We start from the raw sequence: 60305 nt of genomic DNA, 5'->3' as shown, positions 1-60305 counted from the left end.
AGAACCAACAACTGAATTTTCACGTTCATCGCATTCTCAAACCTCTAACCAGATTCAAAACCTCAACACTGTTACAAATCAAACATCATAGAGGCGTGCAACCACAACAACATCCAAACCGCCGTGATATCAAAACCACAGCCGCTGTTACACTGGCCAAACCGTCGTAACCCATCAGACCATCACAACCAGTATCGAAAATCCATTGCAACCAAACAGCACCCAATACACTACACATCTCAAAAATTGATCCAAAAATCCAAAAAAGGTTCAAGGTCCCTCTCTTCTCTTCTTTTCTCTCTTCTCTTCTCTTCTCTTCTCTTCATAAACACAGATCTGTGCAGAAGGAACTGGCAGCTGACAGTGATGGATCTGTCGTGGTTCAAGGTCGCGCGCGGTGGCAACAGTGGGTTTAACAGCGGCAATAGGTTGAACGGCGGCGACATGAACGGCGACGATGGGTTTTTTTAGCTGCGTTGACACTTTTCCCCTTCCTGCTTCATGAATGACATGCTTTTCATGTGGTTTTTGGATTACGTTTTTTTAGTTTGAGAACAGATGGAGATGATGATGAGAATGGATGGATTTTGGTTTGATTTGAGAAGAGATGAATCTGAATTTGTTTGGATTTCTTGTTGTTTGTTGTTGAACCTGTGTTGATTGTTGTTGTTGAACCTGAGAAGAGAGGAAGCAGAGATGATGAAGAGGGAAAATAAGAAGAGATGATGAACATGATGAAACTTTTTTTTTTCTTCATGTTTTTAATAATTTAAAATTATTTTTCAATAATAGAAAAGTACAAGTGGGACCAAAGTTAACGTTTTTTTTTTAAAAACTGACGGAAGGGACCATTTTGGTAAACAGAGAGTTACTTATGGGACTAAATTGAGACAGTTTAAAGTTAAGGGACCAAAATGAAACGCAAAAATAAGTTAAGGGACCAAAGTCTGTATTTACCCTAAAAAGAAAAAAGGAGGGATCATTTTCCTAATCATCATATTTCGCAGAATAAATAATCATATCGAATCGGGTCAGACTCATGAGTTTTCAACTCGATTTCAGACCTAATCGGTGAAGAAGGTGACCCGAAAAAAACTAAATATTATTTTGATCATTTTGCCATAATTTACGGAATTTTTTAACACAAAAATATTTTATATTGATTTATTTGAGAATAAATTGTAATTTGAAATATCATTTTATCAATATTTTATGTCTAATAATTTTGGGAATATTCCTTGCCCTTTTGTGGCACTTTAGAAAATTTCACTCTCTCGTTTATGTGTCATATTAAGAAATTTGCTTAATCAATTAATTTGATTTTCGATCATTTGAGGATAAACTTGTAATTTCATTATACCCAAAATATTCTTAAGAAGATTTTATTTATTTTTTTTTTTGAAGAAGAAGATTTTATTTATTTTATACCCTCAATTTCTGACCCTAATTTATGGGATTGAAATTACTCTATGAAATCTCTAAATATTTTATGTAAAATAATATGAGAATCATATATTCTTTTAAATAATATAATATGAGAATCATATATTCTTTGAAATAATATTTTCTCCAGATTTGAGTCTAAAATATCTTATGTAATTTTTTTTTTATAATAACAACACTAATGTGAATTATTCTCTTAAAGTATTATGAAATTGAAATTTTTTGGACTCCATCTTACATATTATTGTATCAAGTAGTATTCTGTATAAATTAATATTATTATGAGATTTTTTTGTTGTTAGAGACCCTTGAAAATACCTATTTAATTAAGTCAAGCGAAGTAGAAAATTTAATTAAATTCTTGATTTGAGTGTTTTGAAATTTTTTGTCAAATCTTGAAAAGTTTATATCGACTAAATTGAAAATAAATTATATTTCTAAAACTCATATTGTCAATATTTGTGCCTAAACAATTTTTTTTAATTCTTTCTTATATTAGCACTCTAATTGTCTAATTGTTTAATTATTTAAAGTGTTCAATTTTGATAATTCGAATGCCAAACATAATTGAATCAAATTTTGTGATTATTTTAAATAATTTCGGTTATATTAGCACTCTAATTGTCTAATTGTTTAATTATTTAAAGTGTTCAATTTTGATAATTCGAATGCCAAACATAATTGAATCAAATTTTGTGATTATTTTAAATAATTTCGGCATTATAAAAACCCTTATATACATTGGATTTAACCTATTAGTTAATATCCCCTATAAGTTGTTCTAGATTCCAATTCTTTTAAAACTTGGAGTGATCATATTTCTAAAGCACGGCAGATTCCAATCAATGGTTCTCCTATGTTAATTCTACAGAAGAAAATCTAAGGTTATCCTATGTTAATTCTTAAACCCCTATTGAACTCTTGGAACAAAGAAATATATGGAAACATCAATAACAGTGTTAGCAAAGTTAAGCTGAAATTTGAAGAGGTCCAAATGCTCATGGCCATAACCCTCAAAGAGAAGTAGAGGATGTTCGTGCAATTTTAGATTATATAGTGAGGGTGATAGGAACATGTAACACCCATACTAGCCGTATCTAGAAAGTCTAGCACGTGCGTTGAATTTAGTACTGGATACATTAAAATATACAACATAAAAACTTCGAATGAATTTATATACAACAAAACGCTTTCGTACAAAATCAATACATCATAACTTGACTAATTTAACATAAAGACATCCTTGAAATCCATATTCTTCATGCTTCGGGTACGAACGAGCTCTTGCTGAAAAATCCATCCGGCTACTACCTTGACGTCCAACTTGATATCTGAAACAAATAAGGATTGGGATGAGACATAATGTCTCAGTGAGTTCCCCTAAATCCTAGGCTATAGATAACCTCAGGGGAAACCTACGGTCACCATGTGTCTACAATACAACCTGACGGTTGATTATACGTGTGTGGTCATGCTTTCCTAGACGGTAGTGCATGCTAAACCCGTCATAGGCTTATCTCACTTGTTATAGGCTTCACTTCCTATACGTGTCATGGCGGTCGAGGGGGAATCTAAAACCGCATTGCCAAGAATACGCTCTACGTAACAAGGCCTAAGCATATCATGATCATGGCACGATTCTAAACCGGACAATTAGGGAAACCTAAGGTCGTCACCGGTATAGCATACTTTACTTGCTATATTCCATGTCTTGTACTTGTCTTATAGCATCTAATGCTCTTGTTCTTAACTTAGACATGCTTGAAATCATTCTTGCAATAACATAAACATAAGCTACATGATCGTACGTAAGTTCATTCATTATTATGTTAGCATTGAACAAACAATCATTATCTTGGTTCATTTTACGGAGAGCCCCGGGTGGAGTAACCCCGAGAACAATCCCATCATGACCGATGTACGTACATCGGACTCTGTCGGTGTCGTGCGGGTCCCTTACAGCTTGAACCGTTCCCCTTGAGTCGAGAACCTATTGTATCCCCCTGACGTGGATAACAAGAGACACGAGCACCGACATGCGGTTATAATCTTAGTCTTGTCGTTCATGTAGGATTAAACTATTCATGCTTACATATTTACCTCGGAACCTTGATCGATCCGATTAGCGGTAAATACATACTTGTTCATGCTTGTACATTCTTAATCATGGTGGAGAGATTAACTAATCAAACCACGACTTAACATGCTTGCTATATCATTCTAGTTCATGTGCGAAGAGGATATACTTTGCGTCTTAACATTCTAGGATTTCTTAATAACATGCTAGTTCTCGACAACTATGTCGAGGCTCTAGTTTTCCCTTGCTTAATGAGTAACTTGCTACCCGATTCATGACATGATTCTCTCGTATGCTATGCCTTACTATCATGCTTAATACTTGCTTCATTATCATATGAGTATTGCTTCCATTGATTATCATTTAGGACCTTGGTTTGAGGGGTTTACTTTTATAAAAGACTGCACGAGAAAATCCGGCACCAAAACATCAAATCTGCCTGAAATGAATAAACAGGGCAGATTGCACTGTTTACTTGCCATGACGAGTAAACTTACTCGCGAGGCGAGTAAAACATTGGTTATGTCCTGTTTGCTTGCCATGGCTGTTTTATCTTGGTTTTTCGGGTGTCAAACATTGATTAAGTTTGAACCTTTTTAACCTTTGATATCTCATTTTTTCTTGGGAAGGGAAAAATAAGAAAAACCCTTGAGAAACGAGGTTCGGGAGTTGTTTTCGTTATAGGAAGGTGTTAGGCACCTATAACGACTATAGTATTCTATAGGAACCGTCTTTACTTTCTACACACGCGCTTTATTTTTAAATGCTACTTGAAAATGTTATTTACACCTAAGGGTTTGCTAGGTTAAGAATTGGAGGGAGAAGAATGTGTTTGGATTTTTGTTTTATTGGACTTGGAGAAGTTTTGACTTCTTGCCTACATACCCTTTTAAGGGATCAAACTCCATGTAGTTCTCTTCCAAAAAGATGTTTTTGTTTTTGTTGGTTGATTTTAAGTTTGAAATTGGAATTTTGAAGAATTGAGATGAGAGGCCTCAAGGGCATGAGATTTAGAAAAACGTGAGGTTGAATTAGTGATTTTGAAAAAAATGTCCAAGTATAGTTAAGATTCATTGAGGTTTTTCTTAAGAAAGTAAAAAGAAAATAGGGGAGTTTTGACTCCCATTTATTATGAAAAAGTTTTCAAGTGAAGTTATTCACGTTTATTTGGAAAATGGATTTTCTAAGTTTCAAGATTCCTAAACATACATCTAAAGCATACAAACCCTAAACATACATCTAAAGCATGCATACCCTAAACATACATCTAAAGTGTCCATGTGAGGTGTGTGCTTGTGTCGGTGAGTGTCGGTGTACATGTTTAGAGTCCATTGTCCGTTACATCGGGTCCTAGTTTACATTCTACATCTTGCAAGAAAATAAATTGCATGAAATAAAATACAAAAAACCTAGGTTATACATGCTAAGTCTTTTGCAAGAAAATAAAGCTATAGAAATGAGGTGAGATGAGGAATGCTTATGAATGAATGAAACATGAAATGAAAGGGTTAGTAGCAAAAGGCATAATAGAAATAAAAGCAAGTAAAATTATCATAACAAAAGTAAGAAAGTTACCACAAAAACACACAGCAAAATAATGCAAAATATAGCTAAAATCACACCACAAAATGCAAAAGTCACATGACTTATGATTCTCACAATTCAACACATTTTCAAGACATGAATTCAAATTTTATGATGAGAACCAAAGTAACATGATAGACTTTGCATTTTAAAGTGAAGTTAGACATATTTACACAATTTATTCACAAACAAAAACTTGAAAAGCAAGCGACTAAGCATCATACACACACATATAGTAAAAACATATTCAAACAGTGGCAAATCTTCACAAAATCATATATCATGAACCACAAACATTTATCATGAATTGGAATTGAAATCAAGCAATTTTCACAAGTTTTTTTTAACATGAAATTCAAGAAATAAAACAAGAAAACATCACAATATTTTTTAACAATTTTCAGATAAAAACTAACACAAAAAAGATCATTAAAAAAAAGGAATATACACAAATTTTTATAGAATTTTCCAAAGCATTTTTGAACATAACAGAGGTGTGAAAATCAAAAGTCAGTGTGCAGGTAGCAATAAACAAGTAAAACACAAGATCTGCAGAAAAGGAGGCCCAAGCCCAAGGTCTTGATGGATCCGGATCATCCAAACGCCTCAGAGGCGTTGGATTGATCTGATCTCATCAAAACCCTAGATCCAAGGGTTGGAAATATGTAGCGCATGGTAAGCAGGTTCAGGTGCACAAAAACTTCACATCATAAGCATACACGTGGCGAACCACCGATCTAACGGTTGAGATCTTGAGAAGTGAAACGAATCGGACCGGCATGGTTTAAGCAAACCGAGCGGTTCAAAACTGTTTATAAAAAGAAGAAAGGACCGGTTCACCTCACTTGTCACTCTCCTTTATCTCTCTAGGTATGTTCTGCAAAACTCTCCTCTCCTCCGGTCTTCTTCTCCGGTGAACTCAACGTCGCCGATACGGTGGTTCGCCAAAGGCGCCGCCGTACCGGAGTGATTTTCAAAGCTTTTCTTACATCATTGAGTTCGCCTTTTCTTCCTCTTTATGATTTTGAAATTATTTTCTTGAAAAGAGGCTTAGATCGGAGTAGATCTACAACTAAACCTTTCGGTTTTAACGGTTTTCGAAGCTTTTTGTCAAAATCTTTGGATTGAAACCTCCTACTCTCAGATTTACACCGATCTAAGCTTAATCATGCGAAGAAGATGAAATTTAAAGCAGAGGAAGGAACGATGAGGATTTACCTCGGTGTGAATCGGAGAATCGAGCGAAAACGGAGGGAAAACTTCGAGTTGTCTTCTGGTGAGTTATTTGATTCACAAACCAAAAATAAATCGGTGAATCTTCGTTTCCTTCTTCATTTTCTGCTTCTTCTCTGCGATTGTACCGAACCGGTTCTTCTCACTTCGATCTCTCTTCTTCTCGTCTTCTCTGTGATCGTTAAAATTCGTCACTTCAGTGATGAATCTGAGCTTGAATTGCAGGGAGGAAGGTTCGGTGATGATGATTCTCCGTAGAATCTCTGAGAACCTTTGTGAATTCGTTGCAATTGGTTCTGAATTGAAATTCTGGAAAATTAGGGTTCATAGATGAAGATGAATCTTCATCATGTTCTTGGGAGAATTCGATTTTGGATTGTAACTGAATGGAGAGAGAAAATAGTTTCTGTTTCTGTGGTTGTGATGTGTTGGCAGAGAATGAATGGAATTGTTACTGTGTAATCAGTGATTTGGCCTTTATATAGCTGACATGTGTACCATTGGACCAATCAGGAGATGCCACCTGTGCTTGGACCTTAACAAACTCGGCCTTGGACTGATTTGGACTTAGGGACCTTTCTGCAAAATAGAAAAATTGAAGGACTAAACTGCAATTAAGAAAAAGGACTAAACTGCAATTTTAAAACCAAAAGGACTTAAATGCAATTTTTAAAACTAAAGGACTGAAATGAAAAAAGGACTAAAAGAAAAATAAAAGTAAAATTGGTTAAAATTGGTAACTTGAAATTAAAGTAAAGTGAAACAAAAATTAAAATCAACCAAAAGGACTAAAATGAACAAACTACTCTATGAGGTACTTTAAAATACATCTCTGCCAAAATTTTGTCAGGAAATTACCAAAATGCCCCTAGGGACTAAATTGATTCAAATGCAATTTTTGAAAATGGGTTTTTAACGAATGATTAAAGAAAGAAATTGTACAGACAAGTTGAAAAGACTCAGAGGAAATTCCAAAGGTCCAAAATGAGTTTAAATGCAGGAAAAGACCAAATTACCCTTTGGTATGATTTTTGCAAATAAACTTGAAATAAAATGCAGGAAAATATGCAATTGATCAGAGACAATATCAAATGACTTGTAATGCAAGAAAAGGATATTTTTTATTGTTTAAATGCAAGAGAAGGTTAACAAAAACACAATTGAAAGTTTTTCAAAACAAAGAAAGTAAAAATCAAGGTAAATACCAAATTGACAGTTATCAGAGACAATGTACCAGAGATAGAAAAAGTTTTGAGATAGTATTTTTAGGTCCAAAATCAGGGTATGACAGCTGCCCCTATTTAAGTTTCTTTGTCCGGAGGTTCACAAGACGAAGTCTTTGTTTTGACGGGACGAAGATACTTAAATATCAGACATAACGTTATTTTTGGACATAAAAATATGCTCTCGCATTTTCAAAGCCATGAATGCCATGCAACATTTTAATTATGAATGCAAGACAAACAAACCGGAATCTACAGGTTGTGCCACACCACCAAGGGATTTACAGACATCAAGGTAGAAAGAACGGGCAACAAACAGGAAGGTACAAGCTGTTCTTTGGATCGAACTTGCTACTTGACCGGGGATACAAACACATAGGCAAATAGATACAGGCTGTTGTTTGGATCGAACTTGCTACTTGATCAAAAACAAAAACAGATAGACAGGTAAAAGTTGTTCTTTGGATCGAACTAACCACTTGACCAGAAACATAGGTAAAAAGGCAGATACAAGCTGTTCTTTGGATCGAACTTGCTGCTTGATCAATATCACAACACGTAGGTAGGTACAAACTGTTCTTTGGATCGAACTTGCCATTTGATCGATAACAAAACATAAGCCGGGTACAAACTGTTCTTTGGATCGAACTTGCCGTTTGACCGGAAACACAGGCATATAAGCAGGCACAAGCTGTTCTTTGGATCGAACTAGCCACTTGACCAATAACAAAACATATAGCAAGATACATTGGAGGTTTGATTCAACAAGATACAAACTGAGGGTAAATCGACATTGACTTGATTTGAAATAGACATGACCATTATCGTTGGCCCAAAAGCAAATTGAGAGTGGATTAACATTGACGGAGACGTTGAATTGAATTGAAAGTTGACATTGATTGGAAATGCAACATGTATGTATGGTATAACAATTTTACAAATGCATGAGCACATAGAATGCATGATTATGCATGTATGGATGCTTGAAATGCATGATTGGTTTACAATTTGGCCGGGTAATTTCACAGAGACAGACAAAACATTGGAAGATTGAGCACGCAGTGGCTCGTGCTATAACATATACACATAGAAATCCTCTTTGGAGAGACCGTCGTTGAGAGACGTATCGAAACCATGGCTGAGGGCAATATATCACATCACATATTCAAAACTTGTAGAAGAGGGATCCTTGGAGGATTCTTTGATACAGGTCGCCATTGCTAGGCGCGTCAATGCTGGGTAAACGCTGGATGTTCGCACCTATGGTCAATGCTTTTCATATCATTTTTCTGTTTTTCATTCTTCATTTTTCATTTTTCAATCCCATTTTTGCCTGAACCGCCCTTTCGGGTTTTCGATCCACCGGGAACACATTCTTTTCATTGCCCCATTTTTGCCTGAATTGCCTTCACAGGTTGTCAATCCAGCGGGGTGCTCATTTTTGCCTAAGCCGCCCTTTCGGGTTTTCGACTTAGCGAGCCCTTCATTTTCATTTTTCCATTTTTCATTCTCATTCTGTTTTTTCATTCTTGCCATTGACCACAGATCATCCTGGGGAATATCCTGCTCGTAACATGTATTGAAATAGACATTGATATACATTTATTCATGCATGATTCACTTGAATGTACCCTGTTGTTCAGGTTTACTTTCAAAATAGACAGAAAAAGGTTTTTCAATTTTCAAAGATGTTTGTTTCAGACATTGGCATTATCAAATAGAAAGAAAGTGTTTTGTAGATAGCGTTGAAAATAGAAAGAAAATCGAATTTCAAACAAAAGCACAGGCTCAAATTGATGTAGAGGAGTGAAAGTCAGCCAAAGGTATAATTCCACGGATTTACAAAGCTTGGAAAATGGTAATTTTATTGGTTGGTGATACATTGAGCACGATGACCACTACATTTCATAGAAATTTTGAATTTACTGGTACAGAAGCTTCTGATGAAGACAGTCGTTGACAGTTGCGGATGCCCCAAGGGGTGATGGTGATTTGCCAGATATAGTTACTTGTATTTCATATCAATCTCATTTTTGCATGAACCGCCCTTTCGGGTTTTCGGCTCATCGAGACGCTCATTTTTGCTTGAGTTGCGTACAATCTCAGCGAGCTCTTTCATTTCCATTGTTTTTTGTCCCTTACTTTTGCCTGGATCGCCCTTGCGGGTTTTCGATCCACCGGGAAGCGCATTTTTGCCTAGGCCGCCCTTTCGGGTTTTCGACCTACCACGCTGTTCTTTTCACATTTTTAGACGAAGTATTTCTTGACTATATCGGCATTTACAGGGTTCGGAAGCTCAACACCATCCATATGTGTAAGAATCAAAGCACCACCAAAGAAAGTTTTCTTGACAACATAAGGACCTTCATAGTTAGGTGTCCACTTGCCCCTTGGGTCGGGTTGCTGACTTATCTTTCTTTTCAATACAAGTTCGCCTTCCTTGAACTCGCGAGGTCGGACCTTCTTGTCAAAAGCATTCTTCATTCGGACTTGATACAACTATCCATGAGCCATAGCATCCATGCGTTTTTCTTCAATCAAATTTAGCTGATCATACCGACTTTGACACCATTCAGCCTCAGTTAATCTTGCTTCCATGATCACACGAAGAGATGGAATCTCCACTTCCAGAGGGAGAACTGCTTCCATACCATACACCAGAGAGAAAGGGGTTGCCCCGGTTGAGCTGCGCACCGTGGTACGGTAACCATGCAGGGCAAACGGTAGCATCTCATGCCAGTCTTTGTAGGTAGTGACCATTTTTTGAACAATCTTCTTGATGTTCTTGTTAGCGGCCTCAACTGCACCATTCATCTGAGGTCTATAAGGAGAAAAGTTGTGATGTTCAATCTTGAATTCTTCACATAAAGCTTGCATCATGTTATTGTTCAGATTGGAGCCATTGTCAGTGATGATCTTGCTGGGAACACCGTATCGGCAGATGATGTTATTCTTGATGAACTTCACTACCACTTGCTTGGTCACATTCGCAAAGGAAGCAGCTTCAACCCAGTTGGTAAAGTAGTCAATTGCTACTAGAATGAAACGATGTCCATTAGAAGCTTTTGGCTCGATTCTTCCGATCATGTCAATGCCCCACATAGAGAAAGGCCATGGGGAAGAGATAACATTAAGAGCATATGGAGGCACATGAATCTTGTCGGCATAGATTTGACATTTGTGGCATCTCTTGGCATATTTGTAGCAGTCGTGCTCCATAGTCATCCAGTAATAGCCGGCTCTTAACAGTTTTCTTGACATGGTGTGACATGTAGCATGGGTCCCGAAGTTACCGTCATGTACGTCATGCATTAATTTCTCAGCTTCTTGTTCATTAACGCATCTCAACAGGACCATGTCATAATTCCTCTTGTATAGGATTTCTCCGTCCAGAAGGAATTTACTAGCCAGTCTTCTCAACATTTTCTTGTCTTTGTTAGAAGCACCAGGTGGATATTCACGATTCTGCAAGAATTGCTTGATGTCATAATACCAAGGCTTTCTATCATTCACATCTTCATCGGCCTGACTAGGTACTTTTTCAATAGCAAACACGTGAGCGGGTCTATCAAGATGATGTACCTTGATTATGGGTACATCATTCCAGTGATTCACACGAAACATGGAAGACAAAGTAGCAAGGGCATCAGCCATCTGATTTTCATCTCGAGGGATATGGTGTAGCTCAACCTTCGTAAAATATGTCAACAACCGTCTTGCATAGTCACTGTAAGGAATCGGCTTCTCATGATGAGTTTCCCATTCGCCTTTTATCTGATTAATGACAAGCGCGGAATCTCCGTAGATGTCAAGACACTTGATCCTCAGGTCAATTGCTTTTTCAATTCCCAACACGCTTCATATTCAGCCATGTTGTTCATGCATTCAAAAGTTATTCGAGCAGTAAAAGAAATGTGGTGCCCCTGCGGAGTTACAACAACGGCCCCAATCCCTTTACCATAAGCATTGACAACACCATCAAACACCAACCCCCATTTGCTATTGGGATCTGGCCCTTCACCAATCAGTGGTTCCTCACAGTCCTTTGCCTTCAGATACATAATATCTTCATCAGGGATTTCGAACTCGATTGGCTGGTACCCATCCAGAGGTTGACAAGCAAGGTGTTCAGCGAGAATGCTTCCTTTGATCGCCTTTTGAGCTTTATACACAATATCATATTCAGACAACGGCATCTGCCAACGTGCAATTTTTCCAGTAACAGCAGGCTTTTCAAAGATGTACTTAATTGGATCCATTCGGGATATCAACCAAGTTGTATGATTCACCATATAATGACGCAGGCGTTTGACAGCCCAAACTAGAGCGCATCATGTCTTTTCTAGCATTGTATATCGAATCTCACAGTCGGTGAATTTCTTGCTCAGATAGTAGATATCATGTTCTTTCTTTCCAGTCTCGTCTTGTTGACCGAGAACACATCCCATGGATTCATCTAATACTGACAAGTACATAATCAAAGGCCTTCCTTCCACTGGCGGGACAAGGATAGGAGGTTCTAACAGGTATTCTTTAATGTTATCAAAAGCTTCCTGGCATTCATCATTCCATACAACAGGTTGATTCTTTCTGAGCAATTTGAAAATTGGTCCACAGGTAGCAGTCATGTGAGATATGAATCTAGATATGTAATTCAGGCGTCCGAGGAAGCCTCTGACCTGCTTTTCAGTTTGAGGAGCTGGCATCTCTCTGATGGCCCGGACTTTGTCGGGATCAACTTCGATGCCTCTTTGGCTGACAATGAAGCCTAGAAGCTTTCCAGATCTTACACCGAATGTACATTTGTTGGGATTCAACCGCAGTTTGTACTTTCTCAATCTTTCAAACATCTTTTTCAAGTATACAACATGCTGCTCTTCGTCACTTGATTTCACGATCATATCATCTACATATACCTCAATCTCTTTGTGAATCATATCATGAAACAAAGTAGTCATACCCCTTTGGTAGGTAGCACCAGCATTTATCAAGCCGAAAGGCTTTACTTTATAACAGAATGTTTCCCATGGTGTGATGAAGGACGTCTTTTCTCTATCTTCAGGCGACATCCGTATCTGGTTATAGCCAGAGAAACCATCCATAAAGGAGAACACTTTGGATTATTCAAATCTCTGTAGTCAACACACATCTAAATTTTCCCATCTTTCTTTGGCACCGGTACGATGTTGGCGATCCACTCACGATATTCAGCTGTCATGAGGAAACCCGCATCAATTTGCTTTTGCACCTCGACCTTGATCTTAAGAGCCATGTCTGGATGAGACCTTCTCAATTTCTGCTTGACATGAGGGCATTCAGGTCTCGTTGGTATCCGATGCTCCACAATCTTAGGATCTAGACCCGACATATCTTCATAGGACCATGCAAAGACATCTGGATAATCACGGAGAAGCTGAATAATCTTCTTTTTCACTTCTGGCTCAAGTGCAACACCAATTTTGATCTCCCGCCTGTTTTCTTCAGTGCCTAGGTTGACGAGCTCAATTTCTTCCTGGTGAGGCTGAATGGTTTTTCTTTCTTGCTCAAGCAGTCGAGTGATCTCATATGGTATCTCTTCATTACCTTCCTCATCTTCAGCTTCATATACAGGGAATTCAAAATTTGGAGGAAACGTAGGGTCATTGTGCTCAAAGGGTTTATTATGGTTCAATCTGCATAATATGATTGGGATGATTTTTTAAAAAAAGTTTTTTTCATGCAGACTTTTGAAATTAATAAGAAAATAAAGACGTTTTGGTTTTTTCTGGCATTACCATTATTTCCAAGAAAAAGGCACTAAAAAGTAAAAAATCAAAGAGTCGCGGAAAAAACGACAATTTTTTATTGATAACGGCAATGCCGAAAACAAACATGCCCTTACAAAGACATCACTTTCCCCTCGGGCAGAGCGAAAGGATTGTTATTTTGAAAACAAAGAAAAAACATGAGCAACAAGACACATTACATGGAAGCATGCATGACTAAAGGAATATCAACAGCCTTCCAATTTCTCACAGTGCCTCCTGGTACAACAAGCACAGGCATATAACTACTTTCAGCAGCATCTTCGGCAATAGCGTTGATGAACCCAGCACTATAAAAAGTTCCTGTTGAAACGCCTGAGGTCGGGGAGAACCCAAGGCCCTCTTTGCGCTTATTCTCCAGGATCTGTATCACTTTGCCCCAGCCAGCATCTTGCCCCTCTTGAACAGCTTTCTGGGCGTCTTTCAATGAGGCCATAGTAGCACTAGCTCTCCGAGGCTCCGCACCTTCAATAGTCAGGCCCTGAAATGACGTCCCTTCAGCGGACCCTTCTTCAACATAAGAGAAAGATGACACTTGGCTAACCAGATACGCTTCTTCACCATGTACAGTGACAAGCTTACCATTCCTCACAAAGTTGAGTTTTTGATGCAGAGTGGAAGTCACTGCCCCAGCATCGTGAATCCACGGTCTTCCGAGGAGGCAACTGTAAGATGCATTGATGTCCATGATTTGGAAAGTGACCTGGAACGTCTCCGGACCAATGGTAATTGGCAGATCTACCTCTCCAAGAACATCCTTACGAGATCCGTCAAAAGCCTTAACCAAATAACTGCTTCCCCTTAGAGAAATTTCGTGATGATTCAACTGTCTCAGTGTAGATTTGGGCATTACATTTAAGGATGATCCAGTGTCCACCAACACATTGGATAGCATGTCAGACTTACAGTGCACTGAGATATGCAAAGCCAAGTTGTGGTATTTCCCTGCTTCGGGGAGTTCATCGTCACCAAACCACAAATTATTACAAGCAGTAATGTTACCCACTATTCCATCGAATTGATCCATGGAAACTTCATGATCAACATAGGCTTGTTCCAGTACTTTCATCAACACTTTCCTGTGAGCTTACGAGCTCAAGAGCAAAGACAAGATGGATATTTTTGACGGAGTTTGCAGCAGCTGGTCTACAATCTTATAATCGCTCTTTTTAATGAGCCTCAAAATCTCGTCCAGATTGGACTTTTCAATAGACTGGCCTGATGGGCTGGCGTTCTTGTCAACAGGAGGAGCAACTGGTGGAGTTGCTGCGGCAGCAGGCGTAACGGACTTCTTTTGGAACAAGGGTGGACGGACGCTTCCACTTCTCAGAGTTGTAGTTTCTTCAGCAATGTTACTAACCGCAGCTGGGGATACCAGAAGTACTTCTACCCCATTCTCAATCATAGTCGCATCATACTTGTAAGGGATTGCATTAGTAGAGGCATAAGATACCGAGCCAGGTAGCCTGATCACCAAGGGTTCGAACTTCCTTGGCTGAGGTACACTCTTGGTGGGGAAATCATGAAACACTGGCACAATCATACAAACGTCACTAGCAACCAGGTGTTTGTTGTCCATTAAACTCTGTATATCACCCTGCACGGTACAACAGCCCATAGGATTCTGAATACACTCTGAACAGGAAGCATGATCGTGATTAAACAAGGAAGCTTGGCAGAGCTTGACATGTAGCGGCACCAAAGGAGTAGCAACATTACGGACATCTAAAGTGGGGACTTCTCGAGGAACCCGAGATGTTTCAATCTTATCAAGAGTATAGACTCCTTCGAAAGCCTCAATCATGTTAACAGCCGCATGGTTTGGAAGTGGATTGTCAAGAACGTGCGGGATACTATTTTCAAAAGTCAACTGTCCCCTGTCTATTAGATCCTTTACAACGTACTTCAGAGGATAACAACCTTCCACATCATGGCCTTGAGCGCCCTGATGGAATTCACATTTGAGATCCTTACTTCAGAGCATAACAACCTTCCACATCATTGCCTTGAGCGCCCTGATGGAATTCACATTTGAGATCCTGTCGGAACCTGGGAGGCAATGGCGTAGGCGGAGGCTTGCCTGGTCTGGTGATGCAATGTCCTTTAGCAAGTAGGGTTGGGAGCAGATCAGCATACCACATTGGTATCGGTGGAAAATAAGGCCTGGGCTGAGGGCCCTGTTGCTGCGGCTGTTGCTGTTGAGCAGGAGGATGTACCTGCTGGGCAATGGCATTAACGGGCACTGGTGGTTGAGCTGGTGGCAGAGGATATTGCTGGTAGAAAGGTGGGAAGAAAGGATGTTGAGAGTACTGCATGTATTGGTATGGTAGAGGTAACTGACCTGCATTAACAGGAGCGGCAACAGCTGCAGACTGATTACCGGATACCATCCCTACCTCAGATTTCTTCTTCTTATGGTGGCCGTTGTTATACCCTAACTTTGGACCTAAAAATACTTGCTCAAAATGTTTCTCCATCTCTGATATGTGTCTTTGACTCTTGAGAGATTGCCAATTTGATATTGTTTTACCCTGATATTTTACCATGCTTTATCTGCATATTTTACTGTCTTTGTTTTGAAAGTCTTTTCAATTGTGACTTTGTCTATGTTTTCTTGCATTTAAAATCATCCAAAGGGTTTTTCTTGCATTCCAAGTTATTTGAAAATTGTCTCTGATCAACTGCATCTTTTTCTGCATTTTATTCAATGTTATTTGCAAAAATCATGGAAAAGGGCATTTTAGTCATTTCCTGCATTCAAACTCATTTTAATCCCTGAAATTTCTCTCTGAGTCTTTTCAATTGGTTTGTATAAGTCCTTGTTTCAATTCCATGTTAAAATCCATTTCAAAAATTGCATTTGAGTCATTTTGAGTCACTTTAGCCCCTAGGGGGCATTTTAGTCATTTCCTGTGTTAAAATTCCTTTAATCTTTGAAAATTGTCTCTGAGTCTTTTCAATTAGTTTGTATAAGTCCTTGCTTTAATTCCATGTTAAAATCCATTTCAAAAATTGCATTTGAGTCATTTTGGGTCAGTTTAGTCCCTAGGGGCATTTTGGTCATTTCACTCAAAATTTTGACAGAGAGAGGTTACTTTAAAGTACCTCATTTTGTAATTGGTTCATTTTAGTCCTTTTTGTTGTTTTTATTTGTTTCACTTTACTTTAATTTCAAATTACCAAATTTTAACCAAATTTTATTTTATTTTTATTTTAGTCCTTTTTTCATTTCAGTCCTTTAGTTTCAAAAATTGCATTTAAGTCCTCTGAGTTTTTAAGTTTGCATTTTAGTCCTTTTTCTTAATTGCAGTTTAGTCCTTCAATTTTTCTATTTTGCAGAAAAGTCCTTAAGCCAAAATCAGTCCAAGGCCGAGCCATTTTAGTCCAGTACAGGTGTCAAGAGCTCATTGGATCAAAAATCACAGCTGGCCTATAAATACAAGCCAACTCATCACATGTGTCAGAATCAATCAATAATCAGAAGCCACATCACACAAACACATAACCATTTTCTCTCTCTTTGCGGTTAGATCAAAGCTCAACAGAATTGAAGAACATTGTTGAAGTTCATCAAGAACTTCATCAATATTCATCATCACCAAAACCCTAACCGTTTTCCAGATTCACAAAAACAAACACAAATCAACAAATTCGACACCAATTCCATCGTTTCATCACAATCCAGAACCTTCATCCCCAAATCCAAACCCTAAATTTCCAGAACAAGAAATTGAAGCAAAATTAAACGCATTCATCACAGTTCTCAGAGATTCGAAGGTGAATCTTCATCATCGAACTGAAATAACTGCAATTCAAGCACAAATTCGTCACTAAAACGACGAATTTGTACGATCACAATTGAGAGAGTGAGAAGAAGAAAGGTCGAAGCAAGGTTTGAATCGGTTAAGAAGAAAAAGAAGAACACCGATTTATTTTCGGTTCAACAACTTACCAGAAAGCTCACGTGGATTTTTTGTTCGAATCTCCAAATCAAACCACAGGTAAACACGTAAAACTTCTCAGTTTCTCTTTAAAAGCATCAACGAAGTTAGATCGAAGTAGATCGGTGGTTTCTGGAAAACATATGTGAAAAAGATTCAAAATCCAAAAGTTCTTGAAAAACCGTAAGTTTCAAACCCCGATCTACTCCATTTTAATCACAATCTCACAAAAGTAACCTCAAAACCATAAAGAGGAGAAGAAGACGAGAAGAATCATGTAAAAAGATTTTGAAAAAGAGTTCAGAAGGATTCCGGTACGGTGGCGCCACCGGCGAACCACCGTACCGGAGCTTTCTCCGGTCATCTTCTCCGATCCATCTCCGACGGTTAGGTTTAGAGAGAAGTGAGAGCTTCTCTCACTAGGTTTAGTTTAGAGAGAGAAGGAAGAAGAGAAAATGAATTGGACCGGCATCTATACGTTTATATAGATGCCTGAACCGGTCCGGTTCATTTCTGGTTCAGTTCTTCTTCATCCTCAACCGTTAGATCTAGGGTTTTAGGGAATCCGGATCAATCCAACGCCTCTGAGGCTTTTGGATTATCCAGATCCAACATGTGCTTGGGCTTGGGCCTGTTTTTTGCTGGATTTCGTTTTTACTGTTATTTTTCACTATTTTTGACACTGCTTTTGCTAATTACACCGCTGTGATGCTTAAATTTCTTGATAAAATGCCTAAAGAATTTTCCTAATGCTTTTCTTGATATCTTTGTTGATTCTTGATGATTTTTTTTTACATGTTAATACTGGCTAGAAAAGCATGTGTGAAAATGTTGATTTCTTGCTTGGTTTAGTGTTTTAATTTTGTTATAAACTTGTTAAAATTTCCAAAAATTTGTGTGAATATTCTTGTGGTTTTGATACTTAAGATTTGATCTTTTGTGATATGTTTACATGTTAGAAATTAAAAAAAAAAATAATATGTGTTGTTTCTTGTGAATTTTTGTCACCTTTTGTCAATTTTTGTGAAGTTTTTTGCATAATTCTTGATCCTAATTCTTCTTGCCACATGATATGGATGATTGGTGTGTGAATTTGTGATGAATATGCCTCTGAATTTGTGGTTTTGTTACTGTTTGTGATGTGATTTGTTAATACCTTGTTTCACAAGTTATGTGAGTTGTTGTTTGTGAATAATAAATGTAAAATAGGTCTAAAATGCATTATAATTGCTTAGTTTGATACTTTCTTCTAATCCCCATTGTTAAAACTGAATTGAAGCCTTTGAAACTTTGTTGAAATGGGGGGATTAGGAGTCATGTATTGGCTTTGCTTTGGTGATTAAATTTTAGGTATATTTTACCTTTGTTTTTGGTGTATTTTGAAGTCTTTTTTGTGATGTTTACTTGCTTATATTTTTCACTATATGCTACTAACCCTCTACTTCATGTTTCATACATTCCATAAGCATCTCATCATCCATCTTATATTCTTAGCTTTTATTTCTTGCACTTTAAATTTTGCCAAGACCTAGCATGTAAAAACTTAGGGATTTTGTAATTTTTCTTATACTTTTAATTTCTTGCAAGACCATAGAATGTAAACTAGGGCCAATGTAACGGACAATGGACTCTAAACATGTACACCGACACTCACCGACACAAGCACACACCTCACATGGGTACTTTAGATGTATGTTTAGGGTATGCATGCTTTAGATGTATGTTTAGGGTTTGTATGCTTTAGATGTATGTTTAGGAACTTTGAAACTTAGACAAAAATACTTTTCTCCAAAAAAAAACATGAACAACTTCACTCAAATAATTTTCCAAAGAAACCTTGGGATCAAAATCCCATTGAATTTTCCCTTTTATTTTCTTAATAAATAATAAATCAATTGCTAAATACTTTGACTAAAGTTTTGTAAATAAATTGACCAACCTCACTCTCTTTCAATTCTCATGCCATTGAGGCCTCTTTCTTTTCTTCAAAATTCCATTTTCAAACTTAAAATCAACCAACAAAAACAAAAACATCTTTTTTGGAAGAGAACTACATGGAGTTTGATCCCTTAAAAGGGTATGTAGGCAAGAAGTCAAAACTTCTCCAAGTCCAATAAAACAAAAATTCAAACACATTCTTCTCCCTCCAAATTCTCCACTTAGCAAAACCCTTAGGTGTAAATAACATGTTTTTTCAATAAATAGCATATAAAAGTAAAGCGTTAGGTGTAGAAAGTAAAGACGGTTCCTACAGGATACTATAGTCGTTATGGGTTCCTAACACCTTCCCATAACGAAAACAACTCCCGAACCTCGACTCTCAAGGGTTTTTCTTATTTTTCCCTTCCCAAGAAAAAATGAGATATCAAAGGTTAAAAAGGTTCAAACTTAATCAATGTTTGACACCCGAAAAACCAAGATAAAACAGCCGTTACCATACTTTTTCGGTGCACTGGCTGAGGATTCACCTTTTTCAAGAGTAATGATGCCTTCTCTGACAGCATCCTCTAGACGAGTTCCCATAGTAACCATATCGGAGAAGTTATTTGGTGCAGAGACTATCATTCTTTCCATATATTCCTTCTTTAAAGTTTTCAGGAATGTCTATGTCAGTTCTTCCTCATCAAGCCGAGGAGAAATACGGGCGGCTGCCCCTCTCCATCTCTGAGCATATTCACGGAAAGTTTATTCTGTCTTCTGAGACAAAGACTTAAGAGAATCCCTATTCGGCTTCAAACGGGTGTTAAACTCATAATGATTTTCAAAAGCAGCAGCGAGTTCCTCAAAACTATGGATATTGTCTTTGCTCAAACCAGTGTACCAGTCTGCCGCATCTTCCGTTAGACTATCCTGGAAGCAGTGGATCATCAGTGCATCATTATCTGCGTAGTTGGCCATCTTCTGGACGTACCGAATGACGTGGCTATGTGGACAAGAAGATCCATTGTATTTGTCAAAATCTGGCACTTTGAACTTCTTAGGAATCTCAAACTGGGATACCAGGCACAGATCACGAGCCTTAGCAGAAACACCATTCCCACGGCTAGCTTTGACCTCACGGAGTTCTCCAGCTAGCTCTTTTAATTGTTCTCTCATAGCCTCCACTATTGGGTCCTGTCCACGCGGGGTGTCAACATCGATCACCTACCGCACAGTGTGTACAACAGGATCGGTAACAACAGCAGTCACTTGGGGCATAGAGGTAGTTGTAGAAGCAAAAGTTGTTGCAGGAATCTGTCCTGGATTGGCAACACCAGAGATACCGGCTGCAGTGTTGGGAGCATAGAAAGCTGAGAGTCCATAGGGACGCCCATTGGGCATAACAAACCGAGCATCCGAAGCCACTATGGATAACGGGATGGATGGAATCGTTTCAGTAGTAGCCGGAACAGAGGTGGCCGATTGTTCTTGTGCAGCCAGCAAGGCAGACATGGTGTCATGAGCCTTAGCCAAGTCTTCTTTCATAGCAGCCAATTCGGCGCGGAGCTGAGCATTTTCTTCTTCGAAATTAGCCATGTGTCTCCTTTTATATAATCTGGTTTGATGAGTTCTGGTTGGTTGGTAAACCTTACAAGCACGAGCCACCTTTCAGATTGCCGCAGGAGAACCAGGACGTGATGAGCACAAGGGAAGTTTTATGTTTTTTGGTGACCAATGTATGATGCATATGATGCATGATATGTACAGATGCATATGCAAAAAGACTCTTTTTGTGTTATCGAAGGGTTTTTTAGACAAATTAGGACTTTTGTAAACATTACTACACAACAATTACCATAAATGGGAAACAAACAACCATCATATAGTTTTACAGGACGATTCCCTTTGAAATGCCAAGCCAAGGGATAGATTTTAAAATGTAAACACATAAACAACAACTGGAAACACCGACAAGAAAACAAGAATCCTCAAGCATAGGAAGTAGACATATCTCATGGCGGGGTAAGGCATGCCAATCTTTCCGACCTGGTTTATTACCCATTGAGTATAGGCCTCATGAGCAATGCCGGATCTCACACCCATATGCTTCACATCTTTCTTTCGAATCTTGGACCAAGCCTCTATGAAATCTTCTCCTATTCATGTATGAGCATTGGAGTAATGGAAGAAATAAGGAGATGTAGCAAGATAGATGGGCTTCTCTTTCATCGGGAAACCAAATTGTCGTAATGCAAGCTCCGGGTTATAGTTGATTCCACCCCAGGTACCAAGAAGAGGTACATTAAGAAACTTTCCACCACCGAAGATAATTTCTTTGACCCTAGCGGCGGGAGTGAGCCAAACTACTTCGTTATGGGTGAGAGCCATAATCCGCTGTGAAATAGTCCAATTCTCTGGATTATCATGCAAAGACTTCGGAAGGTGCGAAATAAACCACCTGTATAGGAGAGGTACACAGCAAAGAATATATCCACGACCCTTGCCATATCGATCGTGAATAGCATGGTATGTGTCGGCCAGCAAAGTAGGAACCGGATTCTTGGAGCGGAAGATCATAATAGCATTCATATCCACGAAGTTGTCAAGATTTGGAAAAAGGATAAGCCCATAGATGAGTAGTGCAAGAATAGCCTCGAGAGCGTCCTGACAAGTAGTTTTGAGATTGGCTTTCTCAAGTAGATATTTCGAAGTGAACCGTCGGATGTGAGCCTTAGTGACAAGATTCTTGGAGACATCAGAGGTCTTGAGATAGAGATCACGGACAATAACCAAAGGAGTAGGAGGATGCTCAAGACCCGTGAAAGGTGTCCCTTCGGCTATGGGTAAACCTGTCAAGGAAGAATAAGCCTCAAGAGTAGGTACCAACTGAAAGCAGGAAAAGTGAAGCACCGATACTCCCGATCATAGAATTGCACTAGAGTGTGCACACGCTTCTCTTCCACATTAGTCCGGAGAAGAGTAAGTCTCCATAACGGTGTCGGAAACCGGTTGGATCCTTGATCTTGAGTGCCAAATCTCTCAAGCTAGCCAAATCAACCTTCATGAACTTGTAGGACTTATTCTTCCCCATTCCTACAATGTTTATAAATTCAATTTGTCTAAGCCCTTCGATAAATGCATGGAAAAAAGTTTATGCATGTATGCATGTATGCATGATCACATTCAATTACGGAGAGAACATGGTGGGTTAAGATTTAAAGTCAAGGAGTCATGGGTGGACACGGTATCCGGTGATACTAGGGTTTTGGGTAATAGTAACCGGGTTCTAAAAAGGTTCCCAAGTCGCAACCTCTCCCACGCATATCATGGTGCCACGAGACAAACACTCGGTCCATGATTATTCGCGAGAAGGTCTAACTTGAGTGTAGTATCGTGTGACGACTAAAATTCGAGGCAACACTTGGTTTAGCCACCGCACTACATCTTAGAAAAGGCCATGGATGGGTTTGGTTATCTACGGTCTATAGCGTCATCGAACAATTGGAAGTAAAGTGCCTAAATGCGACAAACACGCGCCGACAACATCACCCCCAAGATGCCTCAGCTATGTGGAATTGATCGCATAACCCAATACACGAGGCAACCCTCGGATTGAATCGTCGATTATATCCCCCCTAATCCTAAGTTCACTCAGCCCGGGTGTAGGACTTTAATATTCTCACCCCCACACGTTTGCAAAAAATTTAAACAAGTAAGCAAGTATAGCAAGAAATAAGTAAAGCGTAAGCGTAAGAAATAAAGAGGCGTAACTCTCAAATCTCCCCAGTGAAGTCGTCAGCTGTTTTATCTTGGTTTTTCGGGTGTCAAATATTGATTAAGTTTGAACCTTTTTAACCTTTGATATCTCATTTTTTCTTGGGAAGGGAAAAATAAGAAAAACCCTTGAGAAACAAGGTTCGGGAGTTGTTTTCGTTATAGGAAGGTGTTAGGCACCTATAACGACTATAGTATTCTATAGGAACCGTCTTTACTTTCTACACACGCGCTTTATTTTTAAATGCTACTTGAAAATGTTATTTACACCTAAGGGTTTGCTAGGTTAAGAATTGGAGGGAGAAGAATGTGTTTGGATTTTTGTTTTATTGGACTTGGAGAAGTTTTGACTTCTTGCCTAAGTACCCTTTTAAGGGATCAAACTCCATGTAGTTCTCTTCCAAAAAGATGTTTTTGTTTTTGTTGGTTGATTTTATGTTTGAAAATGGAATTTTGAAGAATTGAGATGAGAGGCCTCAAGGGCATGAGATTTAGAAAAACGTGAGGTTGAATTAGTGATTTTGAAAAAAATGTCCAAGTATAGTTAAGATTCATTGAGGTTTTTCTTAAGAAAGTAAAAAGAAAATAGGGGAGTTTTGACTCCCATTTATTATGAAAAAGTTTTCAAGTGAAGTTATTCACGTTTATTTGGAAAATGGATTTTTCTAAGTTTCAAGATTCCTAAACATACATCTAAAGCATACAAACCCTAAACATACATCTAAAGCATGCATACCCTAAACATACATCTAAAGTATCCATGTGAGGTGTGTGCTTGTGTCGGTGAGTGTCGGTGTACATGTTTAGAGTCCATTGTCCGTTACATCGGGTCCTAGTTTACATTCTACATCTTGCAAGAAAGTAAATTGCATGAAATAAAATACAAAAAAACCTAGGTTATACATGCTAAGTCTTTTGCAAGAAAATAAAGCTATAGAAATGAGGTGAGATGAGGAATGCTTATGAATGAATGAAACATGAAATGAAAGGGTTAGTAGCATAAGGCATAATAGAAATAAAAGCAAGTAAAATTACCATAACAAAAGTAAGAAAGTTACCACAAAAACACACAGCAAAATAATGCAAAATATAGCTAAAATCACACCACAAAATGCAAAAGTCACATGACTTATGATTCTCACAATTCAACACATTTTCAAGACATGAATTCAGGTTTTATGATGAGAACCAAAGTAACATGATAGACTTTTCATTTTAAAGTGAATTTAGACATATTTACACCATTTATTCACAAACAAAAACTTGCAAAGCAAGCGACTAAGCATCATACACACACATATAGTAAAAACATATTCAAACAGTGGCAAATCTTCACAAAATCATATATCATGAATTGGAATTGAAATCAAGCAATTTTCACAAGTTTTTTTAACATGAAATTCAAGAAATAAAACAAGAAAACATCACAATATTTTTTAACAATTTTCAGATAAAAACTAACACAAAAAAGATCATAAAAAAAAATAGGAATATACACAAATTTTTATAGAATTTTCCAAAGCATTTTTGAACATAATAGAGGTGTGAAAATCAAAAGTCAGTGTGCAGGTAGCAAAAAACAAGTAAAACACAAGACCTGCTGAAAAGGAGGCCCAAGCCCAAGGTCTTGATGGATCAGGATCATCCAAACGCCTCAGAGGCGTTGGATTGATCTGATCTCATCAAAACCCTAGATCCAAGTGTTGGAAATACGTAGCGCATGGTAAGCAGGTTCAGGTGCACAAAAACTTCACATCATAAGCATACACGTGGCGAACCACCGATCTAATGGTTGAGATCTTGAAAAGTGAAACGAACCGGACCGGCATGGTTTAAGCAAACCGAGCGGTTCAAAACTGTTTATAAAAAGAAGAAAGGACCGGTTCGCCTCACTTCTCACTCTCCTTTCTCTCTCTAGGTTTTTTGTAGAGAGAGAGAGATGTTCTGCAAAACTCTCCTCTCCTCCGGTCTTCTTCTCCGGTGAACTCAACGTCGCCGGTACGGTGGTTCGCCAAAGGCGCCGCCGTACCGGAGTGATTTTCAAAGCTTTTCTTACATCATTGAGTTCGCCTTTTCTTCCTCTTTATGATTTTGAAATTATTTTCTTGAAAAGAGGCTTAGATCGGAGTAGATCTACAACTAAACCTTTCGGTTTTAACGGTTTTCGAAGCTTTTTGTCAAAATCTTTGGATTGAAACCTCCTACTCTCGGATTTACACCGATTTAAGCTTAATCATGTGAAGAAGATGAAATTTAAAGCAGAGGAAGGAACGATGAGGATTTACCTCGGTGTGAATCGGAGAATCGAGCAAAAATGGAGGGAAAACTTTAAGTTGTCTTCTGGTGAGTTCTTTGATTCACAAACCGAAAATAAATCGGTGAATCTTCGTTTTCTGCTTCTTCTCTGCGATTGTACAACCGGTTCTTCTCACCTCGATCTCTCTTCTTCTCGTCTTCTCTGTGATTGTTCAAATTCGTCACTTCAGTGATGAATCTGAGCTTGAATTGCAGGGAGGAAGGTTCGGTGATGACGATTCCCCGTAGAATCTCTGAGAACTTTTGTGAATTCGTTGCAATTGGTTCTGAATTGAAATTCTGGAAAATTAGGGTTCACAGATGAAGATGAATCTTCATCATGTTCTTGGGAGAATTCAGTTTTGGATTGTAACTGAATGGAGAGAGAAAATATTTTATGTTTCTGTGGTTGTGATGTGTTGGCAGAGAATGAATGGAATTGTTACTGTGTAATCAGTGATTTGGCCTTTAAATAGCTGACATGTGTACCATTGGACCAATCAGGAGATGCCACCTGTGCTTGGACCTTAACAAACTCGGCCTTGGACTGATTTGGACTTAGGGACCTTTCTGCAAAATAGAAAAATTGAAGGACTAAACTGCAATTAAGAAAAAGGACTAAACTGCAATTTTAAAACCAAAAGGACTTAAATGCAATTTTTAAAACTAAAGGACTGAAATGAAAAAAGGACTAAAAGAAAAATAAAAGTAAAATTGGTTAAAATTGGTAACTTGAAATTAAAGTAAAGTGAAACAAAAATTAAAATCAACCAAAAGGACTAAAATGAACAAACTACTCTATGAGGTACTTTAAAATACATCTCTGCCAAAATTTTGTCAGGAAATTACCAAAATGCCCCTAGGGACTAAACTGATTAAAATGCAATTTTTGAAAATGGTTTTTTAACGAATGATTAAAGAAAGAAATTGTACAGACATGTTGAAAAGACTCAGAGGAAATGAGTTTAAATGCAGGAAAAGACCAAAATACCCTTTGGTATGATTTTTGCAAATAAACTTGAAATAAAATGCAGGAAAATATGCAATTGATCAGAGACAATATCAGATGACTTGTAATGCAAGAAAAGGATATTTTTGATTGTTTAAATGCAAGAGAAGGTTAACAAAAACACAATTGAAAGTTTTTCAAAACAAAGAAAGTAAAAATCAAGGTAAATACCAAATTGACAATTATCAGAGACAATGTACCAGAGATAGAAAAAGTTTTGAGATAGTATTTTTAGGTCCAAAATCAGGGTATGACAATGGCGAGTACTAGCTGTGGTGAGTTGTGACAGTCCAGAACTCCTAAAAATGGTATTTTAAGCCCAAAAACCTCAAACCAAGTGTCTCTAAGTATATTGGAACGTATTTGATCATAGAATACTTGTAAAACATTCATTTGGCAAGTATAAACATGCTTAGTATGCATAGCAAGAAAAAGGGGCAACTAACATCTTACATAACCCTAGACTTTTAATTGTTATCATATTAATCATACATGGCATAAACATAATCCCAAAGGGTGGGAAAACTATCTATGGAACTCACCTAACAATAATCTTGAAGCATCAACAAACTCCAAGCAAAAACCCTAGCTTTGCTTCACTTGCTTCCTTTGCCCAAACCGTTTCTATCATGATGCTTTTCTTGCAAACTAAGATACCTTGATCCATACCCATGAAGATATCATCACTTGAACCATCTTTAAGCTTACCACATACAACCCTAACTCTTGGCATCAAGATGAACTCCACTTCAAAGTTGTTTCTTGCTTAACTCTCCAATTCATGTAATAAAATCCACAAGAGTTCCAATACCACAAACATGAACCCTAGCTTATTGTTTCAATCCAAAACCCTAGATTTTCATTCACTTCTTCAAGAGGAGAAATAGAAGAAATTAAACATAATACAAACTTCCCTTAGCTTGGAAGATCATGAGGAACATAACTTAGAGGCTTGCCAAGTAAGAGAAGAAGTTTTGGAAAGGTTTGGTGTAGAGATGAGAGGAGAGGGCGTGAAAGAAGAGAAGAGAGGAGGAAGAGGAAATGTTTGCCAACAAGAGAGAGAAAGGATAAGGGAAAATGAGATATTTTCCATCCAAAAACATATAAATATCTATTTCCGTGAAATTACAATTATGCCCTTGCCTCAAGCGTGTTTAAAACGACTCCGATACTTTTCCCGTATAAAGCTGACATTTCGTAAAATAGTATCCATTAACTTACTTTTCATGAATTTAATTCCTCTGGCACGATCAACGGGTAATATACCGATACTGACAGGCGGGATATTACATTCTACCCCTTTAAAAAATTTCGTCCTCGAAATTTAGAGATCAACTACCAATCATCATGACAAAAACTTACCATCTATGGTCTGAGCCATACATATTCTATACATACATATTCATAGAGTTCGTCGTATCATGTCCTCATCTTATTTCTTAACCCACATGTAACTGAACATAGCCTTCTTGATCTTAATATAACTCAAACTTAGAGTTATCTTAGTATATCATGATTTGGAACTTACCTTGCTACACATAGACTTATTGTCTCAGACTCATATCTTACCCGCTTAACATAAACCATTCATAAAGGTATCTTATCAAAAACATGAACACTCAGGATTTGCCTTTTAACTGGAATCCTACCTGAAACCAGGTTTACCCTGCAGTGCTTAACATTAAAACATCTTTTCATGCATACATAATCTTATCGGGTAAACATACACTTCATACATCAATTTACTTACTGTTCCTTGAGACACATGCCTCTTACTTGCATTACTCATATAAACAAATCCACGAATCTCTTATCTCTTTTCAGAGCCTTAGGAAATCTTTCGATTTCATTGTAATCTCATTGCATCTTATCACACCCGTACTAAGGGGTAACTCATATTGCTTGACCTGAAGATGTGAAATTAACAATACCGTTCATCTGACAATTAATCACCAATGTTTTATCTTGGTTTTTCGGGTGTCAAACATTGATTACGTTTGAACCTTTTTAACCTTTGATATCTCATTTTTTCTTGGGAAGGGAAAAATAAGAAAAACCCTTGAGAATCGAGGTTCGGGAGTTGTTTTCGTTATGGGAAGGTGTTAGGCACCCACAACGACTATAGTATCCTATAGGAACCGTCTTTACTTTCTACGCGCGCGCTTTATTTTTAAATGCTATCTGAAAATGTTATTTACACCTAAGGGTCTACTAAGTGAAGAATTAGAGGGAGAAGAATGTGTTTGAATTTTTGTTTTATTGGACTTGAAGAAGTTTTGACTTCTTGCCTACATACCCTTTTAAGGGATCAAACTCCATGTAGTTCTCTTCCAAAAAATGTTTTTATTTTTTTGTTGGTTGATTTTAAGTTTGAAAATGGAATTTTGAAGAATAAGAGAGAGAGGCCTCAAGGGCATAAGATTTAGAAAATGTGAGGTGGAATTAGTTATTTCGCAAAAAAGGTCTAAGTATGATTAAAATTCATTAAGGTTTTTGTTTAAGAAAGCAAAGGGAAAATTCAATGGGATTTTGATCCCAAGGTTTCTTTGGAAAATTATTTGAGTGAAGTTGTTCATATTTTTTGGAAAAGAGAATTTTTCTAAGTATCGCGATTCCTAAGCATACATCTAAAGCATACATTCCCTAAACATACATCTAAAGTATCCATGTGATGTGTGTGCATGTGTCGGTGCTTGTGTCGGTGTACATCATTAGAGTCCATTGTCCTTTACATTGGCCTAGTTTACATGCTATGGTCTTGCAAGAAATTAAAAGCATAAAGAAAATTACAAAATCCCTAAGTTTTTTACATGCTAAGTCTTGGCATGAAAGTTAAAGTACAAGAAATGAAAGCTAAGAATATAAGATGGAGGATGAGATGTGTAACACCCACGTCGTGGCTTTCGATATCCCGCTAGGTGGATACGAAAGGTTCCCGACCTAAGGGGAACGGTTTAAGCCGCAAGGGACCCCCACGACAATAGTAGGAACCGAAACACATCGGAATGAGAGGGATCCGGAGGCCGTGTAGGTATGGGACTACATGGTTGAAGGAAGGCTTATAAGAATTGTTAGGTACTACCCATATCAACAAGATGCATCTTCTTTTCGGGAGCTCAATCCATAGGAACTCCACAGTTAAGCGTGCTTGGCTTGGAGTAGTACTAGGATGGGTGACCTACCGGGAAGTTTCCCGGTAAGCATGTGAGTGAGGACAAAGCATGCTGAAAAGACTCGTGTTGGTTTGTGGGGTTAGTCGGCAATCCTGTAAGCAGTCTGGGATGTTACACTTGGTATCAGAGCAGACCTCTCCCAGTACAGTGTGGTTCGGGGACGAACCAGGCGGAAGCTGGTGGGCATGTAACACCCACGTCGTGGCTTTCGATATCCCGCTAGGTGGATACGAAAGGTTCCCGACCTAAGGGGAACGGTTTAAGCCGCAAGGGACCCCCACGACAATAGTAGGAACCGAAACACATCGGAATGAGAGGGATCCGGAGGCCGTGTAGGTATGGGACTACATGGTTGAAGGAAGGCTTATAAGAATTGTTAGGTACTACCCATATCAACAAGATGCATCTTCTTTTCGGGAGCTCAATCCATAGGAACTCCACAGTTAAGCGTGCTTGGCTTGGAGTAGTACTAGGATGGGTGACCTACCGGGAAGTTTCTCGGTAAGCATGTGAGTGAGGACAAAGCATGCTGAAAAGACTCGTGTTGGTTTGTGGGGTTAGTCGGCAATCCTGTAAGCAGTCTGGGATGTTACAAGATGCTTATGGAATGCATGAAACAAGAAATAGAAGGTTAGTAGCACAAGACATAATAAGGCAAGAAAGTGCTAAACACAAGTGGTAAAATTAACAAGAATAAAGTGCCAAAATACACTAAAAAACTATCATAACCTCTCAATATGCATATGACCTATAATCCCCTCATCATAACACTTTTCAAAAGATTTTATTGTAGCCACAATGTGGAAATTATAGGAACATATTCAAGCCAAGAGTTATGATACATTCTTAGATACATTTGGCACTTTATTTTCACAAACAATTATTTCCATGACTTATAAAACAAGAAAACTAATACCACACATCACAAACAGTACCAACTACACTAAACTAAAGACAAACACATCACAACATTTATGCATCAAGTATCAATCATCATGAGACAAAATATTGGGATCAAATCATACAAAAACTTCACAAACATTGACAAAAGGGCACCAAAAATCACAAACAAATTCACCTATATTTTTATCCATTTTTTAACATGTCAAAATATTATGAGAGACAAGTCTTAAGTATCAAAAATAATTGCAAGAAAGTTCACAAGATTTTTTAGAAATTTTTAGCAAGATTTTTAACAAAAATGAAAATGAATTGAATTAACAAAGAACAAATTATTTCCTCATATCTTTGATCAATGCTTAACATGTAAACACATCAAGATTCATCAAAAATATCAAGAAAATCCTTGAACAAATTTTTTTAGGAATTTTAAAAGGCTTTTGGTATCACAGGGGTGTAATTATCAAGAAACAGTGTCAAAATAGTAAAAATATGAAGCAAAACGAAGTTAATGGCAAAATTAGGCCCAAGCCCAAGCACAGGTTGGATCTGGATCATCCAAAAGCCTCAGAGGCGTTGGATTGATCCGGATTCCCTAAAACCCTAGATCTAATGGTGGTAAAGCAATGGAGCATGGATATATAGTACACGCGCGCGCGTGGGATCAGAGAGGCAGATATATAAGGAAATTGTGAAGAAGAGGAGCTCATAACACACACACACGCCTCTATCTCTACAAATTTAGAGAGAGACGGTCTGCAACATCTTCTTCTCCGACGAACATTCAAGAAGACCGGTCGTCTTCTCCGGCGAAAAAAGGTGTCTCCGACGACCGTTTCCGGCGCCGGAGATTCAAAACTTCTCGGATTTCAAAAATTTTTACATCATTAAAAATCCTTTTCCGCGGAGATGACGAATTCGAACTTGAATTTTCAAGAACACAAACGCAATGTCCTAGATCTAAGCTCAAAGTTTCGAACCAAAATTCAATTTCAAAGAAACAAGGAGCAAGAAAACGGTATTACCTCTTGTTGAATTCGGAGAAGGAGAAAAACGAAGATGAAACTCCACAAGTTCCTTCGGATCCGAAAATAAATCGGAGAAGTCCTTCCTTTCTCTTCTCTGTTCGACCTTTCTTCTTCTTTTCACTTCTTGTTACGATTCGAAAATTGTTGTTGCAGTGTTGTTGATGCACGAATCGTTTCACGGATTTTGCTACTGTGATTTGGTTTTGTGTTTTGTTTGATGAATTTCTGGAAATTTTGAGGATGAATGAGATTACGGTGATGATTTGGATCAGTTACAGTGATGAATTTCTGGAAATTTGTTGGATTAGGGTTTGGTGATGATGAATATTGATGATGAAAATTCCAGAATTTTGTTGAATGTTCTTGAGGGTTTGTTACTGGTTTTCGGTTTTGATCTGTGAATGGAGGAGAGAGAATGAAAATTCTGTTTGTGATGATTTGGCAGAATGGATGTGTAATCTGACTCAATGATGAGTTGGCTTGCTTTTATAGGTGCCATGCAGTGATTCTGAACCAATGAGAAAGTGCCATGTGGACCTGGACCTGTAACTAACTTCTGGACAGATTTGCAATTAACAAAAAAAAAAAAGGACTAAACTGCAATTAACCAAAAAGGACTAAAAAATGAAAAATTAATAAAATTGGTTAAAAAATGTAATTTTGAAAATAACGTAAAGTGAAACAGAAATAAAATCAACAAAAGGACTAAAATGAACCAACTACTAAATGAGGTACTTTAAAGTAACCTCTTTCTGTCAAAATTTTATGTGAAATGACCAAGATGCCCCTAGGGACTAAATTAACTCAAAATGACTGAAATGCAATTTTTTGAAATGGATTTCATCATGGACTTAAAGCAAAGATTTATACAAACTAATTGAAAGGACTCAGAGAAAATTTTCAAAGATTAAAAGGAATTTTAACACAGGAAATGACTAAAATGGCCCTAGGGGCTAAACTGACTCAAAATGACTCAAATGCAATTTTTGAAATGGATTTTAACATGGAATTGAAACAAGGACTTATACAAACCAATTGAAAAGGCTCAGAGACAATTTTCAGGGACTAAAATGAGTTTGAACACAGGAAATGACTAAAATGCCCTTTTTTATGAATTTTTCCAAATATCCTTGAAATAAAATGCAGAGAAACATGCAATTGATCAGAGACAATTCCAAATGTCTTGATATGTAAGAGAAACCTTTTGGATGGCTTTAAATGCAAGAAAACATAGACAAATACACAGTTGAAAAGATTTTTAAAGCAGCATTGGAAGATAAGGCAGGGTAAAATATCAGTGTCAAATAATAGCAAATTGGCAATCTTTTAAAGGTCTAAGACCATATCAGAGATGAAAAACATTTTGAGCAAGTATTTTTAGGTCCAAAATTAGGGTATGACAGCTGCCCCTATTTAAGTTTCTTTGTCCGGAGGGTCAAAAGACGAAGTCTTTGATTTGACGGGACGAAGATACTTAAATATTAACATTTGCACTGTTTTTGGACATAAAAATACACTCTCACACTTTCAAAGACATGAATGCCATGCAACATTTTGATTATGAATACAAGACAAACAACTGGAGCCTACAGAGCATATCATATCACTCGGGATCTAAGTAGACATTAACGGAGTAGACAAACTTGGGGACAAAAGGTAGGTACAAGCTGTTCTTTGGAGCGAACTAGCCACTTGACCAAGGAATGCAAACAAAAGATGGGTACAAGCTGTTCTTTGGATCGAACTTGCTACTTGATCGGATAGAAGTACAAGACAGGTACAAGCTGTTCTTTGGATCGAACTTGTCACCTGACCGGAGACATAGACATATAGGCAGATACAAGCTGTTCTTTGGATCGAACTTGCTACTTGATCAATAACACAAACAGATAGACAGGTACAAGTTGTTCTTTGGATCGAACTTGCTACTTGATCAATAACACAAACAGATAGACAGGTACAAGCTGTTCTTTGGATCGAACTTGCTACTTGACCAGGAAACATAGACCTATAGGCAGATGCAAGCTGTTCTTTGGATCGAATTTGCTGCTTGATCAATATCATATCATGCAGGCAGGTACAAACTGTTCTTTGGATCGAACTTGCCGTTTGACCAATAACAAACATAAGCCAGGTACAAACTGTTCTTTGGATCGAACTTGTCGTTTGACCGGGATCATAGGCATATAAGCAGGTACAAGCTGTTCTTTGGATCGAACTAGCCACTTGACCAAGATACATTGGAGGTTTAATTCAACAAGATACAAATTGGGGGTAAATTGACATTGACTTGATTTGAAGATAGACATGACCATTATCGTTGGCCCAAGATCAAATTGATAGTGGATTAACATTGACGGAGACGTTGAATTGAATTGAAAGTTGACATTGAAAGAGATATTGAAAGTTGAAAATAATCAGAGACACAAACATAGACATAGACATGGAATTGAATTGAGAGTTTAACAGAGACATAGACATAGGTACAGACACAGACATTGAATTGAGAGTTGAACCTGAATTGAATTGGAAGTTGAGATTGGGAATGCAACATGTATATATGGTATAACAACATTATCAAATGTATGAGCATATAGAATGCATGATTATGCATGTATGAATGGTTGAAATGTATGATTGGTTTTCAATTTGGCAAGAAAATTTCACAGAGGCAGACAGAACATTGGAAGATTGGGCACGTGGTGGCTGGTACTATCACATATACACATAGAAATCCTCTTTGGAGAGACCGTCGTTGAGAGACGTATCGAAACCATGGCTGAGGGCAATATATCACATTACGTATTCAAAACTTGTAGAAGAGGGAGCCTTGGAAAATTCTTTGATACGGGTCGCCATTGCTAGGCGTGTCAGTGCTGGGTAAACATTGGATGTTCGCATCTGTGGTCAATGCTTTTCATATCATTTTTCATTCTTTCATTCTTTATTTTTTCAATTCCATTTTTGCCTGAACCGCCCTTTCGGGTTTTCGATCCACCGGGAATAAATTCTTTTCATTTCCCCATTTTTGCCTGAATTGCCTTCATAGGTTGTCAATCAGCGGGGTGCTCATTTTTGCCTAAGTCGCCCTTTCGGGTTTTTGACTTAGCGAGCTTTTCATTTGCATTTTTCATTTTTCATTTTCATTTTTCATTCTGTTTTTTCATTCTTGCCATTGACCACAGATCATCCTGGGGAACAACCTGCACATAACATGTATTGAAATAGACATCGATAGACATTTATTTATGCATGTTTCACTGGAATGCATCCTATTGCTCGGGTTTGCTCTCAAAATAGACAGAAAAAGGTTTTTCAATTTTCAAAGATGTTTGTTTCAGACATTGGCATTATCAAATAGAAAGAAAATATTTTGTATATAACATTGAAAATAGAAAGAAAACAAAAGCACATGCTCAAATTGATGTAGAAGAGTGAAAGTCAGCCAAAAGCATAACTCCACGGATTTACAAAGCTTGGAAAATGGTAATTTTATTGGTTGGTGATACATTGAGTACGATGACCACTACATTTCATAGAAATTTTGAATTCACAAGTACAGAAGCTGCTGATGAAGACGATCATTGACAGTTGCAAATGCCCCCAAGGGGGTGATGGTGATTTGCCAGATATAGTTACTTGTCTTTCATTATCAATCTCATTTTTGCATGAACCGCCCTTTCGGGTTTTCGGCTCATCGAGACGTTCATTTTTGCCTGAGTTGCGTACAATCTCAGCGAGCTTTTTCATATTCATTTTTTTTGTCCCTAACTTTTGCCTGGATCGCCCTTTCGGGTTTTCGATCCACCGGGAGGCGCATTTTTGCCTAGGCCGCCCTTTCGGGTTTTCGACCTACCACGTTGTTCTTTTCATTTTTAGACAAAGTATTTCTTGACTATATCAGCATTAACAGGATTTGGGAGTTCAACACCATCCATGTGTGTAAGAATCAAAGCACCACCAGAGAAGGCCTTCTTGACAACATAAGGACCTTCGTAGTTAGGTGTCCACTTGTCCCTTGGGTCGGGTTGTTGGCTTATCCTCCTTTTCAATACAAGTTCGCCTTCCTTGAATTCTCGAGGACGAACTTTCTTGTCAAAAGCATTCTTCATTCGCACTTGATACAACTGTCCATGAGCCATAGCATCCATACGTTTCTCTTCAATCAAATTCAACTGATCATACCGACTTTGACACCATTCAGCCTCAGTTAACTTTGCTTCCATGATCACACGAAGAGATGGAATCTCCACCTCCAGAGGGAGAACTGCTTCCATGCCGTACACAAGAGAAAATGGAGTTGCCCCGGTTGAACTGTGCACTGTAGTACGGTAACTATGCGGGGCAAAAGGTGGCATCTCATGCCAGTCTTTATAAGTAGTGACCATCTTCTGAACAATCTTCTTGATGTTCTTGTTAGCGGCCTCAACTGCACCGTTCATTTGAGGTCTGTAAGGAGAAGAGTTGTGATGTTTAATCTTGAATTCTTCACATAAAGCTTGCATCATGTTATTGTTCAGATTGGAGCCATTGTCAGTGATGATCTTGTTGGGAACACCATATCGACAGATGATGTTATTCTTGATAAACTTGACAACCACTTGCTTGGTCACATTTGCATATGAAGCATCTTCAACCCATTTGGTGAAGTAGTCAATTGCTACTAGAATGAAACGATGTCCATTAGAAGCTTTTGGTTCAATTCATCCGATCATGTCGATGCCCCACATAGAGAAAGGCCATGGGGAAGAGATAACATTGAGTGAATGTGGAGGCACATGAATCTTGTCGGCATAGATTTGACATTTGTGGCATCTCTTGGCATGTTTGTAGCAGTCACGCTCCATAGTCATCCAGTAATAGCCAGCTCTTAACAGCTTTCTTGACATAATATGGCCCGTAGCATGGGTCCCAAAAGTACCGTCATGTACATCATGCATCAATTTCTCAACTTCTTGTTCATCAACACATCTCAACAAAACCATCTCATAGTTCCTCTTGTATAGGATTTCTCCGTCCAGAAGGAATTTACTAGCCAGTCTTCTCAACATTTTCTTGTCTTTGTTAGAAGAACCAAGCGGATATTCATGATTCTGCAAGAACTATTTGATGTCATAATACCAAGGTTTTCCATCATTCACATCTTCATCAGCCTGACTATGCACTTTTTCAATAGTAAACACATGAGCGGGTCTATCAAGACGCTGCACTTTGATTATGGGCACATCGTTCCAGTGATTCACATGAAACATGGAAGACAAAGTAGCAAGGGCATCAACCATCTGATTTTCATCCCGAGGGATGTGGTGCAGCTCAACCTTTGTAAAATATGTCAACAGCCGTCTTGCATAGTCACGGTAAGGAATCAGCTTCTCGTGATGAGTTTCCCATTCACCTTTTATTTGATTAATGACAAGTGCGGAATCCCCGTAGATGTCAAGACGCTTGATCCTCAGGTCAATTGCTTCTTCAATGCCCAAGATGCATGCTTCATATTCAGCCATGTTATTTGTGCATTCAAAAGTTATTCGAGCAGTAAAAGGAATGTGGTGCCCCTGCGGAGTTACAACAACGGCCCCAACCCCTTTACCATAAGCATTGACAGCACCATCAAATACCAACCCCCGTTTGCTATTGGGATCTGGCCCTTCATCAATCAGTGGTTCCTCACAGTCCTTTGCTTTCAGATACATAATCTCTTCATCCGGGAATTCAAACTCAATTGGCTGGCAATCATCAAGAGGTTGATAAGCAAGATGCTCATCAAGGATAATTCCTTTGATCGCCTTTTGAGCTTTATACACAATATCATATTCAGACAACCACATTTGCCAACGTGCAATCTTTCCGGTGACGGCAGGCTTTTCAAAGATGTATTTGATTGGATCCATTCGGGATATCAACCAAGTTGTATGATTCACCATATAATGACGCAGGCGTTTGGCAGCCCAAGCTAAAGCACAACAAGTCTTTCCAAGCATTGTATACCGAGTTTCACAGTCAGTGAACTTTTTGCTTAGATAGTAGATATCATGTTCTTTCTTCCCAATCTCGTCTTGTTGACCGAGAACACATCCCTTGGATTCATTCAATACTGACAAATACATAATCAAAGGCCTTCCTTCCACTGGCGGGACGAGGATAGGAGGTTCTAACAGGTACTCTTTAATGCTATCAAAAGCTTCCTGGCATTCATCATTCCATACCACAGGCTGATTCTTCCTAAGCAATTTGAAAATTGGTCCACAAGTAGTGGTCATGTGAGATATGAATCTAGATATGTAATTCAAATGTCCGAGGAAACCTCTGACCTGCTTTTCAGTTTGAGGAGCCGACATCTCTCTGATGGCCCGGACTTTGTCAGGATCCACTTCGATGCCTTTTTGGCAGACAATGAAGCCTAGCAGCTTTCCAGATCTTACACCAAATGTACATTTGTTGGGATTCAACCGCAGTTTGTACTTTCTCAATCTTTCAAACATCTTTTTCAAGTATACAACATGCTGCTCTTCATCACTTGCTTTCACAATCATGTCATCAACATATACTTCAATTTCCTTGTGAATCATATCATGAAACAGAGTGGTCATACCCCTTTGATAGGTAGCACCAGCATTTATCAAGCCGAAAGGCATCACTTTATAACAGAACGTTCCCCATGGAGTGATGAAGGACGTCTTTTCTCTATCTTCAGGAGACATCCGTATCTGGTTATAGCCAGAGAAACCGTCCATAAAGGAGAACACTGTAGACTGAGCAGTACCGTCAACGAGCACATCAATATGAGGTAATGGGAAGTTGTCTTTTGGACTGGCTTTATTCAAGTCTCTGTAATCAACACACATCTGAACTTTCTCATCTTTCTTTGGCACTGGGACAATGTTGGCAATCCACTCAGGGTATTCAGCCGTCATGAGGAAACCTGCGTCAATCTGCTTTTGCACCTCAGCCTTAATCTTAAGAGCCATATCTGGACGAGACCTTCTCAATTTCTGCTTGACAGGAGGGTATTCAGGTTTTGTTGGTATCCGATGTTCCACAATCTTAGGATCTAGACCCGGCATATCTTCATAGGACCATGCAAAGACATTTGGATAATCACGGAGAAGCTGAATAATCTTCTTTTTTACTTCTGGCTCAAGTGCAGCACCAATTTTGATTTCCCGCTTGTTTTCTTCGGTACTCAGGTTGACAAGCTCAATCTCTTCCTGGTGAGGCTGAATGGCTCTTCTTTCTTGCTCAAGCAGGCGAGTGATCTCATACGGTATCTCTTCATTACCTTCCTCATCTTCAGCTTCACATACAGGGAATTCAAAATTTGGAGGAAACGTAGGGTCACCGTGCTCAACGGGTTTATTATGGTTCAATCTGCATAATATGATTGGGATGATTTTAGAAAAGTTTTTTCAAGCAGATTTTTGAAATTAATAAGAAAATAAAGACGTTTTGGTTTTTCTGGCATTACCATTATTTCCAAGAAAAAGGCACTAAACAGTAAAAAACAAAGAGTCGTAAAAAAAACGACAATTTTTATTAATAACGGCAATGCCGAAACAAACATGCCCTTACAAAGACATCACTTTCGCCTTGGGCAGAGCGAAAGGATTGCTATTTTGAAAACAAAAAACATGAGCAACAAGACACATTACATGGAAGCATGCATGACTAAAGGAATATCAATGGCCTCCCAATTTCTCACAGTGCCTCCTGGTACAACAAACACAGGCACATAACTACTCTCAGCAACATCTTCAGAAATAGCATTGATAAACCCAGCACTGTAGAAAGTTCTTGTTGAAACGCCTGAGGTTGGGGAGAACCCAAGGCCCTCTTTGCGCTTATTCTCCAGAATCTGTATCACTTTGCCCCAGCCAGCAGCTTGCCCTTCTTGAACAGCCTTCTGGGCGTCTTTCAATAAGGCCATAGTAGCACTAGCTCTTCGAGGCTCCGCACCTTCAATAGTCAGACCCTGACATGACGTCCCTTCAGCGGACCCTGCTTCAACACAAGAGAAAGATGACACTTGGCTAACCAGATACGCTTCTTCACCATGTACAGTGACAAGCTTACCATTCCTCACAAACTTGAGCTTTTGATGCAGAGTGGAAGTTACTGCCCCAGCGTCATGGATCCACGGCCTTCCGAAGAGACAACTGTAAGAGGCATTGATGTCCATAACCTGGAAAGTGACTTGGAACGTTTCCGGACCAATGGTGATTGGCAGATCTACCTCTCCAAGGACATCCTTACGAGATCCGTCAAAAGCCTTAACCAAATAGCTGCTTCCCCTTAGAGAAATTCCATGATGACTCAACTGTCTCAGTGTAGATTCGGGCATTACATTTAAGGATGATCCAGTGTCCACCAACACATTGGATAGCATGTCAGACTTACAGTGCACCGAGATATGCAAAGCTAAATTGTGGTATTTCCCTGCTTCGGGGAGTTCATCATCACCAAACCACAAGTTATTACAAGCGGTAATGTTACTCATGATTCCATTGAATTGATCCACGAAGACTTCATGATCAACATAGGCTTGTTCCAGTACTTTCATCAACACTTTCCTGTGAGCTTCCAAGCTCAGGAGCAAAGACAAGATGGATATTTTTGATGGAGTTTGTAGCAGTTGGTCTACAATCTTATAATCGTTCCTTTTGATGAGCCTCAAAATCTCGTCCAGATTGGACTCTTCAATAGACTGGCCCGATGGACTGGCATTCTTGTCAACAGGAAGAGCAACTGGTGGAGTTACTATGGCAGCAGGTGTAGTAACCTTTTTCTGGAACAAGGGTGGACGGACCCTTCCACTTCTCAGAGTTGTAGTTTCTTCAGCAATGTTACTAACCGAAGCTGGGGATACCAAATGCACTTCTACCTCATTCTAGATCATAGTTGCACCATATTTGTAAGGGATGGCTTTAGTAGAGGCATAAGATACCGGGTCAGGGAGTCTGATCACCAATGGTTCGACCTTCCTAGTCTGAGGTACATTCTTGACAGGGGAATCGTGAAACACTGGACAATCATGCACACGTCGCCGACAATCAAGTGCTTGTTATCCATTAGGCTCTGTATGTCACCCTGCACTATACGACAACCCATAGAATTCTGAAGACATTCCGAACAGGAAGCATGATCATGATCAAACAAGGAAGCCTTGCAGAGTTTGACGTGTAGCGGGACCAAAGGAGTAGCAATATTACGGACATCTAAAGCAGGGGCTTCTTGAGGAACCCGAGATATTTCAACCTCATCAAAGGCACAGACTCTTTCAAAAGCCTCAATCATGTTAACAGCCCCATGATCTGGAAGTGGATTGTCAAGAACGTGCGGGACACTATTTTCAAAAGTCAACCATCCCCTATCCATTAGATCCTTTACAACGTACTTCAGAGCATAGCAACCTTCAACATCATGGCCTTGAGCGCCCAGATGGAATTCACATTTGAGATCCTGTCGGAACCTGGGAGGCAATGGCGTTGGCGGAGGCTTTCCTGGTCTGGTGACGCAGTGCCCTTTAGCAAGTAGAGTTGGGAGCAGATCAGCATACCGCATTGGTATCGGTGGAAAATAAGCCTTGGGTCGAGGGCCCTGTTGTTGCGGCTGTTGCTGTTGAGTAGGAGGCTGTTGTTGTACCTGCTAAGCAATGGCATTAACGGGCGCTGGTGGTTGACCCGGTGGCAGAGGATATTGCTGGTAGAAAGGTGCGAAGAAAGGATGTTGAGAGTACTGCATGTATTGATAGGGCAGAGGTAACTGAGCAGTATTAATAGGAGAGACAGCAGCTATAGACTGGTTACCGGATACCATCCCTACTTCGGATTCCTTTTTCTTATGGTGGCCATTACCATACTTCTTCGGCGCACTAGCTGAGGCTTCACCTTTTTCAAGAACAATGATGCCTTCTCTGACAGCATCCTCTAGACGAGTTCCCATAGTAACCATATCGGAGAAGTTGTTTGGTGCAGAGACTATCATTCTTTCCATATATTCTTTCTTCAAAGTTTTCAGGAATGTCTGTGTCAGTTCTTCCTCGTCGAGCCGAGGAGAAACACGGGCAGCTGCCCCTCTCCATCTCTGAGAATATTCACGGAAAGTTTCGTCTGTCTTCTGAGACAAAGATTTAAGAGAATCCCTATTCGGCTTCAAGCGGGTGTTAAACTCATAATGACTTTCAAAAGCAGCAGCAAGTTCCTCAAAAGTATGGATATTGTCTTTACTCAAACCAGTGTGCCAGTCTGCCGCATCTTCTGTCAGACTATCCTGGAAGCAATGGATCATCGGTGCATCATTATCTGCGTAGTTGGCCATCTTCCGGACGTAACGAATGACGTGGCTATGTGGACAAGAAGATCCATTATACTTGTCGAACTCTGGCATTTTGAACTTCTTAGGAATCTCAAATCGGGATACCATGCATAGATCACGAGCCTTAGCAGAAACACCGTTCCCACGGCTAGCCTTAACCTCACGGAGCTCTCCAGCTAGCTCCCTCAACTGTTCTCTCATAGCCTCCACTATAGGGTCCTGTCCACGTGGAGTGTCAACATCGATCACCTGACGCACAGTGTGTACAACAGGTTCGGTAACAACAGTAGTCACTTGAGGCATAGAGGTAGTTGTAAGAGTAAGAGTCGTTGCGGGAACCTGTCCTTGATTGGCAACACCAGAGATACCGGCTGCAGTATTGGGAGCGTAGAAAGCTGAGAGTCCATAAGGACGCCCATTGGGCATAACAAAACGAGCATCAGAAGCCACAGTAAATAGTGGGATAGATGGAATCCCTTCGGTAGAAGCTGGAACAGATGTGGCTGGTTGTTCTTGCGCAGCTATCAGAGTAGACATAGTGTCATGAGCTTTAGCCAAGTCTTCTTTCATAGCAGCTAATTCAGCGCGGAGCTGAGCATTCTCTTCCTCAATGTTAGCCATGTTTCTTCTCTTGTATAATCTTGTCTGATGAACTCTAGCTGGTAGGTAAACTTTACGAGCACGAGCCACCTTTTAGACTGCGGCAGAAGAACCAGGAGGTAATGAGCACAAGGGAAGTTTTGTGGTTTTGGTGACCAATGTATGATGCATATGATGCATGATATGTACAGATGCATATGCAAAAAGACTCTTTTTGTGTTATAGAAGGGTTTTTAGACAAATTAGAGCTTTTGTAAACATTACTACACAACGATTAACATAAATGGGAAACAAATAAACAACATATAGTTTTACAGGACGATTCCCTTTGACATGCCAAGCCAAGGGATAGACTTTAAAATGTAAACAGCATAAACAACAATTGGAAACACAGATAAGAAAACAGGAATCCTCAAGCATAGGAAGTAGAAGGATCATCCTCAGGCTCAGACTCAGACTCATAGCTGCAATATCGGGCATAGAAGTCACGGGCACCCTTAGCCCTCTTGGAATCCCTCATAAGCAACATATCTTTTTCTTCAATTTCCTTTCTAGCCTTAGCCAACTCCCTCTTCAACGTCAAGACCTCATGAGTCTTCTGTTCATCTTTTCCATCCAAGGTCATGATCAAATTCTCAGCCTCATAGTATCTAGTCTTCCACTGATACTTCTCTCGGCTCTCCATAGCTAGATGCTCCCGATACATCTCCTGAGTAGGCAGAGGTAATGGCAAAGGCATGGATGGAATAGATGCGGATACATATCTCATGGCGGGGTAAGGCATGCCAATCTTCTCAGCTTGGTTTATTACCCATTGAGTATAAGCCTCATGATCAATACCGGATCTCACACCCATATGCTTCACATCTTTCTTCAGAATCTTAGACCAAGCCTCTATGAAGTCTTCTCTTATTCCGGTAGGAGCATTGGAGTAATGGAAGAAATAAGGAGATGTAGCAAGATTGATGGGTTTCTCTTTCATCGGGAAACCAAATTGTCGCAAGGCGAGCTCCGGGTTATAGTTGATTCCACCCCGGGTACCAAGAAGAGGTACATTAAGAAACTTTCCACCACCGAAGATAATTTCTTTGACTTTAGCTGCGGGAGTGAGCCAAACCACTTCATTAGGGGTGAGAGCCATAATCCGCTGTGAAATAGTCCAATTCTCCGGATTATCGTGGAAAGACTTCGGGAGGTGCGAAATAAACCACCTGTATAGAAGAGGTACACAGCATAAAATGTATCCACGACCCTTGCTAGATCGATCGTGAATAGCATGGTATGTGTCAACCAGCAAAGTAGAGACCAGATTCTTGGAGCAGAAGATCATGATAGCATTCATATCCACGAAGTTGTCAAGATTCAGAAAGAGGATGAGCCCATAGATGAGTAGTGCAAGAATAGCCTCAAGAGTGTCCTGACAAGTAGTTTTGAGATTGGCTTTCTCAAGTAGATACTTCGAAGTGAACCCTCGGATGTGAGCCTTAGTGACAAGATTCTTGGAGACATCAGAGGTCTTGAGATGGAGATCACGGGCAATAACCAAAGGAATAGGAGGATGCTCGAGACCCGTGAAAGGTGTCCCTTTGGCTATGGGTAAACCTGTCAAGGAAGAATAAGCCTCTAGAGTAGGTACCAACTGAAAGTCAGGAAAATGAAGCACCGATATTCCCGATCATAGAATTGTACTAGAGTGTGCACAAGCTTCTCATCGACATTAGTCCGGAGAAGAGTAAGTAAGTCCCCGTAACGATGTCGGAAACCGGTCGGGTCCTCGATCTTGAGTGCCAAGTCTCTCAAGCTAGCCAAATCAACCTCCATGAACTTGTAGGACTTAGTCTTCCCCATTCCTACAATGTTTACAAATTCAATTTGTCTAAACCCTTCGATAAATGCATGGAAAAAAGTTTATGCATGTATGCATGTATGCATGACCACATTCAGGTACGGAGAAAACATGGAGGTTCAAAGTTAAGGAGTCAAGGGTGGACACGGTGTCCGGTGAAACTAGGGCTTTGGGAAATAGTAACCGGGTTCTACAAAAGGTTCCCAAGTCGCAACCTCTCTCACGTATATCGTGGTGCCACGAGAAAAACACTCGCTCCATGATTATTCGCGAGAAGGTCTAACTTGAGTGTAGTATCGCGTGACGACTAAAACTCGAGACAACACTCGGTTTAGCCTCCGCACTACATCCTAGAAAATGGCCATGGATGGGTTTGGTTATCTACGGTTCATAGCGTCATAGAACAATTGGAAGTAAAGTGCCTAAACGCGACGAACACGCGCCGACAACATCGCCCCCAAAATGCCTCAGCTATGTGGGATTGATCGCATAATCCAATACACGAGGCAACCCCCGGATTGAATTGTCGATTATATCCCCCCTAAGTCCTAAGTTCACTCAGCCCGGCTGTAGGGCTTTGATATTCTCACCCCCACACGTTTGCAAGAATTTAAACATTTATTCACATAGAAAGCAAGTAAAAGAAGCAAGTAAAAATAAAAGCGCAAGCGTGAAAATAAAGACTAGGCGTAACTCTCAAATCTATCCCCAGTGAAGTCGCCAGCTGTTTTATCTTGGTTTTTCGGGTGTCAAACATTGATTACGTTTGAACCTTTTTAACCTTTGATATCTCATTTTTTCTTGGGAAGGGAAAAATAAGAAAAACCCTTGAGAATCGAGGTTCGGGAGTTGTTTTCGTTATGAGAAGGTGTTAGGCACCCACAACGACTATAGTATCCTATAGGAACCGTCTTTACTTTCTACGCGCGCGCTTTATTTTTAAATGCTATCTGAAAATGTTATTTACACCTAAGGGTCTACTAAGTGAAGAATTGGAGGGAGAAGAATGTGTTTGAATTTTTGTTTTATTGGACTTGAAGAAGTTTTGACTTCTTGCCTACATACCCTTTTAAGGGATCAAACTCCATGTAGTTCTCTTCCAAAAAATGTTTTTGTTTTTTTGTTGGTTGATTTTAAGTTTGAAAATGAAATTTTGAAGAATAAGAGAGAGAGGCCTCAAGGGCATAAGATTTAGAAAATGTGAGGTGGAATTAGTTATTTCGCAAAAAAGGTCTAAGTATGATTAAAATTCATTAAGGTTTTTGTTTAAGAAAGCAAAGGGAAAATTCAATGGGATTTTGATCCCAAGGTTTCTTTGGAAAATTATTTGAGTGAAGTTGTTCATATTTTTTGGAAAAGATAATTTTTCTAAGTATCGCGATTCCTAAGCATACATCTAAAGCATACATTCCCTAAACATACATCTAAAGTATCCATGTGATGTGTGTGCATGTGTCGGTGCTTGTGTCGGTGTACATCATTAGAGTCCATTGTCCTTTACATTGGCCTAGTTTACATGCTATGGTCTTGCAAGAAATTAAAAGCATAAAGAAAATTACAAAATCCCTAAGTTTTTTAATGCTAAGTCTTGGCATGAAAGTTAAAGTACAAGAAATGAAAGCTAAGAATATAAGATGGAGGATGAGATGCTTATCGAATGCATGAAACAAGAAATAGAAGGTTAGTAGCACAAGACATAATAAGGCAAGAAAGTGCTAAACACAAGTGGTAAAATTAACAAGAATAAAGTGCCAAAATACACTAAAAAACTATCATAACCTCTCAATATGCATATGACCTATAATCCCCTCATCATAACACTTTACAAATGTAGAGAGAGATGGTCTGCAACATCTTCTTCTTCTCCGACGAACATTCAATAAGACCGGTCGTCTTCTCCGGCGAAAAAAGGTGTCTCCGGCGACCGTTTCCGGCGCCGGAGATTCAAAACTTCTCGGATTTCAAAAATTTTTACATCATTAAAAATCCTTTTCCGCGGAGATGACGAATTCGAACTTGAATTTTCAAGAACACAAACGCAACGTCCTAGATCTAAGCTCAAAGTTTCGAACCAAAATTCAATTTCAAAGAAACAAGGAGCAAGAAAACGGTATTACCTCTTGTTGAATTCGGAGAAGGAGAAAAACGAAGATGAAACTCCACAAGTTCCTTCGGATCCGAAAATAAATCGGAGAAGTCCTTCCTTTCTCTTCTCTGTTCGACCTTTCTTCTTCTTTTCACTTCTTGTTACGATTCGAAAATTGTTGTTGCAGTGTTGTTGATGCACGAATCGTTTCACGGATTTTGCTACTGTGAGTAGGATTTATGTTGTGTTTGATGAATTTCTGGAAATTTTGAGGATGAATGAGATTACGGTGATGATTTGGATCGGTTATAGTGATGAATTTCTGGAAATTTGTTGGATTAGGGTTCGGTGATGATGAATATTGATGATCGAAATTCCAGAATTTTGTTGAATGTTCTTGATGGTTTGTTACTGGTTTTCGGTTTTGATCTGTGAATGGAGGAGAGAGAATGAAAATTCTGTTTGTGATGATTTGGCAGAATGAATAGTGTAATCTGACTCAATGATGAGTTGGCTTGCTTTTATAGGTGTCATGCAGTGATTCTGAACCAATGAGAAAGTGCCATGTGGACCTGGACCTGTAACTAACTTCTGGACAGATTTGCAATTAACAAAAAAAACAAGGATTAAACTGCAATTAACCAAAAAGGACTAAAAAAATGAAAAATTAATAAAATTGGTTAAAAAATGTAATTTTGAAAATAACATAAAGTGAAACAGAAATAAAATCAACAAAAGGACTAAAATGAACCAACTACTAAATGAGGTACTTTAAAGTAACCTCTTTCTGTCAAAATTTTATGTGAAATGACCAAGATGCCCCTAGGGACTAAATTAACTCAAAATGACTCAAATGCAATTTTTTGAAATGGATTTCATCATGGACTTAAAGCAAAGATTTATACAAACTAATTGAAAGGACTCAGAGACAATTTTCAAAGATTAAAAGGAATTTTAACACAGGAAATGACTAAAATGCCCCTAGGGGCTAAACTGACTCAAAATGACTCAAATGCAATTTTTGAAATGGATTTTAACATGGAATTGAAACAAGGACTTATACAAACCAATTAAAAAGACTCAGAGACAATTTTCAGGGACTAAAATGAGTTTGAACACAGGAAATGACTAAAATGCCCTTTTTTATGAATTTTTGCAAATATCCTTGAAATAAAATGCAGAGAAACATGCAATTGATCAGAGAAAATTCCAAATGTCTTGATATGTAAGAGAAACCTTTTGGATGGCTTTAAATGCAAGAAAACATAAACAAATACACAGTTGAAAAGATTTTTAAAGCAACATTGGAAGATAAGGCAGGGTAAAATATCAGTGTCAAATAATAGCAAATTGGCAATCTTTTAAAGGTCTAAGACCATATCAGAGATGAAAAACATTTTGAGCAAGTATTTTTAGGTCCAAATTTAGGGTATGACAACCAACATCGTGGTTCACATGTTCTTGAAACTTTCTAGCAAATCTACTTGCACATACATCAAACATTCTTAACACATTTCCGTGTATCCTGTAGGATATGGGCTTCATACGAACATTGTCGTTTCCATAACATGTGCATACTTTTAAGTGGCGTTTCTTGTTAAATGATAACGATACGTGTTCCATCTTCTTGCTTTAAGAAATTTTTTCTAAACTTTGGTATTCGGGTTCTTGGAACGAATTTATACCTGACTATATAAACATCCATACTTACTTATCACATCGAGAACTCCTCGCTTGTCTGATGATGCTTCTTGCTAAATGATGAGTCTATATTTAGTCTATTTTTATGCATTATTTAGTTTCGTTTTAATTAGATTTAGTTTTATTTTATTTAAATATTATTTCCTTTTTGAGCTAATTTACTACAAATTGCATATTTTATATTTTAGGAACGAATATATGATGGAAGGTGTCTTGGAGCAAAAGAAAGGAGTATGGAGCTGATTTGGAGCAAAAATACGAAAGATTCGGAACAAAAATATAAAGCCCCCAAGTCAGAAGCTTGGCACGGCCCGTGCCAATATGTGGCACGGCCGTGCCAACTCACAGAAGGCCTTTTGTTGCTTTTTCTTCGGGCCCAAGTTACTCTGTTTTAGTTTTACTGATTAGCCCTTATAGTTGCTTAGATTTTAAGTCAATTGTAAAGCTATAAATAGAGTAGCACTCCATCATAAACATTCATCTTTTGTTCTTGGAATAAAAGTTCACTTTTATATTATTGTTCTTCTATATTACTGTTTTCTCTCTTCTTCCCCCATGTCTACAATGAACGTTAGTGAGTAGACTTCTTTGTCTTGGGATTGTTGGAAAAGTCTAATGACATAATCCAAACAAACCAAGCTTTAACCCTAATTCTATGTAGCCGTACTTTCTAATTTAGATTCACCGTTTTAACATGAATTAACAATTATCAAACTGTGGAAGAGAAAGCGGTGGGTTTGATAATTGTTAATCCATTATCCCAAACATCAATTCATAAAGCGAGAGCGGAGCTTTGATGTTGGAACAAGTGAATCTAGACAATAATTGCAAGACAGTGAAATAGTCCTTGCAATTATTGAGACACAGGTAGTTTCAATCCTTATAAGCATCTTCTAGTAATCAAGTCAACGAAATAGGCTTGGTTACTAGAAGTAAACTCTCATCGGACTTTCATCGGAAAGGTGAGGGGCTAAAGGGAAACTGGTCTTAAGAAATTACGGTGTAAACCATGGAATTAGAAGTTAAAGTCTTGTCTAGTGAAAGATTTATTATTATGACAAACCAATAATCCCAAGGCTCTTTTATTATTATTGTTATTTACCTTCAGCAATTAAACCCCTTTTTATAAGCTTTCTTCTCTTCTAATCATTCTCTAAAAGTTGATTGAATTCACAACTCCCTAGCGGAACGATACTCTTTCTTACTACTATTACTTCGATAGGCCGTGCACTTGCGGTTTGGCCCTATCACTAAACTTGTGTTACCAACCGAGCATTCTTCATGAAAATTCATACATACTCAAATTTTCACATTTCGTGATTAACGATTAACTTCCATGGCGCTACTCTGATTCCCACCGGTTGGCTTAAACCATTACTCTAATCTGTTAGAGCGATTGAGACTTTACATTCCTGCTTACAACTTGAACACTAACTTCTTGAACTGTTCTCAAGATCTTCCATGTTGCAACCAACATCACAACCTTACACTTGTCTTGTAAATTCAAAACTTGTGATAACTTATCTTATGCTCATAATACTGGACTTGGGGGTAAACCTTATGTTCTTGCTGGTTGAATTTGTCTGTTGAGGTATACATATCATACTTGAACTTGTTTCCAACCAACTCGAACTCCTTTGACAAACTCATCTAGCACTTGAACATATCTTTCTTGAACATCTAGCCTGGTACCTTCGCATTCTCGTATACTATATTTTGCTTAATCATACCAATGCTTGCTCGTTGATTTTTCTTTTAAAGAAAACTTTGTAATCTAACGCACGGGTCATTGACGTTGGTGATTTTCTACTATATACAAATACTGAGTTTAGGCCCCGGTTGTTACTTCAAAATCATAGAACGAGTTGATAACACATACGTGTTATCAAATCTAGACTCTAATAAGTCTAGCCCGCTCTATGAGTGTCGTAGCAAACCGGTTCCTAGAAAATCTCGTGCCTTTTCAAAATGTCAACTTCAATCACCCATACCCGTAAATCTTTCTAAAATTATTTAAACTTTATGATTCAACATCATATCGAGCCTTAGCAAGTCTATTAAGCAAAACATAGGTTCGAGAGATACGTCATAATTCCACATAATCCGTGAACCTTGTGATTTCCCATAACTTTGCACCGCTTTAACTTCTTACTTCATACCTCATGCATAAACATCTGTGACTTTCCTTCTAAATGCCGGAACTTCTATACTCTTGATCTTGGCTCGTTCTTGACTCTTGACACATTAACTTCCAAAGCTACCTTAAACCGTATCGATTTCGTTGATGATTGCCCATGCCTTTTCCTTGAAAATCTTAGGATGTGATATGCATTCATTACTTGAGGTCATAAAAGATTTTCGTCACATAAAAGATTATTGTGAAGACATCTCCCCAATAGTCATTGCAAACCATAGGAACGAATTGGTAGAAAACGGAAAGTTTCGTCCCCGGCTTGCTATTGGTGAGCTTCTCCGACTCTATTTTTCAGAAAACATTCTTTACATAAAGTTTTTATTCTCAAGTATACAATGCACATCATTCATTCCTATCATCGTGAAATATTCTATAACATATGCATGGCAACATCAACCTTTTCTGATACAATTATTGGCACGTCGGAAATCAATGCCTTCATCCTGACAACATAGAACTTTCTCTTAAATCCTTAACTTCATTCACGTCTAATACTATTCCTGAGAGCCTGCTGACCCCGTCAACATACGTCGACTTCTAACTATCTTGTAACCTTGTACTGACATTCCAGAATATCATAAACCTGTTCCAACAACAACTCTTACCGAAACTTTCAGTCATGGTTAGATATATATCCAACTTCTTCACTTACGGGTACATGGAGTATCACTATCATCTTACCCGACATTGTCAGAACGTTCCTTCTTAACATGACCTTATATTCCCGGAGGATTCCCCCTTCTACTTGCTTTGTTTACCGGCCGCCTTTTGGCACGATCAACCACTTACTAAAACTCATTTCGAGTTTTTACTTCAGAGTTCGCACTTTCCAGTACATCTTCATCACATACTTCATTCCTCCAGGGTCCTATTCAGCTCTCAGGCATCCGTTCTAATAGTCGAATGTTAAATTGAGTTGATCAGGCTCAACTAACAACAATGATCCCACTACCTTAGTTGTAACTTAATGACCCAAGGAACGGTCTGAATCGACCTACTCTGATACCAAATGTAACACCCATACTAGACATATCTAGAAAGTCTAGCACGTGCGTTGAATTTAGTACTGGATACATTACAATATACAACATAAAAACTTCGAATGAATTTATATACAACAAAATGCGTTCGTACAACATCAATACATCATAACTTGACTAATTTAACATAAAGACATCCTTGAAATCCATATTCTTCATGCTTCGGGTACGAACGAGCTCTTGCTGAAAAATCCATCCGGCTACTACCTTGACGTCCAACCTGATATCTGAAACAAATAAGGATTGGGATGAGACATAATATCTCAGTGAGTTCCCCTAAATCCTAGGCTATAGATAACCTCAGGGGAAACCTACGGTCACCACGTGTCTACAATACAACCTGACGGTTGATTATACGTGTGTGGTCATGCTTTCCTAGACTGTAGTGCATGCTAAACCCGTCATAGGCTTATCTCACTTGTTATAGGCTTCACTTCTTATACGTGTCATGGCGGTCGAGGGGGAATCTAAAACCGCATTGCCAAGAATACGCTCTACGTAACTAGGCCTAAGCATATCATGATCATGGCACGATTCTAAACCAGATAATTAGGGAAACCTAAGGTCGTCACCGGTATAGCATACTTTACTTGCTCTATTCCATGTCTTCTACTTGTCTTATAGCATCTAATGCTCTTGTTCTTAACTTAGACATGCTTGAAATCATTCTTGCAATAACATAAACATAAGCTACATGATCGTACGTAAGTTCATTCATTATTATGTTAGCGTTGAACAAACAATCATTATCTTGGTTCATTTTACGGAGAGCCCCGGGTGGAGTAACCCCGAGAACAATCCCATCATGACTGATGTACTTACATCGGACTCCCTCGGTGTCGTGCGGGTCCCTTACGGCTTGAACCGTTCCCCTTGAGTCGAGAACCTATTGTATCCCCCTGACGTGGATAACAAGAGACACGAGCACCGACATGCGGTTATAATCTTAGTCTTGTCGTTCATGTAGGATTAACCTATTCATGCTTACATGTTTACCTCGGAACCTTGATCGATCCGATTAGCGGTAAATACATACTTGTTCATGCTTGTACATTCTTAATCATGGTGGAGAGATTAATTAATCAAACCACGACTTAACATGCTTGCTATATCATTCTATTTCATGTGCGAAGAGGATATACTTCGCGTCTTAACATTCTAGGAATTCTTAATAACATGCTAGTTCTCGACAACTATGTCGAGGCTCTAGTTTTCCCTTGCTTATTAAGTAACTTACTACCCGATTCATGACATGATTCTCTCGTATGCTATGCCTTACTATCATGCCTAATACTTGCTTCATTATCATATGAGTATTGCTTCCATTGATTATCATTTAGGACCTTGGTTTGAGGGGTTTACTTTTATAAAAGACTGCACGAGAAAATCCGGCACCAAAACATCAAATCTGCCTGAAATGAATAAACAGGGCAGATTGCACTGTTTACTTGCCATGGCGAGTAAACTTACTCGCGAGGCGAGTAAAACATTGGTTCTGTCATGTTTGCTTGCCATGGCGAGTACTAGCTCGTTGTGGCGAGTTGTGACAGTCCAGAACTCCTAAAAATGGTATTTTAAGCCCAAAAACCTCAAACCAAGTGTCTCTAAGTATATTGGAACATATTTGATCATAGAATACTTGTAAAACATTCATTTGGCAAGTATAAACATGCTTAGTATGCATAGCAAGAAAAAGGGGCAACTAACATCTTACATAACCCTAGACTTTTCATTGTTATCATATTAATCATACATGGCATAAACATAATCCCAAAGGGTGGGAAAACTATCTATGGAACTCACCTAACAATAATCTTGAAGCATCAACAAGTTCCAAGCAAAAACCCTAGCTTTGCTTCACTTGCTTCCTTTGCCCAAACCTTTTCTATCATGATGCTTTTCTTGCAAACTAAGATACCTTGATCCATACCCATGAAGATATCATGACTTGAACCATCTTTAAGCTTACCACATAAAACCCTAACTCTTGGCTTCGAGATGAACTCCACTTCAAAGTTGTTTCTTGCTTAACTCTCCAATTCATGTAATAAAATCCACAAGAGTTCCAATACCACAAACATGAACCCTAGCTTATTGTTCCAATCCAAAACCCTAGATTTTCATTCACTTCTTCAAGAGGAGAAATAGAGGAAATTAAACATAATACAAACTTCCCTTTGCTTGGAAGATCATGAGGAACATAACTTAGAGGCTTGCCAAGTAAGAGAAGAAGTTTTGGAAAGGTTTGGTGTAGAGATGAGAGGAGAGGGCGTGAAAGAAGAGAAGAGAGGAGGAAGAGGAAATGTTTGCCAACAAGAGAGAGAAAGGATAAGGGAAAATGAGATATTTTCCATCCAAAAACATATAAATATCTATTTCCATGAAATTACAATTATGCCCTTGCCTCAAGCGTGTTTAAAACGACTCCGATACTTTTCCCGTATAAAGCTGACATTTCTTAAAATAGTATCCATTAACTTACTTTTCATGAATTTAATTCCTCTGGCACGATCAACGGGTAATATACCGATACTGACAGGCGGGATATTACATAACACGACCTTCTTTCACAAAATGGCTAAAATTAGAGAAGCCTTTAATCATATTAGCGTCCTAAAAAATGGTGAAGGTTTTATCAATGCATAGAAAACGATCTTCATGAGCAAAACTTGAATTCTAACGTCATTGTTGTTGTCCCCAAGGTTTAGGGAGCTGATTATTGTTGGACAAGTTGGGCATTTGCAACCTGCATGCTCCAACTTGAGGGAGGGTAATGAGAATATTTCATGTGATTCTATGTATAGAGTATTCTGATTGTATAGGGTAGAATATCTCATGAGCTTTAAAGCTGTATATTTGTTTTAAATATAGGAGTAATTATAGGGATTTGTTGTCTGACAACGAGGATAGCAGTTTGTATATATGGGCTCTCTGCCAAGGAATAAACAGATGAATGTTTTTCTTCAAAAAACACATCTTATTAACTAGTATGTGGACCCGTGCCAAGCACGGGCTAGATTTCCAACTTTTTTTTATCACATAAAAATCGTTATCGTATTTTTAATTAAATATTAACGTGTATATATATTTATTTTAATTTTTGTATTGTTAAACAACAATAATTTAACGGATGTAACGCTGAAATATCCTTATTTATTAATTTTGTTACGTCTGCAGCAACTTAACCTAATTTTTTCCCGCTCATTTGCTTTATTAAGTTTGCAATTATTTAACCTAACAGATTCCATCTAAAAAAATGCAGCGCACCAATTTCATTCTATCCTCTTGCCTTTTTTTTTCTACACTTATCCTTATTTATTAATTTTGTTACGTCTGCAGTAATTTAACCTAATTTTTCCTTATTTATTAATTTTGTTACGTCTACAGCAATTTAACCTAATTTTTTTCCTGCTCATTTGCTTTATTAGGTTTGCAATTATTTAACCTAACAAATTTCATCTAAAATAATGCATCGCACCAATTTCATTCTATCCTCTTGCCTTTTTTCCTACACTTATCCTTATTTATTAATTTTGTTACGTCTGCAGCAACTTAACCTAATTTTTTCCTGCTCATTTGCTTTATTAGGTTTGCAATTATTTAGCCTAACAAATTCCATCTAAAAAAATGCACCGCACCAATTTCATTCTATCATGTTGCCTTTGTTTTCTACACTTATCCTTATTTATTAATTTTGTTACGTTTGCAGCAATTTAACATAATTTTTCCTTATTTATTAATTTTGTTACGTCTACAGCAATTTAACCTAACTAGAACGTCGACCCGTGCAACGCACGGGTCTCACGGGCCGAAATAATTTGATACATAATAAAACCAATAATTAATAAAGTTTTTAGTCCCTATAAATATATCAAATTTAGTTTTTAGTCCTCGAAATTTTTTTTGATAGATTTTGGTTTCTATAAAAAAATTCAACACGTAGTTTAGTCCCTATTAAATTAAAATTTATTTAATTATGCTTAAAATTTTAAATTTTTTAATGATCTATTACATACTTGTTTAAAACATTATAAAATGTTCCTTCGCTTAAACACATACTAAGCAAAGGCAAGCATACTAACTTGGTTTTATCAATCTGTACTTTTAATTTAACATGTGAATGCGTGAGATCTAGTTACTCAAGCCAAATCAGTATTGGGTTTTCTTCATCAAGCATACCAACTTGGTGAATGACTATCTAACATTCAGAAAAATATTAACACCTTCCGGAGGTAAATCTAAAAATAAATTTCGTACATTTAGAGGTCGAAGCGCTAATAAAAGACAATGATAATCACTACAAAAAACGCGCTTGGATTGCGGCGGTTTTTCTGCTATTTTGCGGCGGTTTTTAACCTCCACAAGATGTTTTGCGGGAGTTTTCAAAACCCCCGCTTATACTAATCCCACAAATTATTTGCGGGGGTTTTTGGTGACCGCTGGTATCTTATATAATTTGCGGGGGTTTTTTAGGCGGAGGTTTAAAACCCCCTCAAATTGTAAAAAATGTTTTAAAAAAAAATTATCACAAAACTCAAACTTTAACTAAAAAAATCCATTCAAAGTATAGCGATAGTAACAAAAAAAATATACTATAAACATAAAATATGATGATACAACTCAAGATTCATAATACCAAAAATGAAATCTTATACTAAATGAACAAAAAACATTAAACATTCCTAGAACTAGATGATCCTCTTGTTTCTCTTTCCAAGCTACCTGCACATAATGGAATCTTTCTACATAATCCCCAACAACATTCCTACTTCCTAGCAGCCAGTATTGTTGCTACACCAGCTTCCAACACAAGATGCCATTCCTTTCTCTGCAACTTTGGAACCTTCTTTATCTACAATCTTTCGAGAAGACTTCTTCCCACTACTTGAAGTTCATTTCTTCCTCTTGTTCCTTGGTCTGTTATGAAGTAAGTTCTCATTCTCAGCATTATGACTACTGACTGATAAACTCATAATAAATATCAGAAAATATATTTGTCCATTCACAATGTATGAAAAAGGTAAACAAACCCAACTTTCATTATAAACCCAACAAATCAACATAACAGATAAATCAATATAAACCCAACAAATCTACTTTTAACAATATAAATTCAACGAATTGTTTCAAATCTGGAAAATATGTGTAGCAAGCTATCATTGATCCTTGTCTGTAGGAATAAAATTGAAGAGCTTTTAAAATTTACAACCAAGCTTTTATTATTTGAACCAGTTTCCAATTGCCCTAAAAACAACCTATTACAATAAAAAAATCAAAGAAAATCAAGAATGATGAACGGATAAAGGAACTGACCAAAAATTCCATTTCAAACAGAAGCCTCTCTATGCTTTCAAGCAAGCGTTTTTTGTAGTGAGCAAATCAATACAGCAAACTACGACGGAAATCTGAACCCAAAAAACCATAAAATGTGAGAATTGAATAGCCACTTTCCAAACTTTAACCCTCTAAATTACCAAAACTATCAAATAATAATATTTGTGGCAGGGGGGCCTTGAGCATTTGTTATCCCATATTTTGGACTCAGATTTACATACAAGTATGGTAATTGATACTTCAAATGTAACTCAATTAAGAGAGCGCAGAGAAATAATATTTCCCATTACAGGATTGGAGTAAAAAATCAAATGCTTGATTAGTGCTTACCTTTCATACTCAGAACCAATATCCGGCAATTTATCCTTACTAACTTTAGAGAGATGACTACTAAGAAAGTCCACGAACAGGGTTTTGAATGTGTGACACAAGAAAGTCCACGAACAGGGTTTTGAATGCGTGACACGTCTATATGAGATCCTTCAAAAATCCATAAAAATGGCTTCCTTTGATTTGATTTATACATATCCCCTACTGTACTGATTAGATACCTGATCATAATCATAAAATTAACATCCAATAAGCAACAAGCCGAGCTGTCAAAGAGTCATCACATGGAGAAGAACAATGAAAAATGCAAACAAAAAGAAAAAGAGCTCATGCCAATTCTTTTCATACTACAAATTTATGCTTTAGTTAGTTTAAGAAAACTATAACAAGCTAAACATATTGCTGCTATTCCAAAACCACAATGAAGTTTACAACTTAACAAAAACCATAGCCATAACCATGTTCAACTAAAGAGTAAAATCCTGAATGAATTCATAATGAATCCAAAAGAAAATCAAATAAGCCTTCAGGTGAATTCAATTACTCAAGATTGAATTCAAATAGTAAAAACAAAAAAAATATAAACAAAAAAATAGCTACTAAATCCATATCAAAGATCAGAACTTTCAATAACAATGTCTAAATAAGTGATAGCATGGAACTTTGCCAAAGCATCTAAAGAGTAAGCAAGCATATAATGTCCTACAAGACAAAGTATAGTATGGAACTAGAATAAAATAAGAACATTAGCAAAAACAGGCCAAAAACTATAAGAAACTGATTAAGTTCTCAAGAATCCTCACGTTGTACTTCAGGATGTAGAATGATGTATCACTAGCAATTGTTACTAGATCACCACTATCAGCCCAGTAGAGGTTCTGACACATTAACAAATTAAATCAAACACCGAAAAAGGAGAGAGAAAAAGTAGAACTAGATGTCACCTAATCAAAGAACTTACTTTCACATTGACATCAATGCGGTAAATCAACCTGCATTCAGCCCAATCATAAAAGCAGATGAAATCATTCGAACATATTGCCAGTTAAGTGCCGCCAAATATCCGTTCGGCTGAAAATGTGCGTACACTCTTCTATTCCTGAAATACCAATTATTTACACTCCTATAGACTAGAGTTAGTAGTTGGAACTCAGTCTCTTATATAAATCAAAAACCCCAAATTAGAAACCCTAAATCCCAAATTGAAGGAGCACATGAATAACAAATCCCAAATCTAAAACCCTAAAACCCGAAATCAGAATCTAGCAGCAAACAAATCAATATTCAAAGATGGGTATTGTGATTCACTTACCTTTATAGATGAGTTTTGAGTGAGAAGAATGACTTAACATCCAAATTTTGACTGTTCTTAATCCCAATTTTTCATTGAAATCAGCCACATCAAACCCTATAATCATCAATCTCATTAAAAAATTCAAAGACATGACAATTGATAGAACAAATTGATCTATGGAAAAGGAATAAAAATACCTTTATAAGGGAGAGGGTGATGGAGCGATGAGAGGGTTTCCTTCCTGGGGGTTGACAGCGGCGTAGGGTTTTTGAAGGGTGAGAGTGAGAAGGGTTCCTTCATGAGAGTGAGAGGATTGACAGAGGTGAGAGGTTGCAGAGAGAATGAGATGAGGTCGATGAGGTAAGATGGGATTTTGGGTTTCCATGTAGTGAGTGAGAAGAGATTTCATGAACTGGAAGTGAGAAGGTTTTGGGGAGAGAGAGAGATATTGATATGTTTATTTTGTTTTAATGAAATAAAATAAAATAGAGGGAAGTGAAAAACATAAGTGCGCCATCCGTGAAAATCAAGCGGGATAGGTGAAAAAGCGAAAAAAATCCCTTCAATTTTGTGGGGGTTTCAAAACCTCCGTAGATTGATTTGTATTTGTCACCACGTTCAGCCAATGCGTCACTTATTCAACCATTCTGCGGGGGTTTTCTAAAACTCCCTTAAAAAAACCGCCGCAATCTAGCGCGTTTTTTGTAGTGATAAATTGTTGAATTAATACTTATGGCAATGAATAAATTTATTTAGGTGGACTCGAAAAAGTTTCCTTAGCTAAGTAAATATAGCCGACACAGCAACTTGAAGAAAATTAAAAACCAAACTGTAAAAAACAAAAGGAAAAAACACAGATTATTTAATGTCTGATTTATGCAGATTGAAGGAATTCGATAACAAAGCAAACGGCTCTAGCATTCGAGCAAGCTAAACATCTTTGTCGTCCTTGTGCTCAATTTTGACACGAACAACTCTGGTAGGTTTTGTGGCCGACGTCTGGCCAGCTTCATCATCATCAACAGCCACATAGTCAATGCTATTAGAGGACCTCTTAGCACCTGTTTTGGTGGTTGGTGTGTCAATCACACATGTATTGCTGCATGAGTCCTCAGCCTCTGGTACATCCTGCAGACATTGGCGGCAAACAATTTGATCAATTGTGTTACGGATTAAACCTTTACGGACTCATGAAAGATTAATGTAATAATTACCATCTGAACATTTGAATTGTTTGGCGCAGCACAATCCACACTAAGCTCAACAACAGATCCATCGTCGGAGTTATTAATTGTATTTGTTTCTCTACTAACTTTAGTCTCATAGAGCTAACGTGCCTGCATGCACCTTCCATTCCACCGTAAAGACTCATCGCCACTGTATCAGAACACTTTCCACCACTGTTGCCTCCATTGATTCCTCACCGAACAGATCAGTTACCATACATTGATTGATTAGTAACTAATTTAGTAAGGGAACCATAGTTTCAATTATAAAATTAAAAAAGTATACCAAAAATTATATTAGGAGAATACCAGCACACAAATTTGTTAGCAAACAAATGAATAGTCACGCAACCGTTTAAAATTCCAGAGTAAACTTAAAAATGTCGTGATTTTATAGGAACTAAACATATTTATTTATAAACATAAAATTTCATTAGATATAGATAAAGAAACTATAAATTGTAATAAGTTAAATATAAAGTATGTAAATAAATTAAAAATTAAAAATATAATTATGTCTATATATACTATATTTTATTACCGTGTTTTTTAAATTTGTTTAAATATTATTTTAATTAATGGTTAAGAAAAGGGAAAATTCCTTATACGATATTTAGTGTGACAATAACGATAGTTAAATATCATAGTAATATGAAATCATGAATATAAATATGATAAAGGGCGACAACGGATTATACCCATGTTGGAGAATCGACTTAAACTAAACAATTTTAGAAGCTACTATGCATGTGTTTGATTATGCGGTGATCAAAATTGAGTTTGATTGAATTGATTTTATATATTTTTTTTTGAAAAGTAAAAGAAGGATTATATTAATTGGAAATGGATCCCAAATTTCTTTTGGATTTTCTTCTACCCAAATCTTATTTAAAAGACTTAAACGCACTTTTGGCCCCTAACTTTATCATAGTTGCAATT

The 60305-nt window shown here is 38.0% G+C and overlaps 2 long non-coding RNA genes and 2 pseudogenes across 2 annotated transcripts; all 4 read right to left on the bottom strand.

The window, feature by feature from the left end:
• Positions 1-6788: 6788 nt before the first annotated feature.
• LOC146915958 (uncharacterized) lies at positions 6789-13164 on the bottom strand (annotated as a pseudogene).
• A 7285-nt stretch (positions 13165-20449) lies between these two features.
• Positions 20450-38698, bottom strand: LOC146915957 (uncharacterized; annotated as a pseudogene).
• A 17051-nt stretch (positions 38699-55749) lies between these two features.
• On the bottom strand, positions 55750-58845 carry LOC146915956 (uncharacterized). The gene is made up of 7 exons (XR_015014817.1): positions 58338-58845; positions 58159-58254; positions 57808-57969; positions 57650-57724; positions 56847-57067; positions 56496-56587; positions 55750-56099 (listed from the first exon to the last, which is right to left on the bottom strand). It is a non-coding gene; the product is annotated as an uncharacterized LOC146915956 (long non-coding RNA).
• Positions 58846-58947: 102 nt separating this feature from the next.
• On the bottom strand, positions 58948-59450 carry LOC146915955 (uncharacterized). The gene is made up of 2 exons (XR_015013634.1): positions 59355-59450; positions 58948-59268 (listed from the first exon to the last, which is right to left on the bottom strand). It is a non-coding gene; the product is annotated as an uncharacterized LOC146915955 (long non-coding RNA).
• Positions 59451-60305: the final 855 nt, after the last annotated feature.

Source organism: Medicago sativa, chromosome 6 (genome assembly GCF_051527215.1).
Source record: "Medicago sativa cultivar Bolivia chromosome 6, Bolivia_mono, whole genome shotgun sequence".
In the NCBI taxonomy this organism is placed as follows: Eukaryota; Viridiplantae; Streptophyta; class Magnoliopsida; order Fabales; family Fabaceae; genus Medicago; species Medicago sativa.
This window is presented reverse-complemented; position numbering and strand designations above follow the sequence as displayed.